We start from the raw sequence: 72,089 nt of genomic DNA, 5'->3' as shown, positions 1-72,089 counted from the left end.
GCTTCTAAAAATGATAAAGGATAGCTTTGCTGTGAAAGAGATACAAGGGAAATGACAGAGTGTTGAAAGTCTTTTTCACTTGCTTTTCTTTTTTCTTTTATAGGCCTTTAGCCCAAGTGCCTAAGCTTCCTCTTTCTAGTGCACTTCTCTCCCACGTGACTACCTTCGGTAAGGAGTGAGTCACCTCTTGATTTACCATTATTTACCCATTTCTACCATGGAAAAGAACTTTTTAGCCAAGGCCTGATTGCCCTGTACTCCTTGTTACTTCAATTGTAGGGTTGTTGCCTATTAGCTACCATGCAATAATATTTAAATAATTAGTAGGTCCCTGCCTTCACCAAAGTAGCCATCAACCCAAGTTTTAAATCTTTTTTGTATGTCTAGGCTTTCTTTGACTTAAGCCCAAAAACAATTATCAGCACAAACAGTGCCCCCTTTAATCATTATTAAGCCTTCTAATCAAGGCCTTGATGATGATTAAAATTAATTACTTATCGAGATTCAGTATTAGCGCTGCTTAACTAGCCGTTTTAAAATAAACATTTGCACTAACCCACAATTCCCAATATTTACCATCGACCATTATATAACTTGCACTTCTACAAATTGCTCAGCCATCACCTCAATGAACTCTACTCCTAATGCAAACAAAATTCCTTAAAGCTCAATTTCTTTTATTTTCTCCCATCTTTCCGGTTAGGCCCCACGGTCTTCTCCAAGATTTGCTTGATTTCTCTAACGGAGGACATGACACAAAACCGAGTGCAATGGCGTTCTAGGATTCATATAGCCGACCCCACTTAGTGGGAAAAGGCTTTGTTGTTGTTGTTGTTGTTTAGTTGATTCCTTACTAACCAATTTTCTCCATGGCCCCTAAATCGCATCCTGCATGTGAATCTTGTGAAGGTATTATCAACCTCTGCCACCTACTAAATGGCATTCACCGCCCTCGAGCTGGCCTCAATTTGCCTGGACTTCCAAAGTACTAGTTGTAGTGGAGAACAACATGCTCGCTGCAAATTGGTTCACCTTATACCAGTAAGGCAATAATATCAGAATCCAAGTCATCCAATTTCATAAGGGGTTTTCATTCCATGAAGGATACAACATGGTCCAAATGGGTGGATGAGCTGGAGCCCATCTTCAAGAAGAAATGGTTGTCAAATGGCAATTATGAGCTCATCATGATGACTAAGACCACTATTCCTATCAAGCATGAGCTTTTCTTTACAACACTACTTTTTTTTGGAATATAAGGGCCAACACTTTGGACTTCAGGTTGGATCTCATATCTCATACTATTCTGGACATGGCCCATGTTTTTGGTTTGAGGTCGTCAGGCAAGTGTGTAGATCTTACACCACCGTTGAAGCTTTATTGGCCTCTTTGGCCATCACCAACTTGGAGCACAACTTCATTACCTTTAAAAGCTATGAGACCTCATTTGCGGGCTTCATCCCATTTGCCAAGAACAAGTATAGCCCGCCATCTCCCACTACTGATAGAGCTTATAAGCATATGTACTTCCTTCTATATTGGTTGAACAAACATGTGTTTCCAACAAATCTAAGGGAGTGAAGCTGGAAAGAATCCCTTTTATGGAGGCCTTGCATTCTTTTGATGATGTTGCTACTGGGCCCTTCATCCGGGCACATCTCTACCATCTTTTTTATGAGATGACCAAAGGCCAGCACTTTGAAACCAACCTCAATGGAGCCACATCGATGATCCAACTTTATCTGCAATGGTACTTTCTAGAGTTTAGGGCTCCTAACTTGGAATTTCCAAAAGTAGTAACTCATGTCCGAATTCTCACAGAGACCCTTGGCAGTAATCATTATACCTTGGCATGCCTATATTTCTTTAAGATTTGTACGACCATGATCGTTTTGGAGTGAGGTGCCTCTGTTTTTAGAAGGTACCCTTTGTTTTCAAACAACCTCTTCTAAGACTCATTTGGGGAAGATGCCAACAGTCAATCCAAGGAAAACTTCATCAACTGCATTTAACCAAAAGACTTGTCTTGGGTAGTAAAACGTGACCGCTCCAACTATGAACGAGGCTTGGAAGTTTATCATCTCAACTTCTGTGGCAGGCAACTAGGGTTTAGGCAAGCCACCCATGTCCCTTTCTTTTACAGTGTTCATTGTGAGACCTCCTATCGCCCTCACTCTCCCTCATAAGTCACTATTCGGGCTAGTTGGCGAAGTCTTGAGGTTATGACCAAGATAGCTCATAAACCTACTGCCCTAAATTTTGAGTGCACCCTCACATTCACCATTTCGTGGGAGACAAGTGGACTTTGAAATATGGTCAAGATATCTAAGAAGACCATGACCGGATCTTTGGGCAAGTCTTTTTTAGGTCTTTTCCAAAAAAGAAGGAGTTTGACAGTTGGAAGGAGACCATCAACCAAAAGAATTAACTCTTGTTGATAAGTAAACATTATTGATATCTTTATGCTCATAAAACTCCTACACACTAACTGTTTTTACTCTTTGCAGATTAAGACAATCCCGAGAAAGCAGTTGTCGAGCCAGAAGAAGATGATGCATATGAACTAGTCTTTAGAGAAGTTGTTACGACAACATTGAGGAAAGAAGAAAACTCTAGCCATGCTTCTGGTGACATTGAGAACATCTATGAGATGTTCAGTGAATCAGAGTCTAAGGCCGGGTCTGGAGTAAAAACTAGAGCTTCTCTTCAGGCAAGTTCTTTTGTTGTGGTTTCTTCTAATTCTGAGCTCGAGAGACGATCAAAGGCCAAACATGATCTCCCTACTCCAAAGGCTTCCCCATCTAGGAAAAGGACCAAGTCTAAAACTTCCCAAACAACAGTTCCTCTTCAAGCATAAGCGGGTAGGAAAAAGCTGAAGTCAGCCAATAAGCAATCATATCCCTATCCACTCTCTTTCTTTTTATTATGATCAGTTAGTTTATTGTGTTATTTCTGTGACAAGACCTATTGCCAGCAAGAAGCTTGATTCTCCTCCGAAAGAAACAATGACCAGATTAGATGAGAGTCAAAATGATAGGGAGGTCATCTTAAAAGTCTTAAGGACTTGAAGGTAACTTTTGTTTTAGATACTGTTGCTACATTCCCTCCAAGCTCTGTTTTTTTTATAAACCCGAGTTACTTATTATTTTAACAAGTTTCTAAAATAGGAGGGTCCCCCCAAGCTAAGCCCATCTCATCTCCTGCCCAGTCGGTGCACACTTTTTCTCCTAAGATTGAGCCTTCATAGGTAAGTCATTCTTCCTAGTAGCCCGATAACTTGATGTTTGCTTTAAATATTGACTTTGATATTGTTGTCTTTCCCAAGCAGGGAATAACACCCTACCCCCGAAGGTCGGGCAAGCACCAACTACTTCTTCTCAGTCTCCCTGGTTATCTCAGCAACTCCTACCTCTCAATTTAACCCTACAACATGAGAGATGGTGCACTTTGTAGAAGATGAAAGCACAACCTCTATAAGTGTCTTGTTTTCTTATGCATTTTTTAGTTGTTCATTTTTCTAAACTAATCTTTTGTCTACTACCTTTGCCAGTCTTCCTTTTCCCTGAAGTTACCAGACCTAAAACTCCAGTTGTTGATGTCCTAAGAGTACTCAAGATCTACTGACCTCAAAGGCCACAGTAGTTCGAAGGGTCCCTATCAACCCATAAGCTCCAGACAAGTCTGGACCTATAGAGGCAGCATCACCTATCCTTCCAACCAAAGCTCAAGATCAGCCTAAGGTAAAGAGATCTTCCTGCACCTTTCTTTTCTTTACTACTAATTGGAGTTGTATCCTAATTTGTTCTATTTTTGGTTTCCGAGTCTCCACTGGTGATTCAAGCAACACTCATCAGTCCAACATTGGTGAAGTTGCTTCCTCCAAACTTGTTCAGGCTGCTAGGGTCACTGATGTTCCCATTCCTCGCCCAAGGATGGCTACAACGGCTAGATCTTCTTCAGCTTCAGGCTCTTCAAAGATGCCTTCTCCCTTGGCCTCATTTCTAGCCACTGCCTCTTTGCATGAACTAGTTAGGGAGTTCGGGCAAATTAGAACAAAGTTGAGTTTTCCTAGGCGCCCCTTTGAGCCCCAACACATCCAGGAATAATAAGAGAATCTTCAAGGAATGGGTGCAGCATGATTTCTCTGCTACCTTCGGCTTAAAATCCCTCCAAGAGGCCGAACGTGCCTTAACTGAGCTATATCAGCTCAAGCAGATGACAAAGGTGTAGTATGAATCCTTTTAATCCTTCTTTGAGAACCTAAGGGCTTTGAGGGGCAAACATTAGAATGTTAAGAGACAGGCTGAGAGGGTGAAGTGTCACAAGGAGAAACAAACTCAATCCTCAAGCAACCTACAACAATTGGTAGATGAGGGCTTAGGGCTTAGCAATGGAGGACAAGATCATGGTGGTAGCTTCAGAGATTAATAAGCTAGATCAATAATTGTCTAAACTAAAGGTTAAGCAAATGACCCTTTTTAGCAAGCTTTACAAGAAGATTGAAGAGGTTAAGAAGGTGTATCAAGAAGTGGAGGATTCTGAATCCCATCTTACCAACAACAATATTGTCATGGAGGAGGCTGGCCACATCTTTACTATCATGCAGACTTATCACTCTAGGATAGCTGCTTTAGCTAAAGATGTAAACTGCAATTAAGATCTCTTATACTTCCCAATTTTAATTAAAGCTTCTTTTGATTCACTACCATCCTCTAGCTAATACTTTTATTTATTTACATCCCTCTTTCTACTAAAGTCTCAACCAAACAAAAGAGAACAAATGAAACTACTTTGAATACAACTATCAGTTTAGCAATTCATCAATCTAGATTTCATCAAATGGCAATCTCTAGCATCCTAAAGAGTTGGGTGATACTTCTTCAAGTACTTGCTATTGATTGGATGTTTCTGGAAATCTCCTTCTAAATCTGCCAAGCAATACGCCCCCTGTCCATAACTTTGGTAATTATAAAAAGACCTTCCCAAGTGGGGCTCCATTTCCCAAATCCTCCTACTTGTGCTCCCAAGGGCAATATTGCCTTTTACACCAATTCTCCTTCCTTAAATGATCTCATCCTCACTCTTTTATTGTAAGCTCGGGCCGCTGCCTTTTTCCCTTCTTGGATTTTGTTGCCTCTATTTGGGCAACATCTAGATCTTCAATCCCTTAACATACCTTGAATATGTTCATCACTATGTTGTAGGCCGAATTGGTTTGGAGTTTTACAGAAATCACATTGATCTCCATAGGAAGTATAACATCTTGCCTGAATGTCAACGCATAAAGGGTAGTTCCAATCCATGCTCTTTTTGAAATTCTGTAGGCCCAAAAAGTGTCTCCTAACTTCTCATGCCAACTTTCTAGGCTTTCTAGGGCCATTCTTTTTATGATATTTACCAATATCTTGTTGCTAGCTTCTGCTTGACCATTAGACTAGGATAATAAGGGCTAGATTTGATCATCTTTATCTTGAACTTGGCCGCAAATTCCTCCACCTCCTAAGAAAGGCCAAGGTTTCACCATGGATAATATGTGCTGAAGAGGATCATGTCTCTGGCACTCATCACATCCTTTAGCATAAGCCATACTATCTTCTTCCATTTTTGGCCAGAAGTACCCATATCTTCTTAGTAACCACCTCATCTTTGTTCTTGCTTAGTGTGCTCCACAAATGCCTTCATGTACTTCAGCCATTACCCTCATTGACTCTTCCAAACCCAAGCATTTTAATAAGAGTCCATTTTGGAGTTTTTCTCAACAAAGTTCTATCCCACATAACAAATTTAGACGCTTATCGTCTAAGCCTCTTGCTAGTCTGGATGATAGGTGTCCTCCAGTCTTCCATTTTAGGCTCTTTAGTCATCACATCCAAGCCAATTGTGCCAAAAGCCAATTGTGCCATCTAGTTTGCAGCCAAGTTTGATTCTCTAGGAATATGGTTAATTGAAATTTCATTTCCCCAATATCCTAATAGATGAGTAGCAGCTATGTAATACCTTGACATTATGATATGCCTGCACTTGTATTCTCTATTTAATTGGTTAACCACCAACTCAGAGTCACCATACACTTCCACTTCAATTGCTCCCAACTCCATTAAGATTTATAAGCCAATAATCAATGCCTCATACTCTGCCTTATTGTTTCTGGTATCTCCTACAATGAGTAATAATGCTGGACTCCTTGTGGATCAAGGATGACTATCCTAGCCCCTGTAGCCTGTTTTGTGCAGGATCCATCGAAGTATAACTCCAGGGGATGATCCATAGGCTAGCTATCCTCTTTACTTCTTGTTGTATCCATTCTTCTTTGCTCGACTGCATTTTACTGGATGGGATCCATATGCTAGCTACCTCCAATGAAACAGGGATGTTGATTAATTCCTCTTGGGACTCCTGGTGCTCAGCCAAAAAGTCTGCAATTACCTATCCCTTCGCTGCCTTTTGGGGTCACATATGGAAGCTAAATTATGATAGTGCTAGTATCCATTTCCCAATCCTTCCAGTTAACATTGGTATAGACAGCATATATTTGATTACATCAGTCTTGGCAATTATGTGGATGTGGCAGGGTAACATGTAATGCCATAATTTGCTAGCAGTGAAATATAAGCTTAGACACAACTTCTCAATTGGGGTGTATCTTGTCTCCACATCAGAAAGGATTCTACTAAGGTAGTATCATGCTTGTTTTTTCCCCCTTCATTATTCTAAGCTAGCAAACTCCCTATAGATCTCTCAGATGCTAAAATGTAGAGCTTCAGGGGCTTCCCTCTTTGGGGAGGCATGAGTATTGGAAGAGAGGCTAGGTATGCCTTAACTTTTTCAAAAGCTTCCTAGTGTTCCAGTCTCCACTCGAACTTGTCTTGGTTTTTCAACCTCAACATATGGGTTAAAGGTTGGATTTTGTTGCCAGGTTGGCAATAAACCTTCTCAAGAAATTAATTTTTCCCAACAGTTGAGCCAACGCAAACTAAGTTTAATCAAAGAAAATGTTGAGCCAACGCAGACTATGTTTAATCAAAGAAAATGTTGAGCCAACTGCAAAACAGGGAAAGGAAATGCTAAATTGATAAACCAAATAAGCCTCCAATGGTAAAATTTTAGCTCAGTCACTACATAACAGATGTATCGTACATATTGAGTAAGCCAGTATGTGTAAATTTTCCCAACAGCTAAATGATCTCTATATCTAACCTCCAAAGCATAAGAAGACTAAACATTCTAATTTTTCAGTTCAAACAGTAGATTTTAGGTTCATATCTTACTGAACGAAGGAAAAAAAAAATTTTTTTGCTTCTGCTAGGTAGCATTTACAATGCAAGAACATTGCACATGATCCCACTAGGACCGATATCGTAAGCCTAGCTAAGAATACTACAGTAATGTAATGGTTGTCTCCGGAAAGACCGATGCACACATTTCTTTATCCTAATTCCTCACAGTCCAATGCACACACTTCAGTGTACTAATAGCCACAAAGTAGTCTAAAAACCCATACACTCACAATCCCACAAAATGTTCAAAGTACTTATGAAAAAGTTGAAGAACAGAGAATTTGCCGACAAGGTTACGCTTTTTCCCAACTACGCCTTCTCATCCCCTCTTCCGCTCTTCATTAATTTATTTCCATTAAAATTGTTTATGCGCTTTTGATTATTTAAATGGACTTTTTATAATTTCCAAGGATTTAAATTGTTTCCAACATTATGTTTTCATTTCACTGTTTTGGTGAAGTCTGATTCCTTTTTTTCAAAATATATGATTCGGTTTGTAGGTGAAAATTTTTTTAGTAAGAAAATAGTTACCTTGCAAATTGGATCCATGTTTGAACACTTTCACTTACTTACGGCTATAAAATAATAAGAATATTATTAAACAAACGAGAATGTCAAAACGGCTACAAAACCCTAAGAAACTACATTGTGAATGACTTATTCTAAACTGAATAACAAGCATGCTATTTATAATAAACTAACCCTAACCCTAAAAGGTAAGAAACGAAACCCTAATACTAACGGGCTAAGTCCATAAAATTAAGCATTCAAATAAACCTAAATATACTAATATTTTCCAACACCTCCCGTCAAACTCATGGCGGTATACGACATGGGTTTGCAAACAAACAAATGTGGACTGGCTCCGTTAGGCAGACTGGCAGGCATGCAAACTTGACTTGACTTGACTTGACTTGATTCTTGATTCTTGACTTAACTTGATTCTTGATTCTTGATTGTAAACTAGCAAACTGGTTCTTGCTTTTTGATTGGCTAGTGTTGAGAGTATGGAAAGAACCTGTCACTAAACGGACGAGATTTTCATATCTCAATTTTAGCAACGAACAAACAAACACAAATACTATCACTCGAGTGGTCACAATTCAACACTCCAAACACTCGAATAATAGTCACAAAACAATTCCAACCAGGCCAACAAACCATTCATGCAGGCCTAAAACAACTTAACCATATTTTTATTTTTGCCCGTGTAGGCCTAAAACAAATAGCAAACAATATTTTCCTTTTTTTTTATTCACTTTCCTTTTGCTTCTATTTTTCTTTCTTTCCTTTTTTTTATTTTATTTTATTTCTTCCCATTTTCTTACTTCCCTTTTCGGAGGTCTGGTCTTCTTCAAACCAGCAACAAGCACATCAGATGCAGGTTTGGCGGCGTGACAGGGTTGGGTCCAAAGCGGCGGGAGGTTCAAGTGACAACGAGATGTTGGGTTCATCAGATCGAGTTCTTCAGGTTGTGGGTTGGGATTTTTGGCAACAAGGATTGCGGCTGTGTGTGGGTCGTTGGGTCTCGAGTTGGGTACAAGGTGGTGCGACGGCAAGTGGCAGCATGGTGTGGGCACAAGTTTGTCGTCAGGTGATGGTGCAAGATTTCTGGGTTCCCGTCAATCTTCAGATCAAGAGCAAATCTTTCATAGCTTCAGATCAAGAGCAAAGGAAAACGGGTCTGATGCGAGATGGTGGTGCGGTAGTTCAAGCAAGCGAGACCGCGAGGTAGGATCTGGAGGAGGGGAAGATTCAGGTTTTTGTTTTCTTCTGCAAACTAAACCAACAACAATCTAAACAACGAACAAGACGGACAAACAAATTGATACGAATCAAGGGCATATTAAATCCCAAAAGATAAAACCTGGTCTGATACCAAGTTGAATATCAGAGTGCACAACGAACAAGACTAACAATATAATAAGAATATTATTAAACAAACGAGAATGCCAAAACTGCTACAAAACCTTAAGAGACTACATTGTAAATGACTTATTCTAAACTAAATAACAAGCATACTATTTATAATAAACTAACCTTAACCCTAAAAGGTAAGAAACGAAACCCTAATACTAATGGGCTAAGCCCATAAAACTAAGCATTCAAATAAACCTAAATATACTAATATTTTCCAACACAATGCTTATTCGGGAACCTCATCCAGCAAAGAATCAACAAGTTTTCTGTAATTTTGGAGTCCTTACAATCTAAGGATTAGCATGCGCTGTAAGTAATCACACTCCTAAAAGAATGCAATATCTACCTCTTAAATATTCCAGGAATTCTCCCGGTTTAATATTCTCTTACCTAGTGCTTGAGTCTTATATTGCTTAGAGCTAGTTTGGTATTGTTGTGTTTTTTTTAAAAGCTTTATGTTGTGCTCTGAGAATAAACTGTTATAAAATAAAATAGCTGAGTGTTTGGTAAATTTATTTATTTATTTTTAATGAATGAACATTCTGTTTTCTCTTTTATTTTTCTTAGGCTGAAAAATACATCTTTGAATTGATAGCTGGTTCCGTTTGAGTTGTAGATACAGTTTCACGTGTAGAACCTGCAACTCCTGCTAAACGGATTCTATCAACTTCTCCGCAAGCTGCCATAAGGTTTTGAAATACAGGGTTCGACCTATCACTTCTGTTAACAAGAATACCCTCGTCAACCAACCGTACAAAAGTGTCATTCTGAAACCTTTCCGCATTTTCCTTGAACAACTTCAACCACGCTGTCTTGGAGAATGCCTGCAGCTCACCGAGATTTTGAGTGGTAATACAGGAGAGAGCAGCAGCATAGTAATCTTTCTCTAGCTTTGTGCAGAACCGTTCCTTCACGAGAGGAGGTGGTGGAATCCGGTCTACCTCAGTCAAGTGCATCCAGGTCATGTCCAGCAGCTCCGCCTTCCATCTTTGCAAGCGTCCAATATCATCCGAAGATGGCGTTTAGCATTGAAGTGAAACCCATGGTGTAACATCCCTATATATACATACTCGAAATCATCCCACCTCTTTTCTGTGACGCAGGCATCTAATAAGGTGTTGAAAGTGTAGCTCTCTGGTATTATCAATTGAATTTTACGGCTTAATTTTCATGTATTGCATAATTGAGAATATAATACATACAATCCTTGTTCTCCAAGGTAAACCAAAAAAGGACATAAGAAATATCCTTTTTAATAAAGGACTCTAATATTTACACAATATTTACATTCCTATTCAAAAACCAACTCACGCAACACTCCTCCTCAAGTTGGAGCATAGATGTCACACATGCCCAACTTAACAAGTGAGTTACCAAAAACTCTACTACACACGGCATGAGTGAGGATATCGGCAAGCTGCTCTTCTGAGCTCACATTGGTACTGACACAATCTTCTTCTCAAGCTTTTCCTTAATGAAATGTCGATCAACCTCCACATGCTTCATTCTGTCATGTTGTACCGGGTTCTCTGCAATTTCTCGTGCCGACTTATTGTCACAATACAACTTTATAGCCTCCTTTTGTTTGAAACCAAGACCCCAAAGCAACTTACGTGTCCAAAGAACTTCACACACTCTATGTGCCATACCTCTGAATTCAGCCTCCGCAGAAGACCTAGACACCACATTTTGTTTGTTACTTTTTCAAGTAACCAAATTTCCACCAACGAACGTAAAATATCCAGAAGTAGAACGCCTATCAGTCACATCACCAGCCCAATCAACATCAGTGAACCCCTCAATTTTTAGATGACCAGAATTTCTATACAAGATTCCTTTCCCTTGGGCTGACTTTAAATACGCCAAGATACGCATAACAGCAGCCATATGATCCACACTTGGTGGGTGCATAAATTGACTCACCACACTCACTGCATAGGCTATATCTGGATGAGTATGAGCTAAATAAATTAGTCTTCCTACCAGCCTCTGATATCTGCCTTTATCCACTGGTTCTTGATCTGGTTAAATCCCTAAGTGATGTTTCTCCACAATAGGCATATCCATAGGTTTAAACCCAAGCATACCTGTTTCCTTTAACAAATCAAGAACATACTTCTTTTGAGACAAGAACATACCTTTGGACGAACGAGCAACCTCAATTCCCAGAAAATACTTTAAGTCACCAAACTCTTCGCCTCGAACTCAGCCGCAAGGTTCTTCTCTAATTTGACAATTTCATCTGAATCATCCCCTGTTATTATCATATCATCCACATAAATAATTAATGCTGTTACTTTACCAATCCTCCGTTTCACAAATAGAGTATGATCAGAATGACTCTGATAATACCCATTCTTTCTCATGGTCTGAGTGAATTTTCCAAACCATGCACGAGGTGACTGCTTTAGCCCATAGAGAGATTTCCACAATCGGCACACTTCCTTTTTTCCTCCATTATCATATCCTAGAGGAAAATCCATGTACACTTCCTCCTCCAAATGTCCATGAGGAAACACATTTTTTACATCAAACTGTTTCAATGGCCAATTCAAATTTGCAGCTAATGAGATTAGAACTCGTACCGTGTTCATCTTAGCTACTGGAGAAAAAGTTTCCTGGTAATCAATGTGGAGCCAAAAATATTCACCAGGCGACACGTGGATTTTTGGACAAAAGAGGACAAAATTACCCTTGAGGCATACTAGGATTCCTACGCGCGAGCAGCGGACAATCATCTTTCAACCAAGTCAAAAGTGCCCAAAATAGGTAACAATTTAAAGCCTATTTCATCAAATCCTTTCTATAAGGTAATTCCCAAAACCTAATTTATTCTATATGTTTTATATTCCATTATTTAGCTAATCAATTAGCTAAATAATATATTCCTTTCATATTTCCTAAAAACATAATAATTGACCAATTAAGGGATTAATTACCTAATGAATCCCTTAATTATCAATTAAAACACCTATTCAAACCTAAAGCTACTAAGAGGCCTGCCATCCCCATTCAAAAAAGGGTCCATCACTTTTTCTACCTTTTTTCACCATTTCTTCCTTTTTTATTACCCCATTTATACAGATATGTAACCACCAATTTATTCTTTAGGGTTTAATTAGTCAATAAATTGACTAATTAAACCAAAATAAAACCTAAAAACCCTACTTAGTGGCTGGCCACATTTCCTCTCTAAAGTGAACCAACCTAGCCCTATAAATAGGCTCCTATTTTCACCAAATATTCATTCCAATTCTCTTACAAAAAAATCCCAAATGCTCTAAACACTCATTCTCTCTAAAATTCTAACTTTGGCATCGGAGGTTCTTCGGCCAAAGCCCCCCCCCCCATTCATCGTGGGTGCGTGAGGTTTTTCGCCTTAACCTAAGGTGGTAGTTGTTTTGTAGGTGCAAAATCGTCCAAGATCGAGGAGGAGAAAATTTTCATCCACAAATTGGTGCTTTCATTGAGAGTTGAAATCCACACTCGTAGAAGATTCTCGCACAAAAAGTTTTTTTTTCTCTATTTTCTAGTCCATTTGAATATTTTTCATACGTTCTTTTTATTAGAATTTTTTACTTGCAAAGGTTCTTTGATAAAACGTATAAGAAAAATATAATGGCTAGAAATTTGGAAAATACCACAAGTGAAAATTCTAATTCTCAAGAAATGGGATTGCGGAGATCCACAAGGCAAAATACGATCATAAATAGAGTGGCACCACCACTACGAGGTTCCACCATGGCCCAAGCCGTGCCATCCAAGTTTGCACAGACCCAAGGCCAAGCCTCGCATTCGCATGCACCACGCACTTAGCAGCCTGCTCTTGTGATCCAGCCTGCTCTTGTAGCCCAGCCTGCTCCAGTGATCCAGCCAGCTCTCGGGATCCAGCCTGCTCCCGGGATCCAGCCTGCTCCTGCAGCCTAGCTTGCTCTCATGGCTTCCCAAGCTACCCAAGTCAGCCCGAGACTATCTCAACCATCCAGACCAATCATCAAGGCTGGGGCGTTTTCGCCACATTTCTCCGCAGATTTGACATTCCCCAACTTAAATCTCGCACTCGGAGTCAACCACCCTTCTATTGTTCAAGGAGGTGTATTCCATCCAAGTTCTTCCAATCCGAATGGTGAACAAAACTTGTCCCGACAAGTCATAGAATTGACAAGCGCCCTTGCATAACAAGCAACCTTGGTGAATCAACTTTTGCAACGCACCGAGATCCAATGTGCCCCATATGAAATATCCTGAAGTAGGACAAGGGTAGACGAGGGACCTCTCAAGTAGCGTCCCGAAAAGCAGCTGCTCAACCAACCCTAAATAGAGCATTCAGGCAGTGCACACTCTCAATTGGGCCCCCGAGATAGCGTATACTCCCATCTTAGCGCGCGGAGGAGCGTGCACTCTCGACTAGGCCCATAGGCAAGTATACATTCACGGTTGAGGCCACGCTTTGATAATCAACATGGGCAGCCTTCCAGGCAAAACATTTATTCACAGTTAGGCCCGCAATGTGTATCTTTCACATCACATCGGAGTAGGCAGCCTGACAAACGAAAGGAAATAACCGTTCAATCTAGCTCTAGTTTAACCGATAGCCTGCAAAGAAATCCCTCGCCTATTAGGAATCTATCTTATACACTGTAGCCACGACATAGACGAGCCGAGCGTGTAAAAGTGCAGCTTAGACCGGCAGGTAAAGACCAAAGGCAGCCAAAGGCTCCATTACCCCCAACAAAGGCAAATCCAAGAAGAGGTAGAAAGGCTTTTCAATGACCGGATGCATGATTTCCGACGCAACGAAATGGTTGATAAAGCACTAAGGCGAGATATGACCAACATAATTAGGTCACCTTTCATGGATGAGATTGAGTAGGGAGAGCCTCCACGCAAGTTTAGCATGCCACACTTCACATCTTTCAAAGGAGACGGGGATCCAGAAAGACACTTGAAGCATTACCGAAGCGCGATGGTCCTTTATCATTATAATGACGCTCTTATGTGCAAAATATTCACCATTACTTTACAAGGCGAGGCACAAGATTGGTTTCATACTTTGCCGACACGATCCATTCAGAATTTTGATGATCTTTCCTTGGTTTTCACCAAATAATACTCATCTTATCTTTCGATCAAGAAAAAGTCCGATCACTTGTTCAACATAAAGAAAAACCCAAAAGAGTCACTTCGCGATTACGTGAAGAGATTCAAAGCAGAGTAAGCGAAGATCGTCGGATGCGATAACTCGATAACAAGTGTAGCCTTCCAAAAAGGACTCCCAGCAGACCACCCACTGTTCGAAGAAATGATCATGAAAGAAGACCTAACTCTAGCAGATTCCTTTGCTCTGGCAGAGAAGCATGCACTTTGGAACGAGGCTCGACAAGTAGAAAATGTGCCCAAACAGCCTCGAAAAGAGTTGGCAACTGCTCAAAGGAAGGAGGATGGAAAGCAGCCTAACAAGGGCATGTATGAGGTCAAACGCAGGGACCGACCCGCGACCAAAGAAGGCCCAATAACCAATAGCTATTCTAAGTTCTCAATTATGATTCATCAAATCCTTCGTGACATCAAGAGTGAACCATGGTTCAAGTTGCCCAAACAATCAAAATGAGATACTTCCAAGTTGGACCACACCAAGTATTGCGCGTTCCACCGAGGTCCTGGTTACACAACCGACGACTGCTACATTTGGAAGAAATACCTAGAGAAGCTCGTGAAAGAAGGCAAAGTCGATAGATACTTGGACAAGCCAGCTGCGCAGCCAAAAAGGAATGCAGACGGAAATGAGGAGCCACCAACCAAGATGATTCGAATCAATGGCATTTTACCCGAATCCGAACACTTGGGGGCCACTAATAACTCCAAAAAAAGGAAGATCTAGCAGGCTTTACTAATCTCACAGGTTCAAGCAGTCGATACCCAACCTGGACCTATTATTGGCTTCATTGAGTAGGATGCAGAAGAAGTCGATTTCCCACACGACGATGCACTAGTAGTATCTGTCCAACTAGCCCATGCTATAGTCGACATGATAATGGTTGACAATGGAAGTGCAGTCAACCTACTTCAACTATCAGTCATTTAGAAGATGGGCCTAGAAAGTACAATCATACGCTGGGCAGAAGTCTTACTGGATTCAACGGACACACCTCAACTGCCATCGACCATATCACACTTGACGTGAAAACACCGCCAGTCATCTCAAAGAAAACATTCACGATCGTAAGCGATCCATCTCCCTACAATGGGATTCTTGGGAGACCTTGGTTGATCAAGCTAGATGCCGTCACTTCCGTCAAGTATCAAAAAATCTGATTCCGCATCCTAGGAGTAGGAGTCGGAGAGATCAAGTCTGACCAGGCTTCATCCCGACGATGCACTGTGCAAATGTTGAAAGAATCAAATAAGAAGACCTTTATCCTTGTAGAGGTTACCGAAGTCCAAAAGGACAAAGAAACTACCAAATAGCAATTACAGTAGGTGGATCGAGAAGATGGCGCCTAAGCAAACAAGATAGGATGGAAACCCAAAGAGGACGTCGAAGACATCATTCTTGATCCTCAGCAACCGGAAAAGATGGCTAAAATTGGCTCACGACTAAGCCCAGACGAGAAGGAAGAACTCATGATTTTCCTTAGAAAAAACCGAGATATCTTTGCATGGTCACCATCTGACATGCCCGGTATTGACCCCAAGGTGGCCTGCCACAAGCTGCACGTCGACCCTACTGCCAAACCGGTAATCCAAAAAAGAAGACATGTCGCACCCGAACGAGTAGCGATCATTGTGGCAGAAATTGACAAACTATTGGAGGCTGGTTTCATATAAGAGGTAGCACACTCGGCATGGCTTGCTAATGTCGTACTAGTCATGAAGAAAGGAAAAGGCAAATTGAGGGTTTGCATAGACTACACCGACCTCAACAAAGCATGCCCAAAAGACCATTATCTTGTCCCCCGGATTGATCTATTAGTATATTCAACTTCTCGAAACCAGTTACTCAATTTCTTAGACGTATACTCTGGCTACAACCAAATAGCCATGTATGAGCCCGACAAGGAGAAAACTGCATTTGTAATAGAGCGAGGCACCTACTGCTACAAGGTCATGCCCTTTGGCCTCAAGAACCCAGGAGCCACTTACCAAAGGCTAGTAAATATGATGTTCAAGAAGCAAATTGGTGTAACCATGGAGGTCTTTGTCGACGATATCATGGTAAAGGGCAAGTAACGATCAGATCACATTCACAATTTGGCAGAAACTTTCAATATCCTTAGAAGGTACAAGATGAAGCTCAACCCTACCAAATCCACGTTTGGAGTATCTTCAGGCCTATTCCTAGGGTACTTAGTAACCCAACGAGGAATTGAAGCACATCCCAAGCAAATCCAAGCAATCCTAGAGATGAAGTCTCCAACTACCTTGAAGGAGATCCAAAGCTTGACCGGATGAGCAGCTGCCCTCAACCGCTTCCTCTCACGATCCACCGATCGATGCAAGCCTTTTTTTCAAAAGCTATCAAGGGGGCACAAATAGACAAATGGAATGAAGAATGCGAAAAAGCTTTCCAAGACTTGAAGAATTATCTCACATCACCTCCCTTACTATCCAAGCCAGAAGCAGCGGAGGATTTATACATTTATTTGGTAGTCTCTGAAGTAACAGTGAACTCTGCCCTCATACGAAAAGAGCTAAGGGCCCAACTGCCAGTATTCTACATTTCTAAAGCTCTTATCGATGCGGAAACAAGATATCCAAAGATTGAAAAATTAATTTTGGCTTTAGTTGTTGCGGTTCGGAAGCTCAGACCATACTTTCAAGCTCATACAGTCATTGTCATGACTCAGTATCCCTTACGATCAATATTACATGGTTCGGATGTTTCTCAATGAGTGATGAAATAGGCATTGGAACTTGTCCAATATGGTTTAGTTTTCTAACCTCGCATAGCGATAAAGGCCCAAGCCTTGGCAAACTTCGTAGCAAAATTCACGCCTAGCCTAGGCGACACAACATAGCGGCCCAACGACGCCCCAAAAGCAGCCGAGAGCACCTTAGCCACGCTTGCTCCATCCGATAAAGACTTTTGGAATTTGCATGTCGACGGAGCATCTAACTATAAAGGCTTGGGAGTAGGTGTAGTCCTTATTACTCTAGACGACTCAATGCTCAAGCAGGCGATCACTCTAGACTTCAAAACATCCAATAACGAAGCAGAGTATGAGGCCCTACTAGTAAGCCTCCGAATGGTAAAAGACTTGGCGGCGAAGAAACTTGCAATTCATTCTGATTCCCAACTAATCACCAGCCAGGCTACTGGGGAATACACGACAAAACACCTAAGGATGGCACAATACCTAGAGAAATTACACCAGCAGCTTGAAGCATTTCAGACTTACACTCTCACTCAAGTTTCATGGGCAGACAATGCCCATGCAGATGCACTAGCTGGTTTAGGCTCCGCCCTTGACCACCAATTTAAATGCTCTATTCCGGTGGAATATCTAGATAAGCCAAGCATAAAGATGGAGCAGATGGCCGAAGTGTCACAAGTTAGTGTAACTCCCAACTGGTAAAGTTCTATTATAGACTACTTGGTCAGCGACATACTACCCACCAAAAGATTGGAGTCAAGGAAGCTCCAAATCAAGGCGGCATGCTACTATATGTGGAATGGCATTCTCGTTCAAAGATCCTACACCGGACCACATCTCCACTACCTAGCACCTCCCCGATGACTTGAAGGTTCTAAGCTCAATCCACGAAGGCATTTGTGGGAACCACTCTGGAGGCCGATCCTTAGCCCAGAAGGCTCTTAACGCAGGCTACTACTGGCCTACCATGCACTAAGATGCTAAGGAGTTAGTACAAAAGTGCGATCACTGCCAACGCTACAAACTGGTACCAGCACTGCCTGCCAGTCAGCTACAGCCGCAGATGAGTTCTTGGCCATTCATGCAATGGGCAATCGACCTGGTAGGGCCTATGCCACCTGCTACTGGAGGCAGATGCATGATAATCGTGGCAACTAACTACTTCACCAAATGGGTAGAAGCAGAACCCATGACGACCACAACTTAGACAGACATAGAGCGCTTCATATGGAGGAACATCATTTGCCGATTTGGCATCCCTCAGTCCATTGTCACTGATAACGTCCCTCAATTTGTGGGAAAAGATTTGGCTAAGTTCTTAAAAAAATACGGCATCGAACAATACATGTCCACACCGAGATATCCTCAAGGCAATGGGTAGGCCGAAGCATCCAACAAAACGATCATCGACTGCCTTAAGAAATCCATCATTGACAAAAAGGGAAAATGGCCAGATGAACTCCCCGGATGTTTATGGGCATATTGCACCACCAAAAGATGAGCGACCGGTGAAACTCCTTTCTCTTTAGCATTTGGTTCAAAAGCAATCATTCCTTCCAACATCATCGTGCCAAGCATCAACACTCTATTGCCAAGCATTGAGCAGAACACTAAAGAGATGGCCATAGACTTAGATTTCGCAGAAGAGAGGTGCAAACAGACCATCACCCCCATCACAGCCTACCAGCAGTAGCTCATTTCCAGCTACAATAAAAGGGCCAAGATCTGGCATTTTCAACCCGGAGATCTGGTCCTAAGAAAAGCCTTCGTCACTGCCCGCAAAGAAGGCTAAAAAAAGATGAATCCAATCTGGGAAGGTCCTTACAAGATCAGCAGAGTAGGCGATAAAGGTAACTACGCCCTTACTACCATGAATGATAAAGAGATCGAGAAGAAATGGAATGCTTACAATTTGAGGAAATACCATGTGTGACTTCCCACTATATTAAGACCCGAATACTCGAGCAGCTCAACGTGCACCACCTCGTAAGCTGAGGACTATCTAATCATCATGCAGTCTTTTGCAGCCAAGTTATTCGCATTTTATTCATTTTTCAATAAAGAATTCAGAAGTAATTTGTAACTTGGCTCGATTACATGTCTACAACAACTTATCTTTTCCTGTACTTCAAAAGAACATCGCACCCCCCTTTAGGACTTACTGCAGGAATTGCACCCCTCAAGGAACCAACTATGCTCTCCAAGGCGGGAGGATAAACTCAACATTCCGAATATCCAGACGTGGATGAGCCTGGCTGCCCTAGTATAACTAGGTGCATGATGGCTTGCGCTGGGATTCCTAGAAATAGTCACAATGGTCTTTTTCAAGGCTTAGCTAGTTGAAGGATTATGGGTCTATTGGCTTAATCTGCAGGGAACCGGGCCCTAGAGACGGAGGGGGCACATTACGTAGCACACCCAATGGACGGCTGCCCTGGAAACCTAAAGCTGCTACCAAGTGCACTAAGGTAGCCTACGGATTTCTGGAAGACTGCCTACGGCCTGCCCTTCAAGTAGTAGAACCACGCTAGACTTATGCAACCGCACATTCCTGTGAAAGGTTAAACAAGCTAGCGTGCATACACAAAGATTTTATCCACTGCCGACATGCTACGTAGTCGATAAGCTTCACCTCTGCCAAACGCAAAGTCTTTACCGGAAAACTCAAAGTTAGACGGCCGCCCATAGAGGTGATCTACATAGCCCAGCTTGTAGAACTCGGCTTGATTTTGAGTAAGCGAAGCCTCGAAACCATCATTCTCACCCTTTAACTGCTCATTCTCCTCAAGCAGACAAGCACGAACCCGCCACAACTCCTCAATTTCCTTTTTCAGATTGTCGTTGGTCTTCAAAACATTTTGAAGTTCCAACACTTGAGGTTCAAGCCTGTCAACAACCTTTTTGAAGTGGATCACGTGGTTGTAAGTAGCAATCAATTCTTCATCCTTTGCATAAGCAGCGTAGCGAAATTCAGAGATGGAACACTCAAGATCTTGAATCTAAGGTATGTAACGCTCGATTTCCTTCTCTGCACTTTCATACTTTACTCGAATCGCATCAAGCCTAGTCTTCAAATCCATAATCTCTTGGCGAGTGGCCTCAAGCTGCAGAGAAGTGGGGGCAAAAATATTGGATCCCTTTAAAGCGGCAAGCTCAGATTCCAATTTCTTGATTTTTTCGATCGAGGAGTAAGCTTCGGCAGCCATGGTTCTTGCCATCTCTTTAGCATCCTTGGTATCCTCTTGGTTAAGGAACATAGACTCAGTTGGCAGAATTGTTGTTTTCTGCATCATGGCTAGCAGAGCAGTCTTCCTATACTCAGGTGTGTGCTTCGCGAAAAGACTCGGACCAACAATCTCCTTTATGCCGTTAACAAACTTACCACATACATCCATGTCTCAAGAAGATCTGGCTTCAAAAGGGCGCAAATCTCAGCAGCTTCCCCAGAAACAGCCTTGGTGGATCTTCAAGCCTACTTGAACGAGTAGTTTCCTTCTTATCAGCAAACGAATTGGTCGTAGCAGTGGAAGAAGCAGGTTTTGGCACCACTTTAGCAGGCAAGGGCACCTTATCACTCTTCATAGTAGCAAGCCTCTTCAAGGGTGAGCCAGACTTAGCCTCAGACGGACGCTTTGGCACAAACTTTGGTATCGGAGGCACAAAAGAACTTCTGCGCTGGGCAATTTTTTCAGCAGTCGAGCTAGCAGCCTTCGAAGCAATAGGGGTTACCGGCACAAATCTAGCAGTTCGTTCTTTCTCGCCTTTAGAGGAAGTCAAGTCAATCACAATCTTGGGAACAGCTGGAGAATCCCCACGAGCAGTCTTCATTTTCTTTTCAGCAGGAATCTCTTGAGCAGGCGAAGAATGTCTCTTTTTCCCACCTTCATTAATAGTAGGCTCTATCATAGTGATAGGACGAGCCATCGCGTCTGCCTTGATCCGTTTTATTTCTACAAAGAAGACTAAGCCGCCAACGCTACTCACGATATTTGGAAGGGATACCCAGAGCGACATGTACTTTTTTCATGTCTAGAGAAACCTTAGGAGTTAAGCCGAATTCTGAATTTACAAAAACCAACGACAGACAATCAGAAAATTGAAGAGTAACTTGGCACTAAAGCAAAGCAGCCGAGAAGACTAAGCAGCCTGCTTACTAGATATAAAGACCATTGGTACATGTAGCTTGAGGGAAGAATCAGACTCCCATTCTCCACTTATCTCCAAAGTCTCTTTGGCCCAGTCATGATCTCCTTTGCTCGAGTTATGAAAAAGCTTATGATGAGATCACAATTGCCCAACTCCATCAATGTGACCTGTGTCAAAGAAATACCAAAATTCATTGGTGGTTAGTCTCAAGTCAAAGAATTGGCTCAAATTGTGGAACCCCACCATCACTCGGACCGCATTCGGGGAACATTGGGCAGGCGCACATTTCATGGAGTAGAGCACTTCTTGGAAGAAACACGGCATAGGGAAAGTAAACCCTAACATAAAATAGTAAGAATGGAACTTGATAGCTCTCCAAGTTCCACTGCATGGCTCCCGGCTGCTACCATCCTTAACTCGCCTCACACGCACTCCCAACGGAATGGCATGCCAACACACTTCAAGAAAATCTCTAAACAAATCATCGGAGCTAATCTTGAAGTGAGCAGCTTTGAAGTAGCCAACCTTGCTCAAAGACCCATCTTGACGATACAACGGGGGCACACCATCATCATTCTTATGGCTCGAGGAAGATATGCTTGAAAATTCTACAAAAGTACAAAGAAGATTTGTTAGAGAGTTGTTTTTAAAAAAAAAAAAAAAAAAAAAAAAACAAAGCAGCTCTCGACAAAAAAAAAAAAGCAGCTTTCGGCAAAAAAAATAAAAACAAACAAAACAAAACAGGGAGCCCAGCCTGTGCTGGCTCCCCCCATCCTCCTTCTCAACCTGAGAGGCCCGTGGCCCAGCATAGCTGGCAGGGGGTAGTCGCCCCCACAGTTCTCTCTCTTCTTCACAGCCCAGGCATGGACTACAATACCAACCCGTAGCACCCCTTGGTCAATTTTCAAATCTCCTTGATTTTTATCAAGCTAATTTCAAGTCTCGAAACTTCCAAGAAAATCAAGAAGACAAGAAAATTATTTTTTTCTTACCTAGAACCAACGAGAAGAACGAACAAGCAATGAAGGATGATCCTTTGCACGGACAAGATGTAGAAGATGGCTAGAGGAGGGGGAACAAATATCCTCTAAGCTCTCTCTCTCTCATGTAGGGTAGAATAAGTTTCTCCCTAAAAGTTGATTTAATAATCCACTTAAGGTGGACTTAAATAAGCTTTGAGAGGAATTTATTTCATTTTCCTAAAAGGATCTAACTTCCTATTAAAAGAGAGAATCAACAACAAAATAGGAAGCAATTCAAAGTTTCCTAAAGCAAGAAAATCTCTACACCTGTTGCCCTTTTCTGCAAGCAACCCAACAGGTGTGGGGGCATTTGTGAAGCCAAAAATATTTACCAGGCGACACGTGGATTTTTGGACAAAAGAGGACAAAATTACCCTTGAGGCATACCGGGATTCCTACATGCGAGCAGCGGGCAATCAGCTTTCAACCAAGTCAAAAGTGCCCAAAATAGGTAACAATTTAAAGCCTATTTCATCAAATCCTTTCTATAAGGTAATTCCCAAAACCTAATTTATTCTATATGTTTTATATTCCATTATTTAACTAATCAATTAGCTAAATAATATATTCCTTTCGTATTTCCTAAAAACATTTAATAATTGACCAATTAAGGGATTAATTACCTAATGAATCCCTTAATTATCAATTAAAACACCTATTCAAACCTAAAGCTACTAAGAGGCCGGCCATCCCCATTCAAAAAAGGGTCCATCACTTTTTCCACCTTTTTTCACCATTTCTTCCTTTTTTATTACCCCATTTATACAGATAATCAATTTTGTAACCACCAATTTATTCTTTAGGGTTTAATTAGCCAATAAATTGACTAATTAAACCAAAATAAAACTTAAAAACCCTACTTAGTGACCGGCCACATTTCCTCTCTAAAGTGAACCAACCTAGCCCTATAAATAGGCTCCTATTTTCACCAAATATTCATTCAAATTCTCGTACAAAAAATCCCAAATGCTCTAAACATTCTTTCTCTCTAAAATTCTAACTTTGGCATTGGAGGTTCTTCAGCCAAAGCCCCCCCATTCATCGTGGGCGCGTGAGGTTTTTGGCCTTAACCTAAGGTAGTTGTTTTGTAGGTGCAAAATCGTCCAAGATCGAGAGGAGAATATTTGCATCCACAATCAACACCATACGTTTGAGTATATCCTTTTACTACCAACCATGCCTTATACCTGTCGAGTGAACCGTCAACTTTGTATTTAATTGTAAAAAACCATCAGCACCCAACTGGCTTCTTCCCTTTCGGCAACTCCACTACTTCCCATGTATTATTTTTCTGTAGTGCCTTCATCTCTTCATCCATTACTTCCACCCATTCTCAACTCTTCAAAGCTTCCTCTACTTGAGTTGGCACTTGAATTAACTCCATATTGTTCACCAAAGCTTGACGTTCAGGAGAAAGGTTTTCACACGACACATAATTTGCTATGGGATACTTTCCTTTTCCTTCTAGAAAGAACCTTTCAGGAGGTACACCACGATTTTGCCTTGGTGGCAGTTTATATGTACTTATAACATCATTAGTTACATGAGTATCACTAGCACTTACCTCAGGGATATTCAGAGAACACGTATTGGATGATGGCACGCTTCGATACAAATCTCATGGCTGGTAGCTTTAGCAAATGCTTGTGGTGAGGCAGGCTCGGCCTCGGTAGTAGGTGGCTGAACACCACTTACAACACAAGGGTTCTTGGTACAAGTTTCCTCAGCGGCAATCAGTGGCTGCCCATCTATATCATCTTTGGTAGGAAGCAATCGAGACCCTACTTCCTCCCTTGGTATGGTATTATCATCTCGTGCTTCCTCCTTTAGCACAGTATTGTCATCTTCCCCTGAAGGACACACGTCTTGGACATCCAACCACCCAAACACACCATCAAGATCACAAATAACACTCTCCCCTTTAGGATCAGAAGGTGGGAATATGGGAGTATAAAAATACTCGGATTCTGAGAAGGTCACATCCATGGTGACGTACATGTGGTAGGTCTCAGGGTGATAGCATTTATAACTTTTCTGTTGGGATGCAAAGCCAAGAAAAACACACCGAAGAGCATAAGGATGCAATTTACTACGCTGAATCTTGTGGATATGAACGTAAGCAACGCAACCAAACACTTGAGGAGTAAGAGTGTTGGTAGAGACAACCGGAACATGTTCTGTCAGAACTTGGAGTGGAGTACATAATTCTACAACCCGAGATGGCATGCGATTGATGACATACACAACATACGTAACGGCGTCTAGCCAAAAACTTTTAGGTACGGATGCGCCAATAAGCAATACACAAGCAGTTTCCAAAATATGACGGTTCTTCTTTTCAGCCACCCCATTTTGTTGTGGGGTATAAGGACAAGTGGTCTCATATAGAATTCCTTGATCTCGAAAAAAAAAAAAAAAAAAGCTTAGAGTTAACATATTCACCCCCATTATCAGAACGAAGAACCTGAATAACGAAGGAATATTGTGTAGCCACCATCTGAGAGAAAGACCGAATAATCATACTAACATTACTTTTATGTTTCAACAAATAAATGATGTGAAAATTACTTGACACACAAATTAAACCCTCTTTTTGACAATTGTAGTATAGATGTAAGTAGGGTATCGTTCTAGGCCGGGGATTAGGAGGGATTGCTAATCTATTCTAAATTAATTTAAAAATATTAAACAAGACTCAAGGACACAAAACTAGGCTAAAAACTCTAATAACTCGAAACACACTTAGAATGACTCAAAATAATGAAAACAGTCAAATTAGACACTAGGAACTGAAATGGACGGAATTTGAATTAAAAGACTAACAACAATGAAAACTAACTAAATAATATAATTTAATAATGGGGGGGGGGTTTGGTTTTGACGAGAAGTAAATTGAACTTAAATAAATTACAGAATTGACAAAAGCATGAAATTAAGGTGAAAGGATAAGTGATAGACTAGCTAGAGGGTTCTTCTCCACACATGACACATATGCAACCTAAATTGATTTTCAGTTGTTCTTTCAATAAATTGTGAATGACAATGTTCCAAGTTAATTAGGTCCGCTTAAATTAACTCTTAGATTTCCCTAGATTCATTGGATTGAATGGAATACGCATTACAACCAAATTATTCCTCATCAAAGTCCCTAACTATGAAATACGCATGATAGAGACATTCAACAAAGATCATTAAGTTCAACGGAAATCATAAACATTGACTAGGCATTCATAACTATGGAATACGCATGTTAATCCAGCCTAGAATTTACTTAACGTGATTGTGACTAGCAACCTTCACTACTTATGAATATAAGTTCATAACGATTAGGTGAAATTCACTTATATTCTAGCATCAAATTCATGCATGTAAATTAAGCATGCATTCTTAATCGACATACAAAAATAAGTTATCAATCAAGCAGTTAAGCAAATTAAATCACAACTTATAAATCACAACTGAAGGTAATCAATTCATATTACAAATATATTCATGGCTTTGAATTAACCTCTAGCCAAAATAAATTTAGTTACACATTATTAAAACAGAAATAAAATATAAGTTTGGAAAGATTTAACCGAGAGAGAGGACAACTTTGCTCCTTCTGTTTTTCTCCCTGTTCTCTCCGCACAGTTTCCTCTGGTGCACGAGTCTCTACCTTCTGCTTGCAGTTTTCTGTGCTGCCCCCCCTAACTTCTGACCTCCCTCTCCTTCTATTTCTGCTGTGCTTCTGATCCTCTCTCCGCGTTCCTCTCCTCTCGCCTTCTTTCCCTCTGTCCTGCCTGGCGCTGTGCTGCAAGGCAGCTTTCTTTTTTATTTTATTCTTTCCGCCTCCCACACTCTGCGCCTCTCTCTCACGCTGCCAAGGGCAGCCCTTGTCTTTCCTTCTTTTCTCTATCCCGTTGCAGTCTCCCCTTTCATGCTGCCCAAAGGCAGCCTTTCATTTTCCCCGAAGCGTAGACCACCTTTTCTAGATTGTCCCTCAGCTGGCTGCCTTGTGAGGATCTCCCCTGGACCCCCTCCACGTGAATGGATCTTATCGTCGACAATATGCTTCAGTCTCTGGTAGTATGTGGGGCCAAGGAATATCATAGTGCTGAGCCGCCTGCCCGTGTGACCATTATACATGGTCTCGAATCCACGCATTTGATACCCACAACTGTGAAGAGCTTTACTGATATTGTCCACCTAACAAAGAAAATAATAAGATATGCTTGTTCTCTTTTCTCCACCATTCTGTGTCTGCCATGAGTCTTCTTTCATTTCTTTTACAAAACATAAATCATGATTATTATTTATTTATTTTTTTCTTTTTAATTTTATTTAAAAGCTGATCTCCACAGACAGTTTTGACGAATTTATTACATAAAATTTCACTTGTTCTATTTTTATTTTCTTTGCATAACAAATCCTATAAACACAAAAATACGTAAATAGTTCAAAAATATAAGGAACTAACTAAGAAAAGACGAGTGAATTCGAAGTAAAAATATATATAAATATGATCCGATCAATAAACTCATGTCATACGAGTGCAATCATCAACAAATGTAATAAACCATTTAATTCCTGAAGTAGTACTAATGGGGGAAGCCCCCCATACATCAGAGTGTACTAATGCAAATGGAGAAGATGTTCTATTCATACTCGGAGGGAATGAAGCACGATGACTTTTGGCTAGAATACATACTTCACATTCCAATTTTGAGTCTTCAATACCACTGAACAAATCAGGTAATATATGTTTCAAATAACTAAACGATGCATGCCCCAGACGACGATGCAATAACAATACCTTCTGTAGATTACTATTACGTGATATACGAACCAAATTAGCTCTTCCAGGAACCACGTCATCCACATAATATAGCCCCTTTCTCTTAGTGCCATGCCCAATGATCTCCTTTGTCTGAATATCCTGAAGCAAGCAAAATGAAGGATACATTAATACAACACAATCCAATTGTTCAATGACTTGAGGTACATACAATAAGTGATGGGACAATGACTAAACCAATAAACAATTATGTATGAGGAGAAAAGGTGTAAGAGACACTGTTCTTGCTCCAACAACAGCAGCAGTAGAACCATTGGCAGTTGCCACATACTTTCTATGAGGACGTGTCATAGACTGAAATAGGGTTTTATCATACGTCATATGAACTGTTGCACAGGAATCCAAAATCCAACCTATATTCACCATTGTAATAACTCACAAGACACTAATACACAACAATCACAACACCACAACAATTATAGAATCACACGCTACAAGGAAATCCTAGCAGCAAATCCTTCTTGGCACAGCACAATACATATACGTACACAGCACACAATCAGGTTTGCTGCAAGGATGCAGCGACACCAACTGAAGACCTACTGTGAGTTTTGTTCCCCTTGGACAGTAATAATACAGCGCAAATGGGCATCAGTCTTGGCTTGCTGCAAGATGCGGCAGAAACCAGACTTACCGGATATTTTTGTATTTTTTTCCTGGTTTCACGGTAGCAGCGGTACGGTAGGGTTACGGTTGGCTTTGAGGCCAAATTGAATTTTAAGGCATAATTTTCATGTATTGCATAATTGAGAATATAATACATATAATCCTGGTTCTCCAAGGTAAACCAAGAAAGGACATAAGAAATATCCTTCCTAATAAAGGACTCTAATATTTACACAATATTTACATTTCTATTCTAAAACCATCTCATGCAACATTATTCGAACCTTATAATCAGATCTGTAAGCACATAACTCATGAAAAACTAAATCACGATACCAACTTAACCACTCACCAGATGAAGACATTACTGCTTGAGTTAAAGAGTTCTTCTGCAACTCTGTAAGGCTCAATCAATAGGGCTTGAGTATCTAAAAGCTTGTGTATTTGTGAGAGTGCAGGACCCTAGCTTTATACCATAAATGATGGAGTTCAATAAGGACACTTCCCATTATGTAATCCTTATCAAACTATCTTTATCACCATTAAAACTCTAATAAACATATCAGATTATAAAGTCCTAGTTCTATCAAGATTGCTTGAGGCTATTATCCTTATTATACAATATATGATAAGCCATTCCACATAGCTAATGTTAGTCTCTTTTTATTCCAAAACACTTTTACACGATAAACAAGTGTTTGCTCTCTATAGAACTTACATTCTCCCACTAGAGCTAATACTTGTTTATCATGAACACTTACAGAAGTGGAATAATACTTGATTGGCCAAGAAACTAATATCAGCTAAACTTGATTACAAGTTCCTGTCATTAATAAGCATTCATAAAGAACCAAGGGGCATCACACTCCCACTCAAGAAGCACTATCCCCATAGTCACTGTAATGAAGCTATATAACATGTGAAACTCCAACACGATATGTAATTTAATGTAAGACATGTCTGCATGTATATTCTAGTAACACATCTTACACTTGGTCCTCCACAAGATTGATAAAACAATCAATTCCAAATACTTCATAGTGAAGTCTTCAGGTTGTTTATCCCTTATAACAATTCTGAGAATCATTATCCATCCTGCATTATAAAAATACATGCACTTTAATAACTAACTGTTGAACTTGATAGGAAAACTTTAACAACCATTCAACATTTCACTTTATCAGCTAAGTGTTCTTTATTATTAATATTCAAAACATTGTGAACTAGATAACTCACAGAAGAAGAAATTAATACTTGGCTCCCACTAATTCACTGCATCAAAATCATCCAACACTCACATACACATCACATGCTTTTTGAACACTACATTGGGCACTGCTTTGATCATAGGATCTGCAATCATCGAACATGTCTCCAAATAAAAGGTTCTAACTAACCCAACCACAACTTTCTCTCTCGCAATAAGGTACTTAATGTCCAAGTTCCTGGTTGCAGCTGATCTCTTGTTGTTCCTCCAGAAGAATATTGCAACATTATTGTCACAACAGATTTGAATTGGTCTTGCAATTGAATCAACAACTTTAAGTCCCATTTTGAAATTCTTTAACCAAACAGCCTTGTTAACAGTCTCACAACAAGATGAATATTCAGCTAGCATTGTAGAATCAGCCACTGTGTCTTGCTTCACACTTTTCCAAGAAACAGCTTCACATGCCATCAAGAAAACATAACCTGATGTAGATTTAAGATCATCCAAACATCTAGTAAAATCGGAGTCACTGTACCCTTTTAACACCAATTCATTTGTCCTTCTAAAAACCAACATATGCGCATTAGTTCTTTGAAGATATCACAATACTCTCTTTGCTGCATTTTGGTGAGCTTCACCAGCATTTGATTGGAACCTCCTAAGCACACTGACTATGAATGCAAGATCAGGTCTTGTACAAACCTGAGCATACTGATAGGAATTTTACCACCTACAAAAGTAGGGATAAAAACACTAAAAATACTTGCAAGAGTACAAGGTTGTTGTAGTATAAACGGCTCAAGCAAGGTCGTTTTCCACTGGGATTGTTAAAAATAAATTATGCAAAACCCTAAAACTTAGTTAATTATCTGAAACAAAGATTGGAAGAGATTGATTTTCTATTTAAAAATAATAAAAACGAATTTTAATAAAAATAATGTAGGAAAAATACTAATGACCAATTAGAAAAGAAACGAGTCAAAGACAAAAGGTTTTAACAAACAAATTTGGAAAAGCACTAGGATTCCACCATCCCCTTAACGTTTATATGTAGATTTACCAATTACCTATGAATTATTCATGCTGTTAGAATATATTAGTATTTAGTTTATTTGAATGTTTGGTTTTCTGGGCTTAGCCCGTTAGAATTAGGGTTTTGATTTCTTACCTTTTAGGATTATGGTTAGTTTATTATAAATAGCATGCTTGTTATTCATTTGAGACTAAGTTATTCACAATGTAGCTTGTTAGAGTTTTTGTAGCCGTTTCGGCATTCTCTTTGATTTAATAATATTTCTATTAGTTTATGGTTTTGTTTGTTTCACACTCAATATTCAACTTAGTATCAGAGTAGGTTTTATTCTTCGGGATTGAATCTGTTCTTGGTAGCTAGTTTGTTTCCTAGTTTGCTTGGTATTAGTTTTGATAAGGTTTTGTTTTTAGAAAAAGGTTTACGTCTATTTGCCCAGCCTGCTAGTACCATCGATGCTGCTCAACCCGCACCAACCTGTCCATTATCAGATCACCACCACGCCACCACTGGAACCACCCGCTGCAGATCCACTGCATCTGCACCAGTTCGACTCGCCCTGCACGCCTGCACAAACCCGACCAAATCCCCTACAGTCTCCCACCGCCGCACCAAACCACGATCGAGTCGCTGCTCACTGCACTCTCTCGACCTCACTGATCTTCTGCACCATCCCGTCGTCCGCTGTGCTTGTTTTGCAGGTATGAAGAAGACCAGACCTCCTGAAAGGGAGTAAGAAAAAAAGAATAAAAAAAGAAAAAAAAAAGGAAAGTAGAAGCAAAGGAAGTGAAGGAAAAAAATATGTATATTGGTTATTTGCTGTTGCTTTAGGCCCACTCGGGCAAAGACAAAAAATGTTTAAGTTTGTTTTTAGGTCCACACGAGTTGTTGGCCTATTTGGAATTGTTTTGTGACCGTTATTCGAGTGCTTGAATTGTAACTACTTGAGTGATAGTATTTGTATTTGTTTGTTCGTTGCTACAATTGAGATATGAAAATCTCGTCCGTTTAGTGACGGGTTCTTTCCATACTCTCAACTCTAGTCAGTCAGAACCAGAATCAATTACCAGCAAGAAGCAAGAAGTAAAGTAATCAAGAATCAGTTCGCAAGTTCGCCCGTTAGTCAAGTTCAGTCAAGTCCAGTTTGCATGCCTGCTAGTCCGCCTAACGGAGTCAGTCCTCATCTGCTTGTTTGCAAACCCATGTCGTATACCGCTATGAGTTTGACGGGGGGGTGTTAGAATATATTAGTATTTAGTTTATTTGAATGTTTGGTTTTCTGGGCTTAGCCCGTTAGAATTAGGGTTTTGATTTCTTACCTTTTAGGATTATGGTTAGTTTATTATAAATAGCATGCTTGTTATTCATTTGAGAATAAGTTATTCACAATGTAGCTTGTTAGAGTTTTTGTAGCCGTTTCGGCATTCTCTTTGATTTAATAATATTTCTATTAGTTTATGGTTTTGTTTGTTTCACACTCAATATTCAACAACTTTGAAGGTTAGGTTTTCCTCATGCATATTCTACTTGTGGCATTCAAGCTAGAACATATATCAAACATGCAATCCATTTGTGGCATTCAGATAAAATATAAACATGCATGACTCATTACACTTTATGAAAACCCTTTGAAAAACCATGCAACCCCCACGACGTGACATTCGCCCTAGGTGAATTTACAACTATCAATCACAAGAAGCAATACTCAATTCCCCGGTGGCATTCCGATCGAATTGCATCCAATTACTTATCTAAACATCCTAATGGTCGCGAATCATTAAGACACAAAGACAGTTTAAAGCACAGTGATTAATAATTCAAAATATGCATGCATAATATCATAAGCAATTAAATAAAAAACTACATATTCATGCTAAGGATCAAGGTTTCACCTTAGCAAAAGAAAATTAGCTACGCATACTCATAATTAAAATCAACATAATTATATTAAACTATGAAAAGAATGAAAACACCTTAAAGTATAATTCTTGAAATCTCTAAGCTTTTTCCAAAGTCTTCTCCCAAAAGTTGAATACGTTCCCCCTGAAACCCTAGGTCTGCCAAAAGGCTTATTTATACTACTCTCAATAAAATCCTCCTAGTAAAAGGTCTTAGAATAAAACTAGGAAACCTAATAACTTAGAATAAAATAGGAAACATAATCCTAAATTAACTTGGTAAATTCGCCTAAAAATATGCACAGCCACGTTTTGTACCCAAATCAGCTCCAAAACTGGCCCAAACTAGCTGGACGTAAGGCTTGGACTATTCTGAACACTCCTCCAGAAGGCCACGAACCCATCTGAGGTCGTCTTGGGCTCCAAAAACGCATTTTAAGCCCAGAAACGTTAATTTCCAGCAACGCGCACTACTTCTTCATTAAATTGCCAGAAAATAACCGCTTGGTAAAAATTGCTGAAATTTTGACACGAACAAGCTAAGGAACACACGAACATCCTCCAATTTGAATCACTCCAAAATTCATCTGTTTGGTCATGTTTTTCTCGAGAGGAAGTCAAATGTCCTATATTGAAAATATAAAACAAAGTATCAAAATTCTTCCAAAATAATTACCAAATTAATATTAAGAATAGGGTAAAATATATAATATAATATTGACTCATCAAAATACCCCCAAACTTAGCGTTTTGCTTGTCCTCAAGCAAAACAAAACTCAAACACAAAAATAAAAACTGACAAACCAAAGACTTAACTAAAACTAAATGACAACAATTTTCACCTACAAAGTTGCAATCCATAAAAAACGTTAAAAATTAGAACATCTTTTCAAAAGTTCCAGCTAATCCCACTACAGAGTCTAAGCCATTTAGAATCAATTACAAACGAATTCACAAACTTCCTTTGGTGTAAAGTGAATCAACATAGTTAAGGAGACTCGACTAAAACTCTTACCTCTTGTCCTTTTATTCAACACTTCACACAACTTGACTTGAGACATAACTATCACTTTTTTTTTTCCTTTCTTCTTTTCGATTTTTTTTTTCAGTAACAGTAGTGATCGTGCAATGTCAGTTCACTTAAGCTTTCTATCCAACCCATGTAGCGAGCTTTAGGTCAATGACTCCCAAACCACGAGGGCTTTAGGGCACTAGGTGTAGAACACCCCTAAGGACTTATTAACCCGAGCTGAAAAGGCTACAAAACCAACTAACCACCCTGCCCCATGCCAAAACTCTACCGTTTGACGAGAGAATCACTGCTGATTAGGCAGAACTGGCCCGGTTACTAAGCAAAGCCTCGGGTGGAACAATTATTACTTTATTCATAACAATAACTACTTAGAACAAAAATTAAAATCAAACTTAGACTTAAAGTAAGTGTTTCAATCTCACTCCCCATAAACCATGTTGATGTGAATGTGCAAAGGTTTAAAGTATAACCCATGAATTAGTGTCTAATCAACGATAAATAGAAAAGACTCTACTATGAGATTAATCTTCACCATGTCCATTTGTTCTAACATTTAAAAGAATCTATGGATATTAAGTTAAAAAAAATGAAAATTGTTAACTCGACTCAAAAATTAAAATCTAAAATCTCTATTTCCCACCCCCAAACTTATTTCACACTTTGTCCTCAAGGTGTGGAAAACAAAAAGGAGAGAAAATAGACCGAAGAAAACCTAACTAAACGAAACCTGACTAAATGAAATAAAGAAAATAAGAAAACAAAAAGAAAAGAAAAATAAAAATAAAAACAGAAATAAATACAAGAAAGAAGAGCACCTGGATTTTAAAAAATGTGGACTTGGTACTGCGCATGGGCCCTGGTGGGCAGAACCCAACCCCCTAACTTGTCCATTAAGGGTGCGTTTGTTGCGCCGGACTGTCTCGGACTGGACTAGCTGCCGGGACTAAGCTGGACTGGCTTAGACTGGACTAAGCTGGACTAACTTAGTGAAGCGTTTGGTGCAGTCTCGGACTAAGAAGCAGGATAAGAAAAACAGTACTGTTCACCAGATTTGTGTTTGCTTAGACTAGGACTACAAATTTTTGCCATTGTGTAATAGAGTAAAGCTACAAATCTCATGATATGGGTTAATTGGAGCATATTTTTACCATGTATATTATGAATCTTAAAAAAAATTGACAATTGTTTTGTTTCTATTACCTGCTAATAGAATTGGGTTTAATTTGCAAATGTAGCTTGATTTAAACTCTATCACCCAACAGAAGAAAAATAATAGTGGCCAATACATGCAACTTCAACAAATACAAGTACATAAGATCTCCATAATTTAGAAAATCCTAGTTAACATTAGTTAACATTAGCCAAAATAGATCTCCATAATTTACAAAATGGCTAGTTAACATAAGCCAAAATACTAGTGCAAAGCTAAGTTATAAGTCATAACATAAGATTGTATGATTAATAAAATACATCCATGTTAACGTTAATAAAATACATCCATGTTAACATTAGCCAAAATCCTCATCCGCTTGCGTTGTCGCTTAAAAGCCTTTGGACGAACACTTTCTTGAGTTCCGGTTTGATTGCCCTGAACACTCCCACATTTTTTGGTTTATCCAAAATAAGAGACAATGCATCAATTTGATCCATAGGAGAGAGACCCATTGCATCAAGTTCATTAGCTATGTTAGTATGATCTGCAGTACCTTGAACTAAAGCTTCAGTTACCATTTGCATCCTCTTCCCACTTTCAACATAAAAACCTTTTAGTCCACTGATAATTGCCTCGGTTCCATCACTTGAACTTCCCACAGCTCTTTTCCTCTTTCTTTGGCTATTTTCAGATGGTGTGCTTTGTTGGCTTTGTTGGTTCATTGAAGAAACAAAATTATCACCTCCAATATCACTTTCACCAACATGATCATGACTTTGTTCCTCCACCATTTGAGCAGGGGTTTCGGCTACATTACCCGTAGCCCGATCTTTTCCAAATATATAAGCAAATCTATCAAACAGTGGAAAAGGTTTGCTTCTCCATCCATCGGCTTCTTTATTTCTCTAAGATTATATCAACATAGCAAAACTAAAATTTAGCATGCGTAACAAATATAGCAGCAAGAATATAACTAATGCATAAATAAAATAGGATATGAACCTGCACATAAGTTTGCCATGCGTCATCACTGTCAACTTCAACGCACTTTTTGACATAATTCCATGCAAATCCACTTGTGTTTATCATGTCAACGACCATACTATATGTTTTTTTCCATTTCTTCAACTTGGACTCAATATGTGGATTTGCCTTTATATTTGAATGAGGACATAAAACATTGACAGCTTTTGCTATTTCAACCAAAGTACCTTGTTTGAAAGCACCGGTGTCACACCGTTGCTTCCGAGCAACAAAATCCTCAAGAACTCCGAGTAATACTTCTTCCTCAAATGCTTCCCATTTACGCCTTCTTCCTTTTGGCTCTTGAGTAGCATTCAAAAAATTTTCGTTATCCATACCTAAACAAAAAATATTTTAATGAAGGAAAATACCATACAAATAATCAATTTGCATAATATCCAATCAACTTGCATAATATCCAATCAACTTGCATAATATCCAATTAATTTGCATACCATCCAATCATTGTGCTAATATCTAACAAATGCATGATAAAAAGGAATACTAAAATAAAATGTTATCATTAACACATATAGCTAGTTCGGTTGCTGGTTCCTAATTGCTCTCCACTCATTATACATTTCCTGAGCCATATCATTCCTCATTGCAGTCCACTGGTCCGATGTTTGAACACTACCAACATATTCACCTTCTTCTATATTTTGTCCATCTTCTATTATTGGCAAATTCTCCATTGGATCTACAGACATCTCTTGCCTAATAAGATTGTGTAGTAGGCAACAAGCGGTAATTATTCAACCTTGTGTCCTTATCTGATAGAAAGATGGACTCCTTAGTATCGACCACCTTCCTTTTAGCAAGCCAAAACAGCGTTCAATTACATTCCTTGCCTTAGAATGCTTCATGTTAAAATATTCTTCCTTATTAGAAGGTGTTCGTCCCTCCCATTCAGATAAATGATAAGGTATTCCTCTATAGGGTGCAAGGAATCCTTCACCATTTGTATAACCACCATCTACAAGGTAATAACAACCTAATGAAAAAAAAAAACAGACCTTATTAGTGTTTTGTAGTTGACAAACAGAACTAAACCTAACTTACAAAGTTGAGACTAAGTAATAGTCTTACCCGCTGGTACCTTAAAACCATTAGGCCTACTAATTGCATCATGTAGCACTTTAGAGTCTGATGCGGAACCCTCCCACCCCGGAAACACATATATGAACTGCATATCTCCTGAACACACACCTAACACATTAGTTGCGACTCAACCCTTTCTTGTTCGGTATCTTGGTTTGTCAATTTCAGGTACATGCACATCAATGTGTGTTCCATCCAATGCTCCCAAGCAATTCTTAAAAATAAAAAATAAAAAAGTTTTTGTTAATTTATACAAAGGGAATGAAGAGTTAAAGCTTAGGGAAAATGACAAAAATTTCTCATCATACCTTAAAACATCGCCACCTAGGATCTGTAGAATCAATAGGCACAGGCTGGGGGACTTTTAGTAGGATACCTTGTAATCGCAAAATTCCTTGCAATACGCTATTGAAATACCGACTTATAGTCTCTCCCGACCTATAAAATCTACCGCCAACACTACGATTCTTAGTATAATGTGCTAATATTTGTAAAGTCATACACACCTGTTCCTCTACAGACACCAAACCATCAGTTTTTACCCTCCCATCTTGACGAAGTAAGTCGCATAATATGCCAAAAGTCCTTCTATCCATTCTCAATTCGTTGACACATTCAGTATCAGTATTCCCTATTATACCATTCAGATAACACAAACTAATCTCTCGTCTAATAAGTGAACGGTTAGTCAATGTGGGTTGTTCAACATGTCTCTGTTTGCCACGTAGTATCATCACCACAAGAATCGTACAAATACAAATTGTCTCCAAATAAGACATCTCTAACAATAAGATCAATAAAAGCTTCCTTCGATCCATATCTATCCAAACAAAAAAAAAAACAATAGTATGAGGATTGCTATCATTCCTAGGCATTGCATGTGAAGAGGGAAATTAAAGGACACCTGTAATGCAGTAGCCTTGGCCTTAGCCTTGGCCTTAGCCTTCTGTTTATGCTCCTCTTCTCTGCAACAAACAACCACAAAATATTGCAATTCAGCATCAACCCCACACCATACAAAACATTCACATTGTAATATCATGGTTATAAACCAAGTACATACACACACACTCATGGACAAATGTGCAAAATACACATACATACTCACACTCACACTCACACTAACACACACACACAGACATACACACACACTGCACACACACTGCACACTGCATACATACTGCATACATACACACACACACACTGCACACACACACACACTGCATACATACATACACACACACTGCACACACACACTGCATACACACACACACTGCACACACACTCACACTCACACTTACACTCACACTCACACACACTCACACTCACACTTACACTCACACTAACACACTGCACAGTCACACACACACACACACGGGGACAGAGTGCAACACACTCTTACCCTCACACACACACTCTGTTTTTATACTCACACACACACACACGTACACACACACACACACACTGTATACACACACACTGCACACACACTGCACACTGCATACATACTGCATACATACACACACACACACACTGCACACACACACACATTGCATACATACATACACACACACTGCATACACACACTGCATACATACTCATACTCATACACACACTGCACACACTGCATACATACATACTCATACTTATACACACACTGCACACACACACACTGCATACATACACTACACACACACACACTGCATACATACACTACACACACACACACTGCATACATACTCATACACACACTGCACACACACACACACTGCATACATACCGCATACATACACACACACACACTGCATACACACTCACACACACACTGCATACATACTCATACTCATACACACACTACACACACTGCATACATACATACTCATACTCATACACACACTGCACACACACACACTGCATACATACACTACACACACACACACTGCATACATACTCATACACACACTGCACACACACACACACTGCATACATACCGCATACATACACACACACACACACTGCATACACACTCACACACACACTGCATACACACACACACTGCACACACACTGCACACTGCATACATACACACACTGCATACATACTGCATACATACACATACACACACACTGCACATACACACACACACTGCATACACACACACACTGCACACACACAGTGCATACACACACACACTGCATATACATACACACTGCAAACACAGTACATACATACACACACTATATACACTACACACACTACATACACTACACACACACACTGCATACATACACACTGCAAACACAGTACATACATACGCACACTACATACATTACACACACACACTGCATACACTACACACACACCTTGCAAGTACACACACACTGCATACACCCTGCATACATACACACTGCAAACACACTACACACACACACTGCATACATACACACTGCAAACACTACACATATACACACATTACATACACTACACACACACTACATACACGACACACACACACTGCATACATACACACTGCAAACACAATACATACATACACACACTACATACACTACACACACACACACTACATACACTACACACACACACTGCATACACTACACACACACCCTGCAAGTACACACACACTGCATACACCCTGCATACATACACACTGCAAACACACTACACACACACACTGCATACATACACACTGCAAACACTACACATATACACACACTACATACACTACACACACACTACATACACTACACACACACATTGCATACATACACACTGCAAACACAGTACATACATACACACACTACATACACTACACACACACACTGCATACACTACACACACACCCTGCAAGTACACACACACTGCATACACCCCGCATACATACACACTGCAAACACACTACACACACATTATGCATACATACACACTGCAAACACTACACATATACACACACACTACATACACTACACACACACTACATACACTACACACACACACTGCATACATACACACTGCAAACACAGTACATACATACACACACTACATACACTACACACACACACTACATACACTACACACACACCCTTCAAGTACACACACACTGCATACACCCTGCATACATACACACTGCAAACACACTACACACACACACTGCATACATACACACTGCAAACACTACACATATACACACACTACATACACTACACACACACACTGCATACATACACACTGCAAACACAGTACATACATACACACACTACATACACTACACACACACACTACACTACATACACTACACACACACACTGCATACACTACACACACACCCTGCAAGTACACACACACTGCATACACCCTGCATACATACACACTGCAAACACAGTACATACATACACACACTACATACACTACACACACACAGAGACACACACACGCAGACACACACACACAAGCACAAAGTACTCCCATTGTTGAAACCCCAATTTTTAAAAATCGAAAACAACATGTGGGTAGGACTTCCAAGTTTTACAACATTGACATCCTAAATTCTGAAGTTCCATCTCATCTTATGAAAAGCCCAAATCCTAATTTCAATTTCACCTAAATATCAAAACCCTAATTTATTCAAGTGCGGATCTCTATGATTCAAAAATTATCAAACCCAAAACAATCAAATCACATAAAACTCAGTAAAATTACCTTCTACAACACAAATACATGCAATTAATAGAAGAATCGAAGTTTACCGTACAACTCAGATGAGGCGAGCAGATGCAGAGACAGGAAGGCGCTCAGAGGAGGGTGAGGAGGAAGAAGATGAGAGAGCACGGCAACGAAAATGAGAGGGAACGTAGAGATGAGGACGAGGGAAGACAGGAGGAAGGGACGAAGGGACGAAGGGAAGGCAGAAACTCTCTCGGTTTGCTCTGGCTTACAAATCCGCTGGGTTTTGGGGTTGCTTGCGAAGACCACCTAAGGAGGTCTTTAGTCCGACCGAGTCCGGCTTAAGCTCATTAAAGCTAATCTGGTTGCACACCAAACACAGGACTATAGTCATGTCCAGTCCAAGCCTTACTAATCTTGTCAAACAAACGTGCCCTAAGAACATTGGATTCTCCTTTGCCGATGTACACTTCACACGTGCACTAGTGTGTGGCAACATTGGATGCCCCCTTTCCTTATCTGCATTGAACCTGGAACCAAGAGCCAAACGGCTCTTTTCTCTCCTTGAGCCGAGAGCCAACAGCTTTCTCTCAGTATTATTTGAAAGTGACCCCCTCGCTCTTTATTTCAAAACCACCCTGGCTTTATCTCTCTAAAGAAAATACTCTGCATTTATCTACAAATGAACCCTAGCCACTCCTCCATTCTCATTTCAACATCAATGTGGTCCTGTGCTCTCTCAAAAGAGGAAAGCCATCCCCATAACCCTCTCAACCGCACACAACCTAACCTTCATCCTTGAGCCTCTTCGCCATTTCCTCCATTGCTCTCTGTTCGTTCAAGGGCGTCATCATCCTCTCGGGAACAACACCCCAAAAGTCACAATTCCATGGCTAAACATTATGGATGCCACCATTCTGTAGGTAAAACACAAGCACCCCCAAACTTCGGTTCTGATTTAATTTCTAAGTTCCATTGCTGTCATTTGTGATTGGGACCAAAAGACGAAAGAAGCTAACATTCTTGCATGTATAGAGTTAAAATGTGTGTAAACTGCTCACAGATTCGTCGCCTGAAAAGTAGAAACAGAAACAAATCGTGTCAAACACACAGATCCGAGCATAAGGAAGGTAAAAACTCATGTCGTGAAATGTTCAACTCTGAATGGCTTAGAATGGTTCAATGTCACGGTAGAGCTCAAATGTCCATTTCTCTGTGCATGCAGGTGGCTTGGAACGAGTGGAAATCCGAGACGAAGAATGCTCAAGTTGCAGATCGAGCGAGTCAAAAAGGAAAGAATACCCGTCAAGCTCTTGTAACTACAACAAGTATAAAACTCATCCCTCAGTTTGATTGTACTCAGCATGAATGGCTTCAACGCATTTTTCCTGCGATTTCTGGGATCTTTCTAAAACTGATAACTAGGTCTTGTAATTGTGAAGAAAAATAAATAAAACTGGGATCTAAGATGTTAATGAAGAAGATGGATCTTAAACACAACTGGTCCCAATAATAAAAGTGAATGATAACCTATATTACCCTGAACATATATATGGACCATTTGGACTTGAACCGTACTGAGGACAGAGAAAGAACTACCGCCAAACTTGAATAATGGCATCAGTTACCACTAGAACGCATATGCCTGATTGTTTTGTTGCAGGAAAATACCCTAGATCGGCAAAAGCAGCTTGAGGAGAAAACTCTACACTGAAGAATAGCTGCGTGGCAGCTTGGCAAAACAGAAAGGTATACTTCCCATCCATGTTATGTGAATCACAGATGCGGTGGATGTTGATGTTCTTGTTTGTCTTGTTTGCTGTCTGCAAAAACCCAAGTGATGAAATCAGAGATAGGATGTAGAAAATACTATCGGTATACTAAAATAAAACAAGTAAAAGAATTTTTTTTTTTTTTTTGATTTTTTTTATGAAATGACAACCTAAGAAATTAAATGCAGCTTGAAATTGAAAGTAAAGAAATAAAAATGAAAGAAAGTAGAGAAAAACTTACAGAATTGGGTTGCCTCCCAAGAAGCGCTTTATTTAATGTCTATAGCTAGACGGAACAGAAGCCCAGTGATTAAGTTGTTGGATCATTCAGAGTCATTGACTTGCATGCGATATCATAAGGTGATTCCAAATATGGTTTCAACCGATGATCGTTAACTTTGAATGTGTTACCACTTTGCTCATTAGTAATGTCAACATCTCCATGAGGATAGATCTTTGAAACTCGATATGGCCCATTCTAGCGAGACTTGAGTTTTCCTGGGAATAACCTTAGCATGGAATTAAATAATAACACTTTCTGCCCTAGCAGAAACTTTTTTCTCAGAATTTGACTGTCATGAAATGCTTTGGTTTTTGTCTTTGTATATGCGTGCATTGTCATAAGCGTCATTACGAATTTCCTCAAGCTCATTTAGCTGCAGCTTACGTTTTTCCCCTGCTGAATCGTAAGAAAAATTCAACTCTTTTATAGCCCAATATGCCTTATGCTCTAGCTCCATAGGTAAATGACAAGCCTTGCCATACACAAGCCGAAACGGGGACATCCCAATCGGTGTTTTAAAAAATGTTTTGTAGGCCCAAAGTGCATCATTTAATTTCAAACTCCAGTCTTTGTGAGTGGAGCCAATTGTTTTCTCCAAAATACGCTTGATTTCCCTGTTTGAAACTTCAACCTGCTCTGATGTTTGTGGATGATAAGGAGTGGCAACACGATGCGTTATCCCATATTTTGCAAGCAACACAGCAAACTGTTTATTAATAAAATGCTTTCCTCCATCACTGAGTATAACTCACGAGATTCCAAACCGTAGAAAAATAACACCTTGGAGGAATTTCAGAACCACTGATCCTTGATTGGTTGGTGTTGCAATAGCCTCGACCCACTTAGAAACATACTCAACAGCCACTAAAATATATTGATTGCCATGTGATGATGGAAATGGTCCCATAAAATCAATGCCCCAAACATCAAATAATTCAACAACCAGTATTCCTTGCTATGGCATTTCATTCCGCTTGGACTGATTGCCTACTCGTTGACACTTATCACATGCCTTGCACTAATTGTTTGCATCTTTGAAAATTGATGGCCAAAACAATCCACTTTGCAATATTTTTTCTGCTGTCCGCTTCGGCCCAAAATGTCCACCACATGCATAGTGATGGGCAAACTTCAACACACTTTCCTGCTCACTTTCAGGAATACAGCGCCTTATAATCTGATCTGCACAATATTTGTATAAATATGGCTCATCCCAAAAATAATGTTTAACATCTGCTAAGAACTTCTTTTTCTGCTGAAATGAAAAATCAGGAAGTAACACTCCTTTTGCCAAATAATTCACAAAATCAGCAAACCAGGGGGCACTATTGAGGATAGCATAAAGTTGTTCATCTGGAAAACTTTCATTCAATGGAAGTGAATCTGCTTCTGCAGTAGTTGGAAGAATTAATCTGGATAAATGGTTAGCCACCACATTTTCACTACCCTTTTTATCTTTAATCTCCAAATCAAATTCTTGAAGCAAAAGAACCCAACGAATTAGCCTAGGCTTAGCATCTTTTTTAGACAACAAATATTTAAGGGCAGCATGATCAGTATAAACAATAACCTTAGCTCCCACCAAATAGGATCGAAACTTCTCTAAAGCAAACACAACTGCCAACAATTCCTTTTCTGTGCTTGCATAATTAAGCTGTGCATCATTGAGAGTATGACTTGCATAATAAATGACATGGGGAACCTTGTCTTTACGCTGTCCTAAAACTGCCCCAATGGCATAATCTGAAGCATCACACATCAACTCAAATGGTAAGCTCCAATCTGGGGCTACAATAATAGGGGCCGAAGTTAGAAGTGTTTTCAACTTGTTGAATGCCTCTAAACAATCTACATCAAAATTAAAATGGCATCCTTAGCCAATAAACTACACAAAGGACGACTAATCTTGGAGAAATCCTTGATGAATCGTCGATAAAAACCTGCATGCCCAAGAAAGGATCTCACGCTCTTAACCGTAGTGGGAGGTCGCAGTTTGGCAATAACGTCAATCTTAGCCTTATCAACTTCAATGCCCTTGCTGGAAACTAAGTGGCCTAGAACAATACCTTGCTTAACCATGAAGTGGCACTTTTCCCAATTTAACACCAAATTTGTCTCTTGACAACGTTGTAGGACCAAAGATAAATTCTGCAAGCATTGGTCAAACGAATCCCTAAATACTGAGAAATCATCCATAAACACTTCCATAATCTGTTCAACTAAACCAGAGAAAATACTCATCATACAACGTTGAAAAGTAGTTGGTGCTTTACATAACCCAAACGACATTTGTCTATAAGCAAATGTTCCAAAAGGACAAGTAAAAGTTGTTTTCTCCTGATCTTCTGGTGCAATTGGAATCTGATTGTACCCGGAATAGCCATCTAAGAAACATTAAAATGCCCGACCCGCTAATCTCTCCACCATTTGATCAGTAAAAGGTAAAGGAAAATGATCTTTTTTGGTAGCCGAATTAGGCTTCCTATAATCAACACACATGCGCCAGCCAGTGGTTAAGCGCGTAGGAACTAGCTCATTGTTATCATTCTTGACTACTGTAATTCTAGTACGCTTAGGCACATCCTGTGTAGGACTCACCCATTGGCTGTCTGAAATTGGGTAAATCATACCTGCGTCAAGAAGTTTCATTACTTCTGTTCAAACCACTTCCTTCATGATTGGGTTAAGGCGCATCAACTGTGGGTTTTATGCCTTCTTCCATCAAAATTCTGTGCATACAAATAGCTGGGCTGATTCCCTTAATATCTGCAATAGTCCACCCTAATGTATTCTGATATTTACGCAACACTCTAAGCAATTTTTCCTCAACAGAATGTGTTAAATCTACTGCAATTATTACTAGCAGTGTTTGGGCAGCCCCTAAATATGCATATTTCAAGTGTTCGGGCAAAGGTTTGACCTCCAATTTTGGTGCTGTAATTTGGATGGTTTTAATGGCTGTTTTGGTTCCCCCAAACTTTCATAAACATGTCTCCATTTAGGCAAAAATTTAGGCACACTGTCTAGAGCTTGAACAACTTCTAGGATGTCTTCATCATGTGTTTCTGCATCAAAATTCCCATATAAAACCTGCTGCAATGGATCTTTTATTGAATGAGTCACATAATTTGCATCAACACACCCATCCAAAACATCAACACGCATACAATCAAGCTTTTCTGCTAGTTGTTTGGTTGCTTCAAATAAATTAAAAACCACTGACTGATCTTGAACCCTTAGTGTTAAAGTTCTCGATTCCACATCAATTAACGTTCTTGCTGTCGCCATAAATGGTCTGCCCAAAATTATTGGCGTTTGTAAATCTTCATCCATGTCCAAAACAACAAAATCTGCTGGCAAATAGAGATTGTCAACTTTGATGATCAAATCTTCAATGATGCCCCTTGGATATGCAACTGACCGATCAGCTAATTGTAGGATAACTGAAGTAGGATTTATCTCTCCTTGACCTAGCCGCTGAAAAACATAATAGGGCATTAAATTAATACTAGCACCTAAATCAACTAAATCACGTTTAAAATCAGAATTTCCAATAGTGCAAGAAATAGTGAAACTCCCTGGATCTTTCTTTTTCGGGGGCAGTTTGTGCAGTAAAACTGCACTGCATTGTTCAGTGAGAATCACTTTTTCGAAGTCCATGAGCTTTTTCTTGTGTGTGCATACATCCTTAAAAAATTTGGCATAAGATGGAATCTTCTTGATAGCATCCAACAATGGTAGATTAATTTGAACTTTGGCTAATGTTTGCATGAAATCTCTTAGTTGCTGATCTTTGAGCTTTGGTTGTAACCTTTCGGGATAGGGAATAGGAAGATCATAAACACGCTCCGGTTTCTGTACAGGGGCAGATTCTGGGCTGTTCAAAATCTGTTCAGAAACAGATTCTACATCTTTTTCTGCAGTTGCACAAACTGGGTTGTTAATTTCTGTAACTTTGTCCTTGTTGTCAATTTGTTCTTTGTCACGATTGTTGTAACTTTTTCCACTGCATAGAATTCTCACTGCATTGCAATCTGTTGTACCCCTTGGATTAGGCACTGTTTGACTAGGAAACTTTCCTTTTTCCCTTTTCTGTAATATTACCTGCTAGCTGCCCAAATTGCCTCTCCAAATTAGTTATGGAAGCTTGCATATTCTGCATGTTTTGATTCATTCTTTGCTGTATCTTTTGCAGGTTCTGGTTGCTTTACTCAATACTGATGCGAATGGCGTCTGCCAGTTTGTCAATTGCAATTTCCCAAGAAGCTTTGGCTAGTGCAGCAGGTTGCTGGATTGGTGGTAGGAATGGTGGTTTAACTTGCTGCTCACCACCCCATTTTAAATTTAGGTGATCTCTCCAACCCGGATTATAAAAATTTGAATAAACATCATTTCTTTGCCTTGGATAATTGTTGAATGCATTAACTTGTTCTGCAACAAAATCTGGATATGCATCTCTCTGTGGACAGCCCATAAAATCATGTGTGGGTTGGCTACAAATTGCACAAGCTGTTGCAGGTTGCTGAATAGTAACTTGCTGAACTGGAGCTGCCATTTCTGCAAGATCATGTCAAATTTGCATCAAAATTTTCTATCTTTCTCTCAATCTTTTCAATTTGAGCATATACATGTGGAGACCCCATGGACATTTCAAAAACGCCCCTATTTTGTGTTTCATCCCCTGCCCATTATTGAGATTCAGATGCCATGTTGTCAAATAATTGATAGGCTTCCTGTGCATTTTTAGTTGAATATGAACCTCCTGATGAAGCATGAACATGATTTTTAGTGTTTGAATTTAATCCTCTGAAAAATATGCCCATTCGTGTGTCTCCATCAATGCCTGCGTGGGGACACTTTCTTAATAACTCCTCAAAACGCTCTCATGCCTCGTGAAACTCTTCATTAGGCTTTTGGGCAAATGATAAAATTTGAGTTCTCATATCAAGAGTTTTAGAGGCTGGATAATATTTGTTAAGAAATTTATTGCTCATATGTGCCCAAGAAGTGATACTGGCATATGGTAGTGTAAGCAACCATGTTCTTGCCTTGTTCTTCAATGAATAAGGAAACAAACGAAGTTTGATTGATTCTGCAGTAAACCCCTTCACTAAAATATTTCTGCACCCCATTAAAAACTCTGTGATATGCATATTAGGATCCTCATGAGCTAATCCATGAAAAGTAGGCAAAATCTCCAACATGTTATGTCTAATTTCGAACGCGTTGCCTTCCTCGTCGACATATACAATGCAACTTGGTAACTCATTAGCACGGGCTGCTAATGTATCCCTCAATGGACGCCCAGCAGCTGGTATGGCGAATGCCATGGTATCTTCGCTGTCCAAAAACCTAGAAAACAGATTTTTCAAAAAAGTGCCCTCCAACGAGGGTTCCCACGCTAAAATCTGCTCCCTGCGCCTGCCTCGTAAAATTCGTTGCGGCTCTGGGTTGAATTCTACTAACTGCTATCTTTGAGATCTGGTGCAGACCACGAACTAGATCTGCCCAGGTTGCGACCTGCGTAAAAAAAATGAAAATTAACCTTTTTTTTATTTTTTATTTTTTTAATATAATTATTTACAGCAATAATTAACAAAGAATTATGATTAACACAAATTGTTAAAACAATCCCCGCCGACGGCGCCAATTTCTTGATAGGAATTTTACCACCTACAAAAGTAGGGATAAAAACACTAAAAATACTTGCAAGAGTACAAGGTTGTTGTAGTATAAACGGCTCAAGTAAGGTCGTTTTCCGCTGGGATTGTTAAAAATAAATTATGCAAAACGCTAAAACTTAGTTAATTATCTGAAATAAAGATTGGAAGAGATTGATTTTGAATTTAAAAATAATAAAAACGAATTTTAATAAAAATAATGTAGGAAAAATACTAATGACCAATTAGAAAAGAAACGAGTCAAAGACAAAAGGTTTTAACAAACATATTTGGAAAAGCACTAGGGTTCCACCATCCCCTTAACGTTCCTATGTAGATTTACCAATTACCTATGAATCATTCATGCAACTTTGAAGGTTAGGTTTTCCTCATGCATATTCTACTTGTGGCATTCAAGCTAGAATATATATTAAACATGCAATCCATCTGTGGCATTCAGATAAAATATAAACATGCATAACTCATTACGCTTTATGAAAACCCTTTGAAAACCATGCAACCCCCACGACGTGACATTCGCCCTAGGTGAATTTACAACTATCAATCACAAGAAGCAATACTCAATTCCCCGGTGGCATTCCGATAGAATTGCATCCAATTACTTATCTAAACATCCTAATGGTCGCGAATCATTAAGACACAAAGACAGTTTAAAGCACAGTGATTAATAATTCAAAATATGCATGCATAATATCATAAGCAATTAAATAAAAAACTACATATTCATGCTAAGGATCAAGGTTTCACCCTAGCAAAAGAAAATTAGCTACGCATACTCATAATTAAAATCAACATAATTATATTAAACTATGAAAAGAATGAAAACACCTTAAAGTATAATTCTTGAAATCTCTAAGCTTTTTCCAAAGTCTTCTCCCAAAAGTTGAATATGTTCCCCCTGAAACCCTAGGTCTGCCAAAAGGCTTATTTATACTACTCTCAATAAAATCCTCCTAGTAAAAGGTCTTAGAATAAAACTAGGAAACCTAATAACTTAGAATAAAATAGGAAACATAATCCTAAATTAACTTGGTAAATTCGCCTAAAAATATGCACAGCCACGTTTTGGACCCAAATCAGCTCCAAAACTGACCCAAACTAGCTGGACATAAGGCTTGGACTATTCTGAACACTTCTCCAGAAGGCCACGAACCCATCTGAGGTCGTCTTGGGCTCCAAAAATGCATTTTAAGCCCAGAAACGTTAATTTCCAGCAACGCGCACTGCTTCTTCATTAAATCGCCAGAAAATAACCGCTTGGTAGAAATTGCTGAAATTTTGACATGAACAAGCTAAGGAACACACGAATATCCTCCAATTTGAATTACTCAAACATTCGTCTGTTTGGGCATGTTTTTCTCCAGAGGAAGTCAAATGTCCTATATTGAAAATATAAAACAAAGTATCAAAATTCTTCTAAAATAATTACCAAATTAATATTAAGAATAGGGTAAAATATATAATATAATATTGACTCATCACCTACATTAGGCTTCCTACCAAGGAAGCATATGGCTTATCTTCCATGATCTTTCTTTCCAAATCATTTTTTTAGCGCACTGCAACTTTCTCAACTTTTCTCCCTTTGAAATTGGCACTTCAGTAGTTGATCAGATCATATTTATATATATTTTTACTTCAAATTCACTCGTCTTTTCTTAGTTAGTTCCTTATATTTTTGAGCTATTTACGTTATTTTTGTGTTTATAGGATTTGTTATGCAAAGAAAATAAAAATAGAACAAGTGAAATTTTATGTAATAAATTCGTCAAAACTGTCTGTGTAGATCAGCTTTTAAATTAAATTAAAAAGAAAATATAATAATGATAAGTCATGATGATGTTTGAAACATCATCATGATGGTTTTGTTTTGTTTTGTAGAAGAAAAGAAAGGAACGGACGGAAAAAGAATCCAAGGGAGAGGAGAGAACGTGCAGAGAAATAAGGTGGAAGAAAATAAAGAATAGGAAGCTGCCTCTTGCAGCAAGGCAAAGAGTAGTAGGCGTGAATAGAGGGAGAGGAGAGCACGTGAAAGGGGATGGAAAGGGCTGCCTTTGCAGCTGGCCAGAGAAAAAAGAAAAAAAAGAAAAAAGAGGAGTCCACGCGGAGGGAATAAAAGAGACCAGCGGAAAAGGAGAGGGGATATTGGGGAAGGACGTGAGAAGAAAGGGAAGGCAGCGAGGCTGCCAGAAAAGAAAGAAAAAAAAAATATAAAAAAATAAAGGAAGGGCAGCGTGAGAGACGGACAGAAGCACAGAGGCGTGAGAGAGAGGAGCAGAAGGCTGAGGCGCGCAAGTGGGGAGAGGGAGAAAAAGACAAAGCAGAAAACTAGCAGCAAGCAGAAAAAGGGGAGAAGGCAGCGAGGCTGCCAGAGAAAAAAAAGAAAAAAATATAGAAAGAAAGGAGAGGTCAGAAGCACGGACTGGGAGGAGGACAGAGACAACGGCAGAGTGCAGGGAGACAGCGGGCAGAGCAGGAGAGAGAGGTCAGAGCGCAGTCCACGGAACGCAGGGCAGAGAGCAAAGCTTCTTCTTTTTCGGTTAAATCTTTCCAAACTTATATTTTATTTCTATTTTAATAATGTGTAACTAAGTTTATTTTGGCTAGAGGTTAATTCAAAGCCATGAATATATTTGTAATATGAATTGATTACCTTCAGTTGTGATTTCTGAGTTGTGATTTAATTTGCTTAACTGCTTGATTGATAACTTATTTTTGTATGTCGATTAAGGATGCATACTTAATTTACATGCATGAATTTGATGCTAGAATATAAGTGAATTTCACATAATCGTTATGAACTTATATTCACAAGTAGTAAAGGTTGCTAGTCACAATCACGTTAAGTAAATTCTTGGCAAGAGTATCATGTTTTTCATAGTTACGAATGCCTCGTCAATGCTTATAGTTTTCACAAACTTATTGAAAGAACAACTGAAAATCAATTTAGGTTGCATATGTGTCGTGTAGAGAAAAACCCTCTAGCTAATCCATCACCTATCCTTTCACCTTAATTTCATGTTTTTGTCAATTCTGTAATTTATTTAAGTTTAATTTACTTCTCGTCAAAACCAAACCCCCCATTATTAAATTATATTATTTAGTTAGTTTTCATTGTTGTTAGTCTTTTAATTCAATTTCCGTCCATTTCAGTTCCTAGTGTCTAATTTGATTGTTTTCATTATTTTGAGTTATCCTAAGTGTGTTTCGAGTTATTAGAGTTTTTAGCCTAGTTTTGTGTCCTTGAGTCTTATTTAATATTTTTAAATTAATTTAGAATAGATTAGCAATCCCTCCTAATCCCCGGCCTAGAACGATACCCTACTTACATACTTTACTACAATTGTCAAAAAAATGGTTTAATTTGTGTGTTAACTTATTTTACGCATCAGTAGTTCCACAACTGGACATGTTGAATCTTTTTATAACCTTCTCTATATACCCTCTGTGCAATAGTCCCAATAAACCTCTCTTTCTGTCCCTTTTAATCTCAATCCCTAAGACATATGTTCCCTCTCCCAAGTCTTTCATTTCGAAATTTCTTTGCAAGAAAAACTTTATTTCACTTAATAAACTTTATTAGTGGTTAGCAGTATATCATCGATATAAAGAATTAAAATGATAAAACTGCTCCCACTAACCTTCATGTAAATGCAGTTGTTAGAAGGATTTTCAGTGAAACCATATTATTTCATAACATTTTAAAAAACTTCGAGCACCAGTGTCTTTATGCTTGCTTTAATCCATTTGTCTGCTTTGGGACTCGAGATGTCTTGTTTGAAAGTCCCAGGCCCATTGAACTTTGTAAATTAAAATCAGACTGCCAAACACACAAAATTTGATGAGAATGTTAACCTTCTTACCCTATTTACTGCCATAAACGATGGAACATCACCGACTGCCATAAACTGTTGAGTCCAGTCGGTGGTTGATGCCACCTACACGTAATCTGCTTGATCCTCATTTTGTTGCTCACCGTGTAACAACACATCAGTTTGCTGAACACCATACAACAATATATTAATATTAATGCCTTTCTATACTACCATTCAAATCCCTTTTAATTCTGAAAACCCACTTGCTTCCTATGAGTTTTGTTCCTTCTGTTTGTTCAACTAATTCCCATACACTATTGTTTTCCCTTGAGGTCAGCTCATTATTCATTGCTTCATTCCACTTGTCGGCATTTGGCCTTGATATTGCTTCTCTAAAACTTATACGATCAGAAGGTTTCTAATAAATTAATGTCACTCTCAGCCAAGTATACAAAATGTTCTAGAGTTGTAGGTTTCTTGACCCTACTTGATTTTCTGAGATTAGTGGTGATGTCGATGATGCCTTCTTGCATTTGATGCTGATCCATGGTGGTTGATGCTGCCTCAATTGTTGTGATAACTTGATCATTATTTACTACTTCTAGAATTGCTGCATCAACCTTATGATCATCTTCACCTGCATCAGTTTCACTGTCCTCCATGTGTCCAACAATTTCAACTGCTGGAGTTGCTGCACTTATCATAGTTTCCATTGGTTGGGCTTCGGTTTCATTTTCTTCTTCTTCAAATACAGAGGTGTCAACCTCAGTCCCCGGACCAGTATTGGTGTCATGCTCTAAGAAGATTGCCTTGCCAGTTTCAACTATTTTTGGAAGTGTAATTAGAATAGTAAAATCTGAAACCCTTACACCTTTCTGCATACCTTACGAAAAGCTCCAGAATGTCTACCAGTTGGAGTATATCTACCATAATATTCTCCACCCCAATCATACCTAACAATCTTTATTTTCTTTTCCAATTGATTTTCAACTTCATTCTTATAAATTTTGAAAATTTGAAAAGCATTGGATTTCTCAGTGATCAAATAAATGAAACAAAAACTTGAAAAATCATCAATAAAGATTATAAAGTACTTGTTTCCTTCTATTGTAGGCATTGGAAAAGGACCACAAATGTCCGTGTGAATGATTTCTAGGACTTGTTTACTTCTAGTTGATCCTTCTTTCCTACTATTTGTCATTTTACCTTTGATGCAATCCACACAAAAATCAAAGTCATTGAAATTCAAAGATGGTAAAATGTCATTTTTAACAAGCAATTCCATTCTTTGTTTTGAAATATGGCCAAGTCACTTATGCCATAAGTTTGAAGATTGAGTTTTGGGGTTTCCATTTTGGATGTTAAAAACGTGTTCATCAAAGTTTAACTTTATTTGGAACATTCCATCACTCAAGAAGCCAAAACCAATTTGAGATGATTTATAAAAAATGTTGAAGCCAATATTATTAATAGTAAAATAAAATCCCAACATAACTAGCTTTGAAACTGAGATTAACTTCCTTCTCATAGAAGGTAAATAAATGACATTTTTCAATTCTAAACAAAACAAAATCAAAATTAAGCCTAATAGTGCCTATAGCCTTGACTTCAACTCTTCTTCCATTGCCAACGGACACTTTCACTTCATCTTTATTTCGAATGTTCCTTATTGTGAAGTTCTGCAATGAGTTCATAACACAAATAGAAGAGCTAGAGTCAAGTCACCAACCATCACTGGGCATTATCTATTCTAAAATTGAGGAATGAATTGACTGTAGCTTAGCTACAGTCAAATGATTGGCCCTCGATTTTGCTTTATTTACATCACTACCATCATATCTCTGGCTAGGTTGGAAGGTAATTATCAAAAGTTAGAAGGGTAATTTTGTCCGTATGGTTTTGGACGGATTGGATGGCTTAGCGCAAACAGAGGGAGAGAAGAGAGGGAGATGGAGAGAGAGAGTGTTGTCATTTGGTGAGGGGTTTCGGGGATGGGAGGCCATGCCTCTTAGATAGAGATAGAGATGGGATAGAGGGAGAAAGGGTGAGGGAGAGAGGGTGAAGCGACAGAGTGACAGAGAGAGATGGAGGGAAGGTGAGGAGTAGGGAATGTTGCTGTTGACGACTCAGTCACTAACTCAGATCTCCTCCTTAACCCCAATGCCCACCGAGTCCAGTGTTTCGCTCTCCAAGCCCATAGAAGGCAGCTTCGTCGACATGATTGATAAAGCTTTGGAGAACGAGTTCGAAGAGAATGATTAGAACAAAGGTTAATAGTAGATATGATGTTCTTCTTCTTTCTATGCATTTTGGTTCAAATTAGGGTTTTAGGTCGAAACCTGAAACGAAAAGAAATGAAGATATGAAGGATCTTCGAATTTTGTGTTTGGCTGATAGGAAAAGATTACAAATTTGTTAAGATAAGTTGGTTATGATATGAAATTTCATTCTTAAAAATCCATCAGATCATGCTTAAATTGTTAGATGCACACACTCTGTTTTTTCTCTCTCGCAATGGAACTCTCTCTACTTCATGCTCAATCCTCTACTTCTTCTCTGATTCATGGTTGGGTGCAGCGGCAGCACAGAGCTTTCGCCGGAGGGAGAAAGGATTTTGATACGAGACATTACTTGCTCACCCAAAGGTTCCAATTTTTTGCATTCTTTTGGGTTTATTTATTTATGAAATTTGATGACTAATTTTTAAATAATTAGAAATTAGTTCTTCGTTGTGAAAGGTTCATTTTTCGTTCTTTCCGTGATTTTCAATTGTATATTAGTAATGCTTTGAAAAATGCATGATTCATTAAGTGAAAGACGCTAACCGAATAGTTAGAGATGGCGCAAGCAAGGATCATATAGCCTTATTGACTACAAGCAAGTTACTTTTATTTGTGTTTGTAGTGATGTAATGCTGGTTCTGTTTATTGTGATTTTAAATCAAATGCCTTACTTTGTCTAAATTTACTACAAGATCTATAATCTGTATCTTGTGGGAAATGGTAAATAGGCCATTTTCGGAATGACATGAAATTAGTTGGATATGGCATAAAAAGAGGGGATACTTGTAGTCTCATAAATCTATTTCAGTTGAAGAATGCATTTTGGCGAGGGAACTTTGAGCTGATTAGTGAAGAACCAAATTGTCTTATAGCATGCTTCTCATTTATTTAAAATATGGATTGGATTCCTATAAATATTTTAGCGATTGACTATAGATAAGGCAATCGCATTGCCGCTTTAAGATAAGGCAGTTGTATTTTTCAAAGTGAATTATCTCATACAAAACTATGTGAAATGGGCTAAAGTATAATCTGGGACTTTTACCTCAATATAGACCTTGTCTATATGCCAGAATGGTTTGTTTAAGCACCTTTTAAGTTATATTATGTTTTCTATTTAAAAAAAAAAAAAAGAGAGAAGAAGTTATCTCCTGTCTTTTGGTATCAGAACCGTCTATCTATACATGATCATTTCTTCATTGCTTCACTATAGGTGAGAATGTTATGCGATAAAGCCAAGGAAATTCTAATGGGAGAAAGCAATGTTCAGGTGTAAATTTTGGTCTCTTTAGTCTCTTATTATATTTGTATTACATTACATATTTCACTGTTATTTCATTTTGTATGGGAAAAAAGCGTTATTATTGTCCTTCATTTTGAATTGGTAACACTGGTGTGGATCTTTTAAACTATCTGGGTAGACTCTTCTTATTATTTATTTGCATGCATGTGAAAAGGCCAATGACAATTTGTGGCGATATTCATGGGCAATTTCATGACCTTGCAGAGCTTTTTCGAATTGGAGCGTTTTCTTGCTTGCAATTTTGAATTATTTCAAATTATGAATGAAAAAGCTTTTGGAAATTAGATACTTTCTATGAAGATCTTTCTTTGGAGTTCAGTAAATTGATTGCTCCTTTGGCTGTAAGTTTGACATTAGTAAATTCTGGACTTAATTTCAGTGATTACCCAGCATTAATTGTTATTGATTAGCATTTGTTTTATGGAATTTGGACTCTGAACAGTTCAAATGTTTTGGGAAAGGAATGCATTTTAATCAAGCCAATTGGGTGGTCTTAGCAATACAATGTCGAAATTTTTTAAATCCAAGTCCGACAATTTTGGCAAGATGCAAATGAGCTGTGATTGGGAAGGTAATATCATCTTAATATATTTTTCAAAGCAATTTACGTATTTGCATTTTTCAGCTTTATGTATCCAAGAGGTTTCAAGTGTTAGTGAGGACCTCGAAATGTATGTATTAAGGTTAATCAGTAGTGGTACAAAATATAAACATCACTTTGAGTGATTAATATAAACTCTGTATGTTTTCGTTTTGAATGTTGAAGTTGGAAATTGCTTTGGTTAGGATACTAATGATCAGAAAATAACTTTGTTTAAGGAATGCACAAATAGTCTACAGGTGGATTTTCATGGAAAAGTTGACTAAATTTCTTCTTTGTTGTTTCCATATGGTGCTTCTGAAGGAAAAAATTTGTCCTAGCTAAGAACAAGTAAGAACATTTGAATACATATGCAAACTATTAACACATTAAAGTAGGCATGCATTAAAAAACAATTCATAAAACCCATGACTTTCAAAGCCTAGTGAATGGTGAACCAAAAGACTCTTTAACAACATTAAAGAGAATGAAGAATTTAAAGATTCTTTACCCTTGAAGCTCATTCTTGTTTACACAAGTGATTCACCCAAGTGGAGGGCCTTCAAGTCACCTCCAAGCTCCTTGGATCTTGCTTGTGATTTCCTTCTCCTTTTGTGCTCCTTTGGTCCTTGAGGATGTGAGGAAAGGATCTCCAAAACACCAAAGGTTTGGTGTCTCTAAGTCTCCACACCAAGGGTGAGGTGTGAAGATGAAATGGATGACTGAGAGAAGAAAAGATTGCTAGATAAATCTCCTCTAAGTGGCCGGCCTCCTTGTTGAAAAAGAGAGAATATGTTTCACCTCTTTTCTACAAGAAAAACCCTAATGAGAAAAATAGCTATAAAGTTGCTTTTATAACACTTTTCTTAGGCGAGTGGTGTTGGAAGTATGCCCACAAAGCCACTCATTTGATGTAATAGCTTTTTGGAATACTTATTATGTTAAACTTTTATATGTTTAATGGAGGGCAAATCTTATTGTTAATCACTGTTTATTGTATCATGTGTTTAAGCAATAAGTGAATCCAAGGAATGTATTTGTTCTAAGAGATAAGTGATCTAAGTGAGTTAGATTATCGAGACCTTTCTCTTATGTTCATTCCTAAAACGTTCCTAGCCATAGGATTGCCAATTGGGCATTGACAATCCGCTAAGGTTAGTATGTGTTATGTTGACTCAAGCGTGAGTATGACTAGTCTCAAGTGATTTGGTGTTGGACACTAAGACAGACACATAGGTGCTCGAAAGAGTAATCGAGTACACTGAACTACGATCAAATCAGAGTTCGAACATACATGTCATGTAAGAACTCTAAGGTTGCAATATGCAAAGTAGTCATTTGACCTGAGGCATCATAGATGTCTAATGGTTAGGTCCTTGATCTTTGATCCTGTCAATGGCATTCCCTCGGAGTGTCCACGGCATTGTTGGGGTCAAGCTATCTAGTCATGTAGGCATATGAATGTACAACAAGGGATCTCTAACCTTCCATGGTGGAGGGAGAATACTCTAAGATATGATTCTAAAGTCTTTGGCCAAAGCAAATGAATATGACTAAAGGAAGGATGTTCCAAATCATATTCAAGGGAATCATATAAGAAAGTATCACATTGGATAGTAGACATGAAACAAACTATCACTTAAACAATGTGATTAAGAGTATTGTATTAGAGAATGACCGTATTGCATTGTAGTTGTAACTGGATAGGTTCTCCAACCAATTCTACTTAGCTTGGGTAACCATGACATGCTGCTAGGCGTCAACCATGGTTTGTGGAAGCCCTAATGGTTAGCAAATACTAATCAATAAAAGGGAGAATTGAAATGTGGTTTCAATTCACAATCGATAGTTAAGAGTAACATCGCCCACTGCCTCGCTAATTAGAACCTAATGGATCGTACACCGAGTAAGAATGTATGTGAAGAAATCAAATGAAATGGATAAGCAATTAAATGGTTTAATTGAAGAATGGTCAAGATTAATTAATTAGTTAATTAATTATACGAAAGGTTCGTATTGGGCTTATATGTTGGTTTTGGGTTTCGGGGCCCAAAAGCGTTTTGGTCCAAAAGGCCCATTATGTTTAAGTTGTATGACAACTAAAACAAAATGGGCAAATAGCCCAATAACACCAAGGAGGCCGGCCATTAGGGTTGGATGGGCAAAGTTTGCTTAATTGCAAGTTTGCCACTCACCAAAGAAATGAAGTATAAATTCAACTTTATAGCTTCAAGGGTTTTTTAGAGTTGAAATTGGGTGAAAACATGTTCTCCATTTTCTTCCAAGAGGCCGGCCATTAAAGGAAGAAACATCTAGCAATCTCTTCTTCTTTTAATCATCCATATCATCTTCACAAGATACAACCTTGGTGAAGAGACTTAGAGACATCAAGCTTTTGGTGTTTTGGAGAACAAATCCTTTTTCCTCAAATCATCAAAGGAGCACTAAAGGGAGGAAAACACAAGAAGGATTCAAGGAGCTTGGAGGTGACTTGAAGGCCCTCCACTTGGGTGAATCCCTTGTGTAAACAAGGATGAGCTTCAAGGGTAAAGAATCACTAAATTCTTCTTTCTCTTTAATGATTGTTAAAGAGTTTATTTTGGTTCACCATATACTAGGCTTTGAAAGTCATGGGTTTTATTGAATTGTTTTTTGATGCATGCCTATATTAATGAGTTAATAGTATGCATATGTATTCAAATGTTCATACTTGTTCTTAGCTAGGACAAAAATTTTCCTTCAAGTGGCAAACTTGCAATTAAGCAAACCTTCACCCTCTCCCCACCATGGCCGGCCTATTTGTTGTGATTGGGCTTATTGCCCATTTTGTTTTAGTTGTCATGCAACTTAAACATAATGGGCCTTGTGGACCAAAACACTTTTGGGCCCCGAAACCCAAAACCAACTTAAAAGCCCAATACGAACCTTTCGTAAAATTAATTAACTAATTAATTAATCTTGACCATTCTTCAATTAAATCATTTAATTGCATATCCATTTCATTTAATTTCTTCACTTTCATCCTTACTCGGTGTACGATCCATTAGGTTCCATTTAGCGAGGTAGTGGGCGATTGTTACTCTTAACGATCGATTGTGAATTGAAACCACATTTCAATTCTCCCTTAAAATTAGTGTTTGCTAATCATCAGGGCTTCCACAAACCATGAGTGACACCTAGCAGCATGTCATGGTTACCCAAGCTAAGTAGAATTGGTTGGAGAACCTATCCAGTTACTACTACAATGCGATACGGTCATTCTCTAATACAATACTCTTAATCACATTGTTTAAGTGATAGTTTGTTTCATGTCTACTATCCAATGTGATACTTCTCCATATGATTCTTTTGAATAAGATTTGGAACAAACTTCCTAAGTCATATTCATATGCTTTGGCCAAAGACTCTCGAATCACATCTTAGAGTATTCTCCTTCCACCATGGAAGGTTGGAGATCCCTTGTTGTGCATTCATATGCCTACATGACTAGATAGCTTGACCCCAACAATGCCGTGGACACTCCAATGGAATGCCTTTGACATGATCAAAGGTCAAGGACCTAACCATTAGACATCTATGATGCCTCAGGTCAAAGGACTACTTTGCATATTGCAACTATCGAGTTCTTACATGACATGTATGTTCGAACTCTCTTTTGATCGTAGTTCAGTGTACTCGATTACTCTTTCGAGCACCTATGTGTTTGTCTTAGTGTCCAACACCAAATGACTTGAGACTAGTCATACTCACGCTTGAGTCGACATAACACATACTAACCTTAGCGGATTGTCAATGCCCAATTGGCAATCCTATGGCTAGGAACGTTTTAGGAATGAACATAAGAGAAAGGTCTCGATAATCTAACTTACTTAAATCACTTGTCTCTTAGATCAAATACATCCCTTGGATTCCCTTATTGCTTAAGCACATGATACAATAAATAGTGATTAACAATAAGCTTTGCCTTTCATTAAACATATAAAAGTTTAATACAATAAGTATTCCAAAAGCTATTACATCAAATGAGTGGCTTTGTGGGCATACTTCCAACAGCTTCAGTGGTGGGTTTTGAAATTTCAGTTGTGGATGTGAAATTCACTTCTCAAGATAGTTGCGATAATGCCTATTTTTCTCTCAAAGCTCTTTTAGCCGAGTTGCCAGGATTAGTGACTGAAGCTCTCCATGACGAGTCGAACATCGGCCTGATACACTACTCTCACTCTTTCTTGCTTTTTATATTGATTGTTTATGAATTGTGTGCTTTTCATTGGCAATTTAGGCTGAATTTTATTTTGATAATTTGTGAAAATTTTGTTTTATTTTGTCAATAGCTTTTATTGCCCACAAATTTCAAATAGAAAAGTTAGAAAAGCTACGGATTTGCTTTCGACTGGTTCCCTGTATTTAGTGCAAACGTGCTCCTAATATACTTGAATTAATTCTAAAGTTAGTAACTTTTCTGGGATTGTTTGTGGTTTTGTGAGTGTTGCTTAGGTAATGTTGGGTTGTCTAAATTGCTGCATTTAAGAATGCGATTGTATTGTTGCAGGATTTTCATTTAATTTTTCTGTGGATATTTTTATGTGTGTTGTTGGTTATCGTTTGAAAACCCGCAGCAAAGCGCAGGCATTCCTGCTAGTTTCAACTAAATTAGACTCAAAACAAGCAAACAATTTTTACCTTTCTTCTTTATGCGGCAAGGCAAGGCTTATACAAACATTTGAAAAATGGTGGCTTGCTAAGTTTGGTGTTTCTTTTAATAGGAGATGGAGCCTTTTTAGTAGCAACTTTTCTGGTAACATCAACAGCCGAAGGTTTATGTGCTTTATTGGCACCATGCACGAGATTGACAGACTCAATCTTTTCCTTTTCATACTTCTCATTTTTCATCCTTGCTTCTTCACTTACACATATAGCAATTAACTCATTCACATCCCACTTTTCACGCAATGCATTGTAGGGCACTTTGAGATGTGTATAGCTGTTAGGCAGATATCACATGTACCAAGAAAGTCTCAAAGATTGGTACCTCGTGAGTTTTGAGTTTTCCAGCGATGTCCACCATACTGATGCGAAAATTAACTTAACACACAAATTAAACCCTCTTGTTTCAATTGTAGTAAAGAATGTAAATAGGGATCGTTCTAGGCTGGGGATTAGGAAGGATTGCTAAAACACCTAAAACTGACTTTAAAATGTAGAATTAAGTTTAAAACAGCAAACTAGACTCAAAATATGCAATACAAACTAAAAAGACTCAAAACTAGTTTCAAAGACTCAAAACAGCTTAAAACAATGAATTAGACTCTAAACTGACTCTAGGGATGGGTTTGGACGAAATTAGGTTCTAACTTGACTCAAGACACTTAAAAACACAAATCAAAACAGATTTTGACTAATAAAACCCTTTAAAGTAAAGGGGGATTGAATTTTGACGAATTTGAAAAAAAACAAACAGATTGTAAGCTAAAACAGATTTTGGACGAATTTGGGTAAACTATGGATGATGGGCTAGCTAGAGGGTTCTTCTCCACACATGACACACTTGCACATAAATCAATTTTCAGTTGTTCTTTCGATGAATCATGAAACTCAACACCCCAGGTTAATTAAGTCCGCTTAAATTAACCTTCAAGTTCTCCTTAAGTTATTGAATTAGATGGGAAAGCGCATACAACAATTCAAGCATTCTTCAAAAATCCTTTACGTGAACAACACAATAAAGAAACAATCAAAGATCATTAAGCATTATGAAAACTATAAGTATTGACGAGGCATTCGTTACTATGATGAGCATGAAACTCCTGCCAATAATTCATTTAACGCGATCGTTTATAAGCAACCTCCACTACTTGTGAATATAAGTTTGTAACTATTAGGTGAAACTCCCTTATATTCTAGCATCATATTCATGCATGCAACTAAGTGTGCACTCTTAATAAACATACACGAATAAGTTAACAATCAAGCAGCTAAACAAATTGAATTCACAACTGAAGGTAATCAATTCATATTGCAAGTATGTTCATGACTTTGAATTCCCCCCTAGCTAAGGGGGGTTTAGTTACTCATAATTGCAACAAAATCAGAAAATAACAAAGTAGATATTGAAAGCAAGAACGAATTACACCTAAAACGCTCCAAAGTTTCAAGCTTGCAACGCCAAGGACCTTCGTTTTCACCACCTTGTTGCAGCACAAGTATCTAAGGATGTGTATGGATTTATGGAAAGGTTATGAATGTATTTAGGTTGGATGGATGCCACGGTAAGGTTGAAGGGAATGTATGGATTTGTGTTTGATTTTTGGTTGGATGAGTGCCACGGCAAGGGAATGGATTTGTATGTGTTTGTGGGATGTGGGAATATATGGATGAATGTAAGGTGCTCACGGCTAGGGAATTGGAATTCTAGTTATGGTGAAGGGTGAATGTATTTATAGGCTAGGGAAAGGATGTAGTGGGTGGTGGTAATGAGTGGATGTAGTGGTAGGTGAATGTGTTGGGTGGTTGAAATGAGTGGATGTAGTGGTAGGTGAATGTGTTGGGTGAAATGAGTGCTAAAATGGTTATTTATAGGGAGAGGATGATGCACAAACTTCAAATTTCGTCCATACCTTTTGATCCAAGCATATGCTATCCATTCCATGCCCAAAAATGCTCCAAAATGCTCCAAAATGCACTTCTTTGCCACATTAACCCTTTGGACCTTCAAACACACGAAAATAGCTTAAAATACTAAAATAACTACAAACTAACAACATAAATGCCAAGAAACAAGCTAACTAAGTTGCATAAATATGCTCCTATCACATACTTAAAATGTACTCTCGCACACTTTCAATCCCATCATATCTCATGGTTGTTAAAAAATGCATGAGATTACATGTCTCATTTTTTGGTGACTCTTTATACTTTTATTCAATGGATTTAAGGAAATCATTTGCATTGGTAGTATCTATCATTGTTTTTGGTGACTCTTTGTACTTCTGTTGGATGGACTTAAGCAAAACCTTTGCACAAGTAACATCTGTGAAAGCTCTTCGAACCACATCAGTCATGCTTCTTTTGATAATCAACAAGGAAATTCTGTTTGATTTATGCCACTTTTCATACTTGGACCGTTGTTTGGATGTGCTCCCATCTGTCGGCATAGAAGGCTCTTTAGTTCTTAGTGCTAAATCCCAAACCATGACTCCTAGCACAATCTCTAGATCATGTTTCCATTTCTTATAGTCAATACTAGTATGTGGTTCAACATTGTTGAGGTTCGTGGAGCTAGGATTCATGGCTATCAAAGCATAAAACTTTCGAATATTAATCCTTCTCCCCAAACCATATATCACAAAAATCAACATTCTTTAGATTGATGAAAGCTGTGATAATTTTCTTTGTTCATATCACTTTTGTAGCTGATACATGAATTTCTTTAACTATGATTATAGGTCTTTATGATCTGACAATGATGGTTATGTTCATGTATTGGCTGTCAAAATGATATGCCACTCAAAAACTAAATATGAACATTTGAACTTCTTTAGAGGATCAACGTTCACGATTACTGTTGAAGTTCCATTTCTGGTATACATATTAAGATGAAAAACCCACATGAATAAGAATAGATTTAGCCATCACATGGTCGTGCGTGTTTTTCCCAAATAAAATGTAACCAGTTCTGTAACCTGCACAAAAATAAGAAAACAAAAAAATTCTCGATGCCTCCAACATAGGATTAAGATGACACGTGAAGGATTTCATATCAACTATAAGCATATAACTCACGAAAAATTAAATCACGATACCAACTTAACCACTCACCAGATGAAGACATTACTGCTTGAGTTAGAGGGTTCTTTTGCAACTCTGCATTACTGGATACAAGGCTCAATCAATAGGGCTTGAGTATCTAAAAGCTTGTGTATTTGTGAGAGTGCAGGGACCTTAGCTTTATACCATAAGCGATGGAGTTCACTAAGGACACTTCCCATTATGTAATCCTTATCAAACTATCTTTATCACCGTGAAAACTCTAATAAACATATAAGATAATAAAGTCATGTGATAGGGATTTTTACTACTCATGTGAACGGGCTTAAATCTCCTATTTTACTTGCAAGAATCACAAGGTTATTGTAGTATAAACGGATTTCGCAAGGTCATCTCCACAGGGATTATTAAATAATTCGAACTAATCAGATTCCATTTAATTATTGTAAAGTAGAAATTGAAGTGATTGATTTTATAACTTAATTAAAATAAAAACGAATTTAATGAATTAAAATAAACAATCTGCAATATTAGGACTAGAGAAGAAAACAGTTCTGAGAAAATCAAATTAAGAAAGCACTAGGGTTCCACCATCACCTAGCAATCCTAAGAATTTTTACCAATTACTTATGATCTACACATGCCACTTTGAAGGTTAGATTTTCCTAATTCATATTCTACTTGGAACCTCCAACATAGAACGTATATCTAACATGCAACCCGTCCGGACGTTCGGATCAAATCTAAACATGAAAGACTCATTATGCTTTATGAAAATCATTTGAAAAACCATGCAATCCTTAAGACGTGATATTCATCCTAAGAGAAATTACAATTATTAATCACAAGAAGCTAGCGTCAATTTCAGGGAACCTTCCGACCAAAATTGCATCAAGTTACTTTTCTAAAGATCCTAATGGTGAGCAGGCATTAAGACAATTAGATAGTTTTTATACCGGTGATTAACAATTCAAAATATGCATGCAATCAATCATAAGCAATTAAATAAAAATCACATATTCAAGCTAAGGCTCAAGGCTTCGCCCTAGCAAAAGAAATTAGTTCCGCATATTCATAATTGAAATCATAGAAATATCTATTAAGAAAATGATTGAAAACACCTTCAAGTAGAAAATCTTCAAAACCCTAGCACTTCTCTCTGTCTCCAATATTGCATAAAATAAAGCGTACTCTAAAACTGTAGACGGCCAAGCAATATATTTGCTAAGCCACCACACAAACCCTAGCAAACTAAAATTAATAAAAACCCTAAATAAAAATAGTAAAATTCGTCTAAAATCTGAACAGCCACGTTTTGGCCCATAAGCTGCTCCAAAACTGGCCCAATATAGCTGGATTTGATGTTTGGAATATTCTGAACACTTTTCCAGAAGGCCACGAACCCATCCGAGGTCATCTTGGGCTCCAAAAACGTCATTTAAGCCCAAAAACGTCATTTTCCAGCACTGCGCACTGCGCACTGCTTCTTTATTTCATCGCCAGAAAATAACCGCTTGGTGAAAAAATCCCAAATTTTGATACGATCAAGATAAGTGACTCACGAACGTCCTCTAATTGGAATTACTCCAAAATTCATCCATTTGTTCCTGTTTTGCTCCAGAGGAAGTCGGAAGTCCTATATTGAAAATACAATTCAAAGTATCAAAATTCTTCCAATATATTAACCAAAATATACTAAGATTAGGGTAAAATATATAATATAAAATCTACTCATCATCATGGTTCTATTGAGATTGCTTGAGGCTATTATCCTTATTATACAATTTATGATAAGCCATTCCACATAGCTAATGTTAGTCTCCTTATTATTCCAAAACAGTTTTACACAATAAACAAGTGTTTGCTCTATATAGAACTTACAGGATCTGCTTGTGATATTATTCCCATCATCTAACATCCTCAGGAACAGATCTTTCGCTTTTTCAAACATTCCGTGGTCCAAGTAAGGTTTTAACATTATGTTGTAAGTAACAAGATTCGGGGAGCAAACGTTCTCCATTTGTTTGAAAACATAGGCCACATTTTCAACGCTTCTGGTGTCCAAACAAACTTGAATTAGACCAGTGTAAGTCACTATTAGAGGCTTGTTTGCAACCTTACATATATTCTCAATCTGATTAGTGCTTCTTGGCACCTTCAAGCATTACAAAGACATCGAGCAAAGTCATAATAGAGAGCCTCATAACCTACTATTCCACGTATTTCCATGTTGTGAACAACTGATACAGCCTCATCTATTTTACCTTCTCTCCAAAGAGTGTTCACAATAACTCGGGAAGTTAAAGCATTTGGTATAGAAGATTTCTGCACTTTCTTGAAAAACTCATGAACCAAGTTGTACTTGCCACATGCTAGCATCACCTCCATGACAAGTCCATATGTTGTTGTGGTAGGCTGTAGGCCTTTTTGCTTCAACTGCTGCAAAACCCAAAATGCTCCTCCCCATTGTTTGTGCTGAACACAGGCATTTAATACCGTATGTAAGACAACAATATCTGGTTCTAGCTGAGGATCCTGAAGGAAATATTTGTGAAAAACTAGTTCATTTGAGCTACATCTATGCATGCTATTAACAATTAAAAGGCGGAATCATGCTTGTATGCACTAAAAAACAAAACTTAACCCATGAAATTCAAAGCCTAGTAGTTATGGTGAACCAAGACTCAACTCAAAACAAAGTGAGTTGAGAAATCTTATATCTTTGTTGATTCCTCTTTGCATAAGCAAAAGCTAATCACCAAAGAGATAGGGCCTTCATTCCTTACTTCTTAGCTCCATGGATTTCTTGGAGGAGGATGGATGAATGGATTCTCCAAGTTCCCAAAATAGAGAACCTCTATGTCTCCACACCAAAGAGAGCATTGATAAAGAGATGAGTGACTAGAGGAAGTAAGATTGCTAGCTGATTTCCTCTAGGGTGGCCGGCCTCTTAGAGAGAAAATGAGAGCTTGTGTTCTTTCCAATTTCCTCAAAGAAAACCCAAATGACGAAATGGTTATAAAGTACTTTATATAGTCCCTTCAATTAAGTGACTAAAAGAACCAAAACCCCTTTCTTTCTCCATATGGCCGGCCTCCTTAGAGCTATGGACTGTTTGGGCCCTTTTGGGTCTTAAGTCAATAAGTTGTCATACAACTTATGTTAATGGGCTTGACATTCAAATCCCTTTGGGTGTTGTGGCCCAAAACTAACCCAAGGTCTATAATGAACTTATTCGTTTGATTAATTAACATATTAATTAATCCTAGCCATAAATAATTAAACCATTTAATTATCATTACTTATCTCCGTTCTTTCTTCAATCTCTACCTTACATGGTGTACGATCCATTAGGTTCCATTTAGCGAGATAGTGGGCGATTAGAACTCTTCAAATCGATTGTGAATTGAAACTTACTTTCAATTCCCCCTTTAGTGAGTACACATCTTTAAGGCTTCCACAAAACATGAGGGACACCTAGTAGTATATCATGGCTACCCAAGCTAATCAGAAGAGGTGGAGAACCTATTCAGTTTATGATTACAATGCAATACAATCTTTCTCTAATACAATACTCTTGACCACATTGTTGGGTTTGATAGTTTATTCATGTCTACTATCCAATGTGATTCATTTACTTATATGATTACCTTGAATATGATTTGGAACGACTTCCTAAATCTCATTCATACTTTGGTCAGGGATTCTTAATCATACCATAGAGTATTTTCCCTCAAACGGTTTGAAGGTTGGAGATCCTTTATTGCGCATTCACTTGCCTCCATGGCTAAGTGACTTAACCCCAACTATGTCGTGGACACCCTCTGACGGAGTGACTTGGACATAATCAAAGATTAATGACCTAACCACAAGACAACTATGATGCCTCAGGTCAAATGACTACTTTACATTATCCTAACCATGAGTTCTCATGTGACATGAGTATGAGAACTCCTCATTGATCGTGTTCAGTGGACTCATTCTCCATTGAGCACCTACATGCTTATCTTGATGTCAGTCACACCAATGACTCGAGACCAGTCACTCTTCCTAAGAGAAGACATAACACGTACTAATCTTAACGGACTATCAATATCCTATGATCAGGAACGTTTAGGATATGTATACCAAAGAGAATGGTCTCATGAATCTAACTTCTTTAGATCACATTCTCGAAATTACATATTCCTTGGACTTATCGTTTAAGCATTTAACATTTATATGAGACGACTTCAAACAATAATCTTTTCCCTTTATATTAAACTAGATTAGTTTAACATGTGAAATGTCTGTAATGTATCATCATATGATTGGTTTTAGGGCACATTTACCACAGATCCCACTTCCCAAGTGCCCCGGTTTTGAACCCCTTCTTAGGAGGACATCGCATAGTATCAATCACATCAAAAAGTTCCCTCATATGTCTTGCTTGTCCAAGAGTTACAACAATAGAATGATAAGCTAGTAAGTCGGGATACGAGGACATTTGTTCTAGCATTGCATGAAATACATTAAGTGCTTCCACAGGCCTCCTTGCCCTTCCAAGTACATCAAGTGCAGTTGTGTAAATGTATCTGAGCTTGTACGATTTGGAACGTTCACGCATTTGAAGCCACTCAATGACTTGTAGTACCCGTCTCCAGTTTCCTAGTTTTCCCAATAATTGGATAACTCTCAATATTGAATGATCTGTGAATCTGATTTGTGCACTTCGCATCATCTTTGAAAACATCCACTCAGGCATGTCAATGTCTGCACCATTCAATCACTTTGCTAGCTTCTAGATTCTTTGCTCCATTTCCATTTGTGATACTCGTGGTGTTCGCGTCAGGAATTTCCGTCGGGGATGTTTCCTGGCCGACGAGCACACAGCTCCCCTGGAGGTTGGCGCCGGTTGAGGGCTGCTGTCGGGCTTCTGCTTCACTGTCGGGCTTTGTCGGGCAAGTCTCGTCGGGCAAGACTCTTCGGGCAAGGCTCGTCGGGCAAGGCTGAAAGAGAAGGACAGAGTTAACTTTGAGAGGTGCCTTTGTGGGGCCTTAGGTGTAGGCCTTGAGGCTCACAATCAAGGTTAACTTTTAGGTGCTCAGGCGTGCCACTGCCATCTTCAGTATGGCAGATGTGAAATGGATGTTGAGTTTTAGTTGTATATATGTATATACCCGAGAAACCGTGTTAGTTATGATAGGTGCTTTCGTGGGGCCTTAGGTGTAGGCCTTGAGGCTTCCTATCAATAACTAAACCAGTGCTAGAACACATCATATTTGTGCTCGTGAATACAGGATTCTTATCACTATTATACTTCTAATTACCCGAGTCCGAGAGGTAGAATGAACCCAAATAGGTGCCTTTGTAGGGCCTTAGGTGTAGGCCTTGAGGCTTCCCATTAGAGTTCGTTCTTATACTCAATCGTTCTAGACCGCAGAACGGAATGAATCCAAATAGGTGCCTTCGTAGGGCCTTAGGTGTAGGCCTTGAGGCTTCCCATCAGGATCCATTCCATGCTTACGCATTCTATGATAATCATAATATAATAGAAATAAGACTAAGAGGTAAGTCGATTACTTGCGCCCCAAGTAACTTTGGACTTCTCGTTTATCAAGGATTGTCGTGGATGGGTTAAGTCCACATAAGGTTCTTTTTTATGCCTTGAGGCCAATGACTTTTAACTGATCAAATTTACATGCCCAAGGGCTTAGAACTTAGATCTGGTTTGAACAATGGATATATATTTAAATCCGATCCGAGTACTGAGAAAGCCTTTTAATAGTCATCTTGCTAGAAATAACTGGAATATAACTGGAAGTATACAACATATTGCTAGGCTAATGTATGAAAAGACAAAAACACAAAGAAGGTCGGGCAAGGTTTAACCTTGTCGGGCAAGCCTGGTCGTCTTGCAGGTTCCTATCTTTGTGGCTTATCAAGGGTCTGAGAGCTTTTTAGGGAGAGGTAAGGAGATGAGTTTTAAAGAGAAATCGATACTACAGCAAGTTTGAACAGGGTAGCAGAGCTATTACAAGGGTTTGAGTGAAGGCTTGTCCCGAGAGGGATGAAGGCTTGGGCTGACTACAGCTTCGTTTTGAAGGCAAATCTGGCTTTGAGCAGAGTTTGTGCTTTTGTTTGTTTGTTTGAGTGTCCTTATTCCTAGTTTCTCTTTCTTCTTATATAGACAACTCGGCTTGGTCTCCTGTAGCAGCAACCTTGCCCGAATGCGGTTTGAACGGTGATGACTCATCAGCTATTTTACATGTACTGCCACCATAAAGTACTTTATGGGCTGTGTAGCTGGTCAGTCTATACCATTTGGCCTTTGGGTAGGTAAGCAAGTGGTATTCATGAGCTGCACCAAGTCAGAAAAGTCCCTTTCCTGCTTTCTGGAATTTGGCTGGGCTTAGGCCGGGCTCTCCTCAAGGCATCCCTTTGGGCCAGCTCCTTTCTTGAGCCCAAGTTCAAGTTTTGATCCAAACACGTGGTTTGTCCATAATATCACCGAATTCATCAAAATTCTGAAATGCTGCTATTTCCACCTTTAAGCTTTCTTTCATCAAATCTTTTAGGGAAATCCCTACCACTCTTAGTTACACTTGTTGGAACAATACCTCTATCAGTGGCTTTATCAGCATGATTGGGGTTCCTTTAAACTCCATCTTCATTTCTAACACCAAGTTTCCCTCTTTAAATGGCTTTATCCCTTGACTTGTAAACTCTCGGGCCATCTCTCGCATTTCATGCCATTGTACTTTTACCTTTGAAGTCTACTTCCTGTTCTAGCCGACTAGTAACTCCCGGGCCATCTTTTGCATTTCGTACTATTGTACTTTTACCTTTGAAGTCAAATCATGGTTCTACCCTACCAGTATATTTTAGCCATCTTCCATCTCTTGTCTCTCCCCTTATCATCTTCTTATCCTTTTCATCCTTCTCGTTCTGTCTGCTATCGTATTCATCCTTAAACCCTTAAACTCGTTGACTTTCATGTGTGCTTCCATTTCTATTTCCAAGCGACTCATACCGATTCTCAAATTTTGACGCCTTCTCTCGATTCAAATTCCCTTCAGGTCCCCCAATTTTGCATCCTCTTCACTACCCTCAGATAACAATCTCCCGGAAACACCTCTACTCTGTTCGAAAATAGTTATTTATTTAGTGTTTGGATTTGAGCTTAGCCCATTTGAAGTAGGTTTTCGTTTTCTTGCTTATTAAGGACTAGGGTTAGTTTATTATAAATAGAAAGCTTTGTTATTCAGAGATAATAAGTAATTCACAATATAGTCTCTTGTTGTAGTCCTTTTAGTATTCTCGTTTATTTAATAATATTCTATTTTGTAGTTTTGTTTGTGGCTCGCACTCTGATATTCAACTTACCGCGCACACTACGCTTCAGATTCTCTTATTTCGATCTTTGCTACTTATCTCTATCACTTCTAAGCCTAACAGTCCCTATAACCTTCAAGTACTGATCAAATGACGGCTTAATTCGAATTCCTTCTCTAAAATTTCACACCTTTCCTTCAACACAGCACTAATAACAGTTCTAGAATTCACAAACCTAATACCGAAAACCCGATTCCTCTTCACACTCTTCTCATATAACCTAATACCGAAAACGGGTCTTCGAAAAATCGAAAACCCAGATAAAGGAACCAGATTTGGGCAACAATTCGTAGAAAAAACCCCATTACTCTGAAAATTGGAGACACCCGGTTGAGCATTTGCCATAACCATCACCTTCATTTCTCAATTCATCCAACAAAGTTCACATAGCATAGTATAAAGTTAGAAACTTTCCTTCTCACATGCTCAACTACTGAGTGAAACAATTTTAGGAAATACAGAGAGAGAGAGAGAGGAACTACGAACTTGAAATTGAAGAAGCAGAAGAGCTCGAAGCAGAAATGGCGACCATGACAGCAGTCCAAGTTTTTGGAGAACAAACTCTTGAATTGTCGTTCAAGATAAATCCATTTTTGGTAAACTTTTTTGTAAAATTGTTTTTTATAAAAAAAATGTTCAAGTTTTTAATAAATTTTTATATTAAATTGTTGTGATTATATTAAAAGACTAAAAAAATATGATAAATTACATAGTAACCTCTCAGGTTTGAGGTTTATTACAATTTCATACATCTTTAAAACATTTCATTTTCATACCTCACGTACTATTTTATTTCAAAATAATACATCCGTTACATTTTCCATTCATTAATCCGTTAAGTATTGACGTGGCTGCCAACGTGGCAAAAAATAATTTTTTTTTAATTTAAAAAACCACCTGAATTTAAAAAAAAAAAAACAAAAAAAACAAACAAACAAAACTAAAACCCACCTCCTGCAACCCCCCACCCCTACAAACAAACCCAGAAACCTCACCCTTCCCCTCCCTCCCCAACCCACCTCCTTCTCCTCCATTCTCTTCACCTATCCTCTCATCAAAAAACCCAGCAAACCCCCACCCTAACCCCTTTCTCCCTTCTTTCATTTGTAACCCCACCCACCCTTAGCAAACCTAATTCCATTTTCAGACCACCACCAACCAAGCCCAAAAAAATTCAAAATTTGAAAGGAAAAAATTAAATACATACATCGTTGTCAGAGTCGACCGATGAGCAGGGTTTGGGTTCTGGGTGAGAGGGTCGCGGGCGCGAGGGGGAGGAGGGCGAGGTACGTCGAGCACGAGCTGGAAGGGGGGCCGAAGGAGGGTGGCGGGAAGAAGGTCTCTGTGAGTTGGATGGGTGGGGGTGAGGGAAAACGGAACAAATCTGGGTTGTGGGGTGGGGAAAAGGGATTTGGTTTTTTAGG

At 38.8% G+C, this 72,089-nt stretch overlaps 2 protein-coding genes, 2 long non-coding RNA genes and 1 other non-coding gene across 6 annotated transcripts; 3 read left to right on the top strand and 2 right to left on the bottom strand.

The window, feature by feature from the left end:
- Window positions 1-23,814: 23,814 nt before the first annotated feature.
- Window positions 23,815-24,465, bottom strand: LOC139190993 (uncharacterized). The gene has a single exon (XM_070811488.1). It carries the CDS (start codon window positions 24,463-24,465, stop codon window positions 23,815-23,817), a length of 651 nt encoding a protein of 216 aa, XP_070667589.1.
- A 15,921-nt stretch (window positions 24,466-40,386) lies between these two features.
- On the top strand, window positions 40,387-41,584 carry LOC103430404 (uncharacterized). Its single transcript, XR_003768166.2, has 4 exons — window positions 40,387-40,734; window positions 40,875-40,941; window positions 41,037-41,139; window positions 41,475-41,584. It is a non-coding gene; the product is annotated as an uncharacterized lncRNA (long non-coding RNA).
- Window positions 41,585-42,158: 574 nt separating this feature from the next.
- LOC139190992 (uncharacterized) lies at window positions 42,159-46,028 on the bottom strand. Its single transcript, XM_070811487.1, has 5 exons — window positions 45,971-46,028; window positions 44,845-45,888; window positions 43,807-44,085; window positions 42,997-43,714; window positions 42,159-42,603 (listed from the first exon to the last, which is right to left on the bottom strand). Exons 1-5 carry the CDS (start codon window positions 46,026-46,028, stop codon window positions 42,159-42,161), a joined length of 2,544 nt encoding a protein of 847 aa, XP_070667588.1.
- A 12-nt stretch (window positions 46,029-46,040) lies between these two features.
- LOC114820713 (uncharacterized) lies at window positions 46,041-55,741 on the top strand. 2 transcript variants are annotated; one of them, XR_011574961.1, is made up of 4 exons: window positions 53,392-53,631; window positions 53,940-54,007; window positions 54,858-55,288; window positions 55,390-55,741. It is a non-coding gene; the product is annotated as an uncharacterized lncRNA (long non-coding RNA). The 2 variants fall into 2 exon arrangements; XR_011574962.1 differs by lacking the exons at window positions 53,392-53,631; window positions 55,390-55,741 and adding an exon at window positions 46,041-46,214 and having other exon boundaries at window positions 54,858-55,018.
- On the top strand, window positions 46,705-46,812 carry LOC114820802 (small nucleolar RNA R71). Its single transcript, XR_003768280.1, has one exon. It is a non-coding gene; the product is annotated as a small nucleolar RNA R71 (small nucleolar RNA).
- Window positions 55,742-72,089: the final 16,348 nt, after the last annotated feature.

Source organism: Malus domestica, chromosome 13, assembly GCF_042453785.1.
Source record: "Malus domestica chromosome 13, GDT2T_hap1".
NCBI classification, from domain to species: Eukaryota; Viridiplantae; Streptophyta; class Magnoliopsida; order Rosales; family Rosaceae; genus Malus; species Malus domestica.
The sequence above is the reverse complement of the archived record's forward strand: the minus strand, read 5'-3'. Positions and strand labels throughout refer to the sequence as shown.

Excerpts from the sequence above, each read along its gene's own strand:
- LOC139190992 (XM_070811487.1), bottom strand. The coding sequence starts at position 46,028 with ATGCAGAATATGCAAGCTTCCATAACTAATTTGGAGAGGCAATTTGGG. Across the intron at positions 43,715-43,806 it reads ATCCTTTCTTGGGCATGCAG|ATTGTTTAGAGGCATTCAAC; the intron begins GTTTTTATCGAC and ends ATTTTGATGTAG. Across the intron at positions 42,604-42,996 it reads GAGCAGGAAAGTGTGTTGAA|TGATGGAGGAAAGCATTTTA; the intron begins GTTTGCCCATCA and ends AGTTATACTCAG.
- LOC139190993 (XM_070811488.1), bottom strand. The coding sequence starts at position 24,465 with ATGCCATCTCGGGTTGTAGAATTATGTACTCCACTCCAAGTTCTGACA.